Source organism: Quercus robur, chromosome 2 (genome assembly GCF_932294415.1).
Source record: "Quercus robur chromosome 2, dhQueRobu3.1, whole genome shotgun sequence".
Lineage (NCBI taxonomy): Eukaryota > Viridiplantae > Streptophyta > Magnoliopsida > Fagales > Fagaceae > Quercus > Quercus robur.
Genome location: NC_065535.1, coordinates 95,614,998 through 95,687,086, shown reverse-complemented (window position 1 = coordinate 95,687,086; position 72,089 = coordinate 95,614,998). Strand labels below are relative to the sequence as shown.

The 72,089-nt window shown below is 35.6% G+C and overlaps 2 protein-coding genes, 1 long non-coding RNA gene and 2 pseudogenes across 3 annotated transcripts; all 5 read left to right on the top strand.

Moving 5' to 3' along the window:
• The first annotated feature begins 31,197 nt into the window (after positions 1-31,197).
• LOC126705932 (uncharacterized) lies at positions 31,198-40,260 on the top strand (annotated as a pseudogene).
• LOC126705934 (serine/threonine-protein phosphatase 7 long form homolog) lies at positions 31,231-33,481 on the top strand. The gene is made up of 5 exons (XM_050405174.1): positions 31,231-31,958; positions 32,055-32,145; positions 32,318-32,398; positions 32,474-32,716; positions 32,972-33,481. The coding sequence occupies exons 1-5, from the start codon at positions 31,231-31,233 to the stop codon at positions 33,479-33,481; spliced, it is 1,653 nt and encodes a 550-aa protein (XP_050261131.1).
• LOC126705927 (tyrosine--tRNA ligase 1, cytoplasmic-like) lies at positions 40,068-45,324 on the top strand (annotated as a pseudogene).
• An 855-nt stretch (positions 45,325-46,179) lies between these two features.
• Positions 46,180-46,757, top strand: LOC126707610 (uncharacterized). The gene is made up of 2 exons (XR_007648993.1): positions 46,180-46,262; positions 46,469-46,757. It is a non-coding gene; the product is annotated as an uncharacterized LOC126707610 (long non-coding RNA).
• Positions 46,758-53,359: 6,602 nt separating this feature from the next.
• LOC126716025 (uncharacterized) lies at positions 53,360-58,153 on the top strand. The gene is made up of 9 exons (XM_050416938.1): positions 53,360-53,527; positions 53,620-53,694; positions 53,830-53,916; positions 54,559-54,615; positions 55,347-55,439; positions 56,294-56,366; positions 56,516-56,591; positions 56,815-56,902; positions 57,553-58,153. Exons 1-9 carry the CDS (start codon positions 53,477-53,479, stop codon positions 57,706-57,708), a joined length of 756 nt encoding a protein of 251 aa, XP_050272895.1. The 5' UTR covers positions 53,360-53,476; the 3' UTR covers positions 57,709-58,153.
• Positions 58,154-72,089: the final 13,936 nt, after the last annotated feature.

Sequence of the window (72,089 nt, the reverse complement as noted above, 5' to 3'; positions counted from 1 at the left end):
TGGGTTCCGACGAAGCCAGCAGCGCTGGTGACGAGGATAATGAGGCCAGAGTCGATGAGGTCGGTGATGAGGATAGCAAGGGTTGGAGCCAGAAAGAGAAGAGAGAAGGAAAAAGAAGCAAAGACGAGAGAGAGAGAGAGAGATAGAGAGAGAATGAGGAAAAATGAGAAAAACGAAGAGCAACCAGAGACAAGAGAGAGAGAAAAAATTAATAAAATAATAAATGTAAGTGCTACAGTAACCGTGCATATATGCACAGTATGCACGGTTACTATAGCAATTGTGCATTTATGCACTTTTTTACACCCTATGATATAGATTTTTTTGGTCAATATGTGTAAAATGAAGGATTTTTTGCATTTTGCAAGACTTTACATCCACTTATGTGGATGCTCTTATATAATTATATATGACATTATAGATTCATCACTTCGTTGGTTTGAAAATTCAAAGATGATTGTTGCATGCATTATCAGACAAGTTAGATCATTTCACTTTCAATGGCCCACGAAGAAAACGAACAGGGTGAGAGTGGTGGTGTAGCTCTCAAGAGAAAGATGCTGGGTGGTGTGAAACTTCGTCTCAAATTAACTCTGCCATGTTTATGGGTTTGATTTTTTTATAGGAGGGCTGAAGTCGCATTTTTACTAAGAATTAGCTTTTTAAAACATTTAACGATCAGATATAAGCTATTGTCATGTCAACAGCTCAGGAGCGGCACCATATGCATTTCACCTGCTTTGCTAAAAGAAAAATTATATGCATAATTATTTTTAAATAAATGTGTTTTATCTTATTATTGAATACCTTTTACTTGACTTGAGAATCTTGTATATTTAGGTTCAACAAAAATAAAGTAATGTTATATTAATAACATTTTCACAACAATTACATAACGAATTTTAAATAACAAACTGTTATTGGTTTTTAATTTGACTCATTATTAACATCACTTTTTTATCTATTAATAACAATTTATTACATAAGATTTTTTGTGAAATTGTTATTGTGGGGCCAGAGAACTCACAACTTGGCCCACTTTCCATTAGGACCTAAGGCCCGTGCCGAGGATAGGGGTTGCCGAGGACAAATAGTGAAAGACCAAATGGTCCATAGACGTGGCCGAGGATAGCCCTGTCCTCAGCTACCCAAGACTTCAAAAGAAAGATCGATATATTGTCGAAGGCAACCTCCAGAGCGCCCTCAGAAGAGAAGGCGAGCAAAATGGGACTCATACAGGAATAAAGAATGTAAATGGTTCAAGGAGAAGATGTCACCTCCGCATTGAATGGGCCCACAAACGTACTAACCGTATTAATGGAAAAAGACTCCTGAATAATGTGGCTTCGGTCATTGCAACTAACAAAAAGTAGGGTGAGGCGGCTGATGGGACAGGTACTTGAGTAGGTGCCTGCCTGATCAACGGATGAAGGGTCAAGATCGACTGGGAAGGTCTATATAACGAAAAGGCTGATGCACCAAGAAAGGGGGGGAAGATCCGTCTCCCAAACCATGGAGTCCTAGAAAAAAGGAGGATAATAAGAGCACAAAGCTCCACAAACTCCTCGGACGAGATTCACTGACTAAAGCCACCCAAACCGCTATCCGGTGACCAAAACCTAGCCTTTCAAACCCACACTCTACAAATTATATTGTTTGGGCCCTTTACGTACGAGCCCAATATCATCTTGGGGTTATTACGAATCGAGTCCCTACAATTGGCACCGTCTGTAGGAAGGGCTTGTGCGTTGGCCCAGGCGGTGGAACGAGAAGTCCTCCCATCACTTCCAGCAGCCCACTGCCGTGTCCTAACATAAAGTTCCACTAGGGGCTGCGTTTTGAAACGTTAGTAATACGGACGGTTCTAGGGGCTTTCAACGTCGGATCAACGTCTCACACCTTGACTGAGGGGCTAATCCCCCAAGGGGCTAACCCCCCCCCCCCCCCCCTCATACTTAAAAATCTAAGTATTGCATGGTCCTCAGACTCAAACCTATGGGGAAACCAACTACTTAAAAAACTAAGTTTTTGACAGAACCAAGGTATTGCATGGTCCTCGGACTCAAACCTATGAGGAAACCAACTACTTAAAAATCTAAGTTTTTGACAGAATCAAGGTATTGCATGGTCCTCGGACTCAAACCTATGGGGAAACCAACTACTTAAAAATCTAAGTTTTTGACAGAATCAAGGTATTGCATGGTCCTCGGACTCAAACCTATGGAGAAACCAACTACTTAAAAATCTAAGTTTTGGACAGAACCAAGGTATCGCATGGTCCTTGGACTCAAACCTATGGGGAAACCCAACTGCTTAAAGGAAATCTAGGTACCAAATTGGGCCTAGCAATACACATGACATCCTGGATGATGCCCATATCTCCATTGAAGTATGCTCAGACATCAGTTCAGCGCCCTATGGGCGCGGGTAAGTTAGAATGCCAGGATGAGATCCCAAATGTATCATATGCACAACCATTCATACACATTAAGATAGATAGTTCATAAAAAAATAAAATAAAATAAATAAATCATCATGAGATCTGCAACAATAGTGAGTATCGGCAATAGTAGCTGACATGTAGTTTAAAGGAAAAAAGGAAGAAAAGAGTTTCATACATGTGTTCAATGAGTTTAACTATGAGCAAAATATAAAGTTTTCAAAACAAAAGGGAAACAAGTTAAGTAATTAAATGGGAAACAAATACAAAGGTCGGCCAGGGCTGCTACTTCTTCGATGTCGTCTTGTCCACGTCCTCAGAAGGCAGAGCAGGACTCGCCTCGGGGTCCAGGGAGACATCCCCTTTTTGGGAAGACTGAGAGGGGTCGGTTTCGATGCTCTTGGGGACCTCAGTAAGGGGAATTACCTGTAGGGGCAGAGCGAGGATGGCTGGCTCTTCAACATCGGGGATCTGAGCTCTAACCGTAGGCTCGGCACCCTCCTTGGGCATCTCGAGATTCATATCTCCAGGTGCCTCCATCGCATCATGAGGCTCTCCCCCTTCAAGCGACTCGCCATGAGGGACGATAATCTGTGCAGCTTCTGACGGAGTAACCCCTTCCTTGTGCTGATCGCTCACAGCTTTGGAGCTGGCGGAGGCAGTCTCACGAATGGCTGGAGGATAAAATATGCTCTCCGCCTTCCACAAATCAGACAAAGCATCCACCCTAACTCGTTTTAAGGCCTCTTCCCAAATCTGGGAGTAGTATAATCTGCATACTTTAGGAATTTGAGCTTTAAGGGAGGCTCGGGTTTCAGCTATCCCCATCTCGTAGCCTTCCTCTTCGGCCTTGTCCCTAGCAGCTTCGGCCTCGTTTCTAGCAAACTCAGCCTCCTGCTTGGTCCTTACGGCTTCATCCCGAGCATACTCCACCATGCCCTTAGCGTTGTCTGCCATGATCAGCTTCTTCTTCAAGTCACTGATTTGCTCCTTAGCTATCTGCAACTGATCCTCGGTGGTGAGTAACCGCTTTGTCTACTCCTCGGCTTGCATTTGGGAGCACTTTAGACCCGCTAAGGCACTATCCCTGTCTCGGGTAGCATTCTTCAAGTCCTCCTTAGCCTTTGTGAGGTCAGTCTCGTAAGTTTTGAGGGTCTGCGCAGCATCTATGCATTTGGCACGTTCACCCTCGGTGGCCTTACTCTGCTTATTAACTTCCTCCTCCATCCTATAGGTGGTCTGGAGAGCCTGTCAAGTGAAATAAATACATCATGAGTGAAAGTCAGGGAGCAAAAGTTAATAGAATTTTAGTTTTCCAGAGTCTTACCATGCCCAAGTACCTCCTTGCGCTGAGGAAAACCTCCTGCATCCTCATGTTCTTCAACTCTTCCACATCGGCGGGAAGCAACATGGTTCTCCCTAATGCGTCGGCCACGTAGCCGCCCTCGCCGTCTCCAAGATCCCTCATGGACACGGTTTCCAGCAATGGCTCCCCGTGGAGCATGGGGGCGAGAAGCCGAGCATTCGGTGCGGATTAGGCTTCGATCCCTTTCCCCTTGCCTTGGGTGGATTGGACCTCGGTCCCTTTCCCCTTGCTTTGGTGCCTAATTTTTAGCTATTTTTGGGCTCGTGGGGCCTCATCCCTCTCCTGAGAAGATTGGGACTTTCCCCCTTCCATGGGCTCCTTCCCCTTGGGACTCCTCTTTCTCTTTAAGTCAATGGGCTCCGGCTGAGGGGGCAGAGCTGATTGAGAAGAGGCAGGAAGTTGGGGACGAGGGGATTGTGGCTGCGACTTAGTAGAAAAGGACCTAGTATGGATGGGCTGAGGCTGAGGCGGAGGAGTTGGAACACTGGACTGTGGTTTGCCCTGTGCATCCTTCCCCGGTTGACCCTCGATGAGGGCGAGTAAGCTAGTCGGGGCCTTCTCTTCAAACCCATTTCGACTCGGGAGGATGTTCCTACTGATGTCAATTCCGCTTCGGACAAGGCTGGGTCACCTAGGTCACCAGAGGGATCCTTGGATGGGTCGGCTTGGTTAAAAGCCCCAAATTCCTTCTCAGACAAACCTAACTCACCTTCGTCCTCCCCTGCCTAGGAAGAGGGGGATGACTCCACCAATGAGATGCCCTCTGGGACAGGAGATCCTTCGAAGATCAAAAACCTCTGCTCGACTACAGTAATTTTCGGAAGCCAAGGACGGTTAGCGCTAATCACGTGCTTTGCGTCGGCAAATGACTTCTGAAGAGGATCTGCAAACAAAAGAAAAAGGTGTACATGGTTAGTAACCGAACCACATCAAATCGAAATGGCAAGGGATTGGCACCCTTCTACTCTCTATATCGCACTTTGTTCTCCCTCCATCATTGGGCATGGAATGCCGCCATTCCCCAGATACGATAAGAAAGTCCTTGTTCAACCCTTTGTTAGAGTTGGGGAGGCACTAGATCAACCGAACCCTTTCATCTCTCGTATTCATATAATAGGTTTTGCCTTTTAATTTTTGGAGATTATAGCACTAGTTCACGTTATGATGAGTTAGCCTTAGCCCCATTTTTTCGTTTAAGACGTCCACACAACCCAGAATCCTAAACATATTGGTGGTGCACTAGGTGGGAGCCAATCGGAAATACCAAAGGTAATTCTTCATTACCGACCCCATGGGGATTCTCATACCCCACCTCTACGAAGGCGAGAATAGGGATTACTATCTCGCCCGTCCTTCTCAGAAGATGCCACTCCCCCATCTTATAGTGCCTCAAACTAACGCTAGGGGGAATCTTATAGTCGACGATGAACTTTTCCATCGCCTCTTCAGTATCAACCAATTTTCTTAATTTTCTCAATTTAACCATCTCTAAGAGCTACTAAACAAACTCAGTGGATGATAGGAGAAGTAGAGGAACCAGAGAAAAATAAACCCAGAAAAGAAAAAACACGAGTTAGTGAAGGCAAAAAACTTACAGAAAAGAGAAAATGTGCCTTGGACAGGCTTTTTGTGCTGGAGATAGACTCGGATTTGGATGAAAGTTTGGATGAACCCAGGAAATATGCACTAGAACTCTTAAGTGCGAAAGTGAAGAAACAAACCGGTTCCAAAAATCATTTATACCTCCCATCGAAAGTAACTGCCCAAATCTTCCCGCCCATAAAGGCAAAGGAGTTTCCACCGTTAGATCATCATCGCACCGTTGAACATGGGGAGCACAGAGCCGCCCGCATTTAATGAAGACACATTTCACCTTCCAAAGGCTCTCAAAACGTGTCTCGGGTAGATGAAGAGTCTCGGGAACCAATAGGTGACAAGGATTGACAAGCCTTGACAGAGGCTTGATGTCATCAAAACCCTCCTATCCGTTCGAGGAGCCGGACAGTAGGATTTTGAGGGGCTATTGTGGGGCCAGAGAACTCACAGCCCGGCCTACTTTCCATTAGGATCCAGGGCCCGTGCTGAGGATAGGGGTTGCCGAGGACAAATAGTGAAAGACCAAATGGTCCATAGATGCGGCTGAGGATAGCCCTGTCCTCGGCTACCCAAGACTTCAAAAGAAAGATCGATATATTGTCGAAGGCAACCTCCAGAGCACCCTTAGAAGAGAAGGCGAGCAGAATGGGACTCATATAGGAATAAAGAATGTAAATGGTTCAAGGAGAAGACGTCACCTCCGCATGGAATGCGCCCACAAACGTACTAACCGTATTAATGGGAAAAGACTCCTGAATAGTGTGGTTTCGGTCATTGTAACTAACAAAAAGTAGGGTGAGGCGGTTGATGGGACAGTTACTCGAGTAGGTACCTGCCTGATCAACGGATGAAGGGTCAGGATCGACTGGGAAGGTCTATATAACGAAAAGGCTGATGCGCCAAGAAAGGGAGGGACGATCCGTCTCCCAAACCATGGAGTCCTAGAAAAAAGGAGGATAATAAGAGCACAAAACTCCACAAACTCCTCGGATGAGATTCACTGACCAGAGCCACCCAAACTGCTGTCCGGTGACCAAAGTTTAGCCTTTCAAACCCACGCTCTACAAATTATATTGTTTGGGCCCTTTACATACGAGCCCAATATCATCTTGGGGTCGTTACGAATCGAGTCCCTATAGTTATAAACGAAACATTTCTCACAAAAATTATCTTAGCCTCCTAAACATAGTCTTTAACCTTTTAAACCCAAAAAAAAAAAAAAAAAAAAGAAGCTACAACAACAACATTAGGCTTAACAATAACAACAAAACAAAAAACCAAATAACAATTGTAAGGACACAATTTAGCTCCCAAGCCCAAAGGATGAATGAACTTAGGCCCAAAAAACCCAATACAATGAATTTATAGAGAGTGTGTTGAAAAGCTGGCATCTAATGAGTCGGACAACAAGTAAAGTAGATCTAGATGACAAAGAAATGAAGATAGACTGGTTTAATCTAAAGAAAGTCATTCTCGCACAATCTGAGAAGATCAATTCTTATATATTTCTTCTCAAGTTTGATTACAAGTTCAATGCTTGATTACTACAGTGTTTCTCTCTTAATTTTCTGATCTCCTTCTCTCATTGCATTCTTCCTATTTTATACTATCCCTTTGCCTTCATCTCTACCCTCCACGTGTAGATTAAATTGTTGATGTTGATCCCTGTCACATCAGCACCTTCTTGAAGTCTCTGAAGAGTAGCTGTAAGGTTGAAAACTACTGCTCCCTTCGTTCCACTTTGTTTGTCCTCTATTCCATTTTTGGATGTCCCAAAATATTGTTCTATTTCTAAAAATAAGAGTCATTAATTTACTAATATTCCTATTATACCCCTATTTACTAATGTTCTTATTAATAATTCAATTTTTTGATAAATTTATTTAAGAGTAGTTTTGGAAACTTATTTATTTTTAAAAGGTAGACAAAATAATAAATGATGTTCCTTTAAAAAGTTTGACTTTTTAAACAAGATAAACAAAGTGGAACGGAGGGAGTATTCAGGTATCACTTCTTCATTAATGCGGCCAGAGGGTTAGTTGCAGAGCATTCAATGCGGTGGTAGCAACTTTTCTTTAGATATTTCCCACCTCCCAGTTGTCCTGTACATTCATAATGTATGCCTTTATCAATAGAATTTACTGGAATGTCACCTTGGATGACAGGACACTCTTTCTGATCTCTACTTTGCTTAGCTGAGGAGATATTCCTCCTCGGCTTAGCTCCCCCAACATTCTCACCCGTAACTCGCTCATAGAGTCCTGAGTCTTACATACTCATTACCATTTATCTATCCTCGGACCGCAAAGTGTCCTCGAACAAAGCCCAAGGCCTAACACATGTTCTTGGCCCCTTGCACCTACAACAATAATAAAAATTAAACTAAATAATAGCAAAATATAACTTCTAGAGTCTCTCTCATTTTATTATTCTCTTATCAACATTATCAGTTCTCATTTTAACTCCTATCAATTTCTTTTTGCCTATTCATTTTGTTAGTAAAAGGAAATTAATTATAAAATTTTAAGTATTTGCATGTTTTTTTTTTTTTAATATTTGTGATGTTGTTATATTCTAGTTTTCCTTTCATTAAATTTTTTTATAATCTAAGTTTTTTCTACTACTCAAAAAAATAATCTTACAGCTGTCATTGCAACAACTCAATGAGTCTCTCTCTCTCTCCTACTACTTGACTCGGTCTCTTTGTCTCCCTCTTTTTTTCTACTACCTGACCATCTCCATTGGCAGCAAATCTGGCTCCTTACGACCTTCTTGAGAACATAGAATGAATGTGAATGGCACTACTTTGGTAATGAGAAGTGCTGGAGACGGAGTATCCCATGCAATTCTTGTCACAATTTCTTACCAGAAGCCATGGCAGTATATCCAAATGATTATCCAAGAGTTCTTCAATTACCTTAACCAAATCTTAGGCTGCCCCACTCAGAGAGTCAGAGTACTGAGAGAAGGAGAGATTTTATAAATCATAAAATAAATAAAATCAGCAGTGCAAGCAATATCTCTTGTTCTTCTGGCTTAATTAATGTAGTTAAGAGACTCTAATTTTTTTCCATCACAGTATCTTCATTTTCGTATAATTTATTCTTACCCTTTCTAAACACAACAGAATCATAGATCTCCCTCTTCATCGGATATGAATGCTCTAACAGAGTAACAGTTACTTGAAGAAGAGAGGAGCTGCAAAGACTTGGGGGTTGGCGTGGGAGTGATCTGATGGAATAAGTATTGAGTGTCCTTTCTAATCATCGTTGTTTAACTAATACATCTTGCCTTTGTCGGGGGGGTGGGGGGGGGGGGGGGGGGGGGGGGAAACCACACAGCTTAATTTTTGATTTCAAAGTCTTGCGCACCTAATGAGTTTTTTACTTCTTATTAAAAAATAATAATAATAACAATAATAAATAAAGGGTATCAAACTTATTGATACGAGATGGGAATGTAGGTCATGTTCAATAATAATAATAACTAGTCGCTAATCCGTGCGATGCACGGAAAAATTATTGATTATGAAAAAAATTCCAATAATGAATGAAGAATTTAAGCTATTACTTAAATTTTTTTATTAAAAAAAAAAAATGAATGAAGAGTTGAAGCTATAACTTATGCAATTTTTTTTTGTGCATTTCAGTTAGACTTTAGACAATAATAATATGGTTATTACTTTTACTATTTTTGGGCTGAAATAAGTTTTTTTTTCCTAAATTGAAATAAAGTCATTTGTTTACTACTTTTTTTTTTATGTCATAATTTATTTACTGTTATTATTAAGTTAAAATATTTAAAAATAATTATCTGATTATTTATTTAAAAGAAATATTTTTATAAAATGTTGTAATGGCAGTTTTGTGAATAATAAGGCATGTGATGGTGTCATAAATGTCATCTCTCTCTCTCACTGTTTCTCTTTCTCTCTGTTCTGCATTCTCTCTACCTTCTCTCTTCCTCTCACTTCAGACTCTTCTGACCTCTCTCTTCTTATTTTTTGCTTTTTTTCTCATCTCTTTCTCTCACACTCTCTACTCTCTTCCTCTCATTTTCACATGTTCTTCTTCGTCCCTAAGATTCTCTCTTCTTCTTCTTTGATTTAAATTCCATATTATTGGAATTTAAAAAAAAAATCAGAAAATTCAAAATCACATATCAGTCTCTTTCGGAAAGCCCTAATTTTGCTCTGCAACTCCAACGATCTGAAACCTCTTTTTTTATTTTTCGTCACAAATTTTGAACAACTATGCTACATAGGAGTTTCAAGCCCGCGAAATGGTAATCTATGACTTTTTTTTTCTTTTCTCACTAATTTTCAGACTCTGTTTGGTTTCCGAGAAATCAAATTCTTTATTATTTGCCTTTGTTTTAAGCGATTATGAGGAATTTCGGATTTTACTGTTTGATTGATGGAATTGGATATGAGAATTTTGGATTGTTTTTGGTTATTTGGTTTTAATAGAGTTTCTGGGTCGTTGGAATTTCAAAGGTGTTTTAATGGAGTTTCTGGGTGGATGGAATAAGGAGGAAGATGACGAAGAGGGAGATGGGATTATTTTGGGGTTTTTTTTTTTTTTTTTTTTTGGAGAAACTTTTGGTTTGGGTCTGTGCTTTGGTTTTGTGCTTACGTTTACTGTTTTGATTTGGTTTTGGATTGTGCTGCGCTTGTGATATAGAGGAAGATGGGAGGAGAAAGAGTTGATCGGGGTTTTATAAGGAAGGAGGAGTATCGGGGAGAAATAGTTATTAAAATCAGAATTTTTGTTTTATAATTTTGATATTTAAAAATAATGATGATGTGGAAAATTGTGGGAGCTTCTACGGCTTCGGTTATATATATATATAGATAATAATAAATAAGTTCAAGAAAATTATTTAGTATTCTCGCTAAATATAAATAATAAATTCAATTATGAATTTAATTCGTGAGATCTATCATTCATATAAGAAAATTTAGTACAATGTCATCGTACTCTAAGTACCTGTTTGGGTACTGATGAAAAGGCAACGTCTTTGCGTATGTGTTTTCTTCTTTTTTTTCTGTTTGTTTTTAGATGTGAGTTTTGTGGCTGTGGTGTGTTTCCAGTGGATCCCGTGCATTATTCACGGGACCCACAAACCTTTTTTTTAACAAATTTTTCATTAAAAATAGGTCACACGTCACTATTCACACATTTAAAAATTATTTTGTTACAGTGTTTTCAGTTTTCAGCAAAATAAGTGGTATCCAAACACACCTTAATTAAAAGTACTAAATAATTGCTCATAAGGTCAAACCGTGTAAACTCTCATGTACTCTTCTCTTTTGACCCTCCCATCATCATAAATTTCTTTAAAACTATATATATAAATAAAAACAAAAATTGTTCATTATAGAGGACGGAATTTCATACAGGACCCCAAATGAGAAAAAAAAAAAATCGCCTAGGATAAAAAAAAGTCCAGGAAAATTGCACAAACCTCTGCCAAAGTTTTATCAAATTACATTACTCTCCCTTCTAGATTTGGATTGTACACAAACCTCTCTTACTTTTAAAAACTAATTATAGTATTGCTAATTAAATAAACCCTTTTTTTTTTTTTGGAAATTATAAGAGATGACATGAAAAGTGATATTTTTTAAACAAGTTGTGAAGCTGCCCAACCTCTTTGTATCAATTATATATATTATGTCCGTGTCATACAGAGTTTAATCAAGAATCATATATTAAATAAAATATTACTTGAAATATAGAATCGTATGTAAATTTAAAAAAAAAAATTATGTTTAGTGTATCCTGTTTTTATCCTTAAAACACAAATTAAAACTATCAAAAAGTAATTATCAAAAGCTGATAAGGATAATTCAATTAAAAAAAGTTGATAAGAATAAAAGAGTAGTATATTAATAACGGTTAATAAAAATTTAATGAGCTAATATTGTAAAAAAATTTATTAAATTAAAAGTAATATTTTCAGTATATGTGTCAATTAGATATGAGTTAGGGTATCCACTTGGCACAACTACATTTTCTAGAACCAAGTTTTTATTATATTAATATATGATATCATATGGTTTAGCACAAAAACTTTGTGATCTCTTAAAACTTAAAAATAAAAAATAAGTAAAAAAAAAAAAGTGATTTCTCATAACATAAAATGCAATAAATAAATAAAAAGCCAATAATAACAACAACAAAAAATGTATATATTGATGATAAATTGTACCATTGAAAGGGATTTTTTGTGGGAAAAAATTTCCATCCATTTAAAATAGATCAATTTCATAATTTAAATTAAATTTTAAAATTTTCGTAAAGAGGATCATGTTCCCTATTTTGGGCCCTCATAATAGAAAAAAGAATAAACATCCAGCAACTCCACAATACTGTCTCTTTCTTTATTTTCTGCATGTTCGTGCACATACTACAGTTAGACTCAGACAAAAAATGGTGATCATTTTTATATTATGTATATAAAATCAAACAAAAACTGTACTCTTAGATTGGCCCATAGCATAGTCAAAGAATACATGCATGTACCCAATAAAATGATTTAATTAGACAGAGAGTTAATTAGTTAATTAATTACCACACTTCAATATAAGCAAGACTTAGGTACAGTACTTAGGTGCTATTCTTTAGATTCTTCTTTTAAGATTTTACTATGTGAATTTTTTCTTATTAAATGGAAGTGTAATTTTTAGTTAAGTAACCACATGACTAAATCTTAAGAGAGAAACCTAAAAAAAACATTTAAAGTACTGTATCTAAATTTTGCCCCTTCAATGTAATACAGGAAATTAGAAAAAGGCAACAAAGCTTTAAAAACGTGGAAGAAAGTTACGGTCACGGACTCGCATGACAACTAATATTTTACAACACTCCCAATTATTTGTCTACCACCTTACACTTACACTTAAGCCACCACAATTTATAATTAAATTAAAAAAAAAAAAAAAAAAAAAAAAAATTAAAGAAATATGTGTGAGGTGGTAAGCAAATTGGGGTGTGGTGACCCACCCTCGAAGGACTCTAGCTACCCTAGTTAACTAATATATATACAGAAACCAAACATGGAAATTTATATATATTAACAAGTTTTACTAATTAATTGCTTCATGCATGAACATAATCTATATATACATATAAAACCGAAGCTTTTGAAGCTCTCACAAATTTCCACATCAGCATAATATTAAAAAAAAAAAAAAAAAAAAACGTAATAAAACTTTTTGAAATCCCGACTCTGCCTTACCCTTTCACGAAACTATGCTAAAGGCCAAACCGGCTCCCCAAATCCCAGATCTCCACCCTTGACAAACAAAATGCAGACCATCTCCTTCCTCCAAAACAAAAAAACAAAATCCCGATTATTAGCGAACTGAAAACCAGCGTAAGAAACCTCCTCCTCTCCTATTCCGGTATCTATCTCCAATGATCCAAAAAACCCAATCATTGCTTTGAGGTACGCTTCTTTTCATATTCTTAATTGTTTCTCCCTCAGCCTCAGGCCTTAAATCTCTCTTTCAATTGAAGTTTTCTGTTTTCAACTTTTCCAGTCCCAGCTCCACCAAACCCGTTTCCCATTTTTCAAATTTCAAAGCATTTGATAGAAGAAGAAGAGAATAAAGAAAATAGTGGATCTTATTGTGGGCAAAAGAAAATAAAAATAAAGAGAAGATGAAAGAGATGACAGAGAGATACGGAGGGCACTGTGAGAGAAAAAAAAAATTTCTTTGGAGTTATGGAATTTTATATTTGTAGCTTTGGGTGATACCAACGATGGCAGAAATATTGCTTCAGCATCGGCGTTGAAATTCGAACACTTTCAAGAAAAGAGTTTGGAACATTACACCTGGTGCTTAACATGGAATGCATGGAGGGATAGGAATGGGCTCAGTTTCTATTACTATAAGAGAAGAAGAAGAAGAAAAAGAAAAGAAGAAAGAGACGAAAAAGAGTTACAGTGAGAGAGAGGAGATAATAACGTAGGGAGGGTAGATTTTAGCAAAAGTGAAAAAGGGAGCTTCTTGAAGTTGCGTGATATATAAACACCATTCTATATTTACTAAATTACAAAAATACCAATTTGAGTATCAAACGTTGGTGGCCAACCAGAGAACTTGACTTGGCCTAAGCAGCTTTTTCAATTTTTTATTCTTTGCTTTAGTCATTGTCTTGGCCTGCTGCACTTTTGTAATTTTTTATTTATTTCCTTTAGTCATGCCTTATGTTTGTGGCAGTGTTTAGCCTGCTTCTTGTCCTGTAGCCTAGGCGGATAGGCCTGTTGTGGCTCAGGACCCTATTCTTATACTTTTGTACTCTTGCCAGTTTTTAATATATCAACTCTACCTTCTTCGGTCAAAAAAAAAAAAAAGATATCTTTTTACTCTGCAATAGATTAATAATAATAATAATAATAATAATAATAATAATAATAATATATTATTATAGAACTAATTTATATATATTAGCAATAACCCACAATATATATTAGCAATAACCCATGATATGTCAACACTGAAATATTCTACAAAAAATGTTAAGGACACAATTTTTGTTTTGTGGCATTGTGGGATTTTTAGTATCCTTAGCATTGCCCATATTCTATTCTAATAGACAAACTGAAATGGGCATCGAAACTACATTCATAACATTAGAATGAAACTTTTTAATATGTACATGTTATATAAACTTTTTATTTAAATGTGTTACATTTAGTATTAATATTATTATTTTTGCTAGATTTTGTTACTGTCAAAAAAATAAAAAATAATAATTCAAAGGTTTATGTATTATGTTTTCTTTTTAAGAAAATATACTATAAAAAATGCAATTATCTATGAATATATGTTTTAAACTATCCAATATACATTTTTTTTTTTTTTTAGTTATACAATGTTATTAAGATTTGTTTCTTAAAAAAAAAATGCTATTTATGACTATAACTTATTTTAGAATGAATGCAATGTCTATTGGATAGTTTATATCAATAATTTTCAAATGGCATCTTACATTGTATTATTAATGTCATTTCCTATTTAAAAGCATTTCATACATTTATGCTAAATATTCCTCTCTTTTTTAGTTATTATTATGCTAACTATTTCAACTTAATATAATGATACTCTCTTCTAAACTTATTTTATAGTTTTTCCCGTGCATCTCACGGGTTTAGCGACTAGCTGTTCTTAGAAAGCCATGGCGGCATTGACAACTAGGGCAGTTGTACCCATAGCGATTTGGTCACTGCTGGTAACATCGCCGTCATGGCTGGTAAAGCTGAGACTGACAGACGTTTGGCCTTGCCCACCACCACCACTATTGGGATTGGAATTACGTTTACACTTGCGTAGTACATTAATAAACACAACAATCAGGATCAGGAGGTGAACTATTTCCAAAGCAATTTGAAGGTGCATAAGCAACTTTTCTTCGCTGTTACAACAAAAAGAAAAAGGACAATTATTGTATCAAAATTGGAGGACCTAAAAAAAGAGTGATCGAATAACTATTATATAGCTAATATTGTTACCCGTTAAAAGGAGGAGGTACGTATGAGAAAGGCTTGGGCATGGAACGTCCCATTCTATCTATTCTAACTGAATCTGAGAGAAGCTTTGAGCTAGAGCTATAGCTATTTTTTCTGGAGATAAGGATCAGAGTTATGACTCATGAGTGATGACTATATATATAGGAGAGAGATAGAAAGAGAGAAAGACCTGCTGTTTTATAGAAGAAGAGAGAGCTAGATACCTATTATGCTGCAGCAGCATGGACGGAGCTGCTATTGGACTAGGATGGCCCCCCTAAATTTTTTTTTTTAAATATTACTATATTAATATGTACTAATATTAGCAATTTTATTCAATAAAATTACAATTTGCCTCCCTTAATAATGCTATCAATTCTTTTGAGAGTAATGTTATAGCCAAAAACGTTTTTACAACATTTATACAAACTATTGAGATAGCAAATTCTTTTTAATTTGTATACTTGCAGCACTTTTTACTTATTAATAACCACTCACCACATTAGCAATTTGTAAAAAAAATTTAATTTTAGCATTTTTCACCTTTTAAAGGACATAAAAATTAATAGATTAAATCTAAAATAAAATATACAAGCCTAAAAAAATTAGCCCAACAACAAAAATTACCAATAATAAAACTAAAAAAATTAAGCCTAATCAATCTATTTTATCCAGAATAAACAATTTGGCCATTTAAAAAATTTAAAACAAAAATCATTAATAGTAAAGCAGTAGACTCAAAGGTCAGAACCGCAGCATACAGCGAGCAGCAGGGTTGCCCCCCTTAACTCTAAGTCCTGACTCCATCCCTGATTGCTGCATGTTGGGCCCATGAAGTTCACAAATGTCGAAAAACCAACAAAAACAAATAAGTTTCGTTAATGAGTGTAGTATGTTTGTTAAGTGATCATTTTATGAAAGTTTAATATTATTTCCATATAAAATATTAAAAAAATAGTCAATTTTTTTTTTTTTTTTAAATTTTAGAAATATTTTATAAACCAATGCCTTGACATTTGTTAACACTTAAATAAATAGAAAAATTTGAGAAAAAGAGATCATCAAGCAAACAAGAAGAGTGATCCTCACTCTTGAGTAGAAAATGAATTCTCCGTTTTGCACCCATGTGAATAGACAATGTAATTTTTTTAGAGAGTTTTAATTTATGGTGTCTGCTCCTAATAATAGCTCTTATCATCAGATCAAGACACCAATCAGTTTTTGGTATAGGCAGGGATTGAACCCCAAGTCTCTTTTTTAACCTTTAAAAACTTTACCAGTTTAGTTAAATGGAACCCACAGACAGCATAATTTTGGTTTCCTCTTTGAGTCTGAAAAAATTATAGGGGCACAGTGGGAACAGAAATTATGCTCGTGACTTTATAAAATAAAATTTGACTTTATGAAGTTAAAAATAAAAAAAGGAAAAGCGCATATAAAGGGCATTCTCTTTTTGTCATTAAAGGTCCGTTTGAGATCCGCTTATTTTGCTGAAACTGAAAATTTTTTTGTTGAAAGTATTGTAAATAAATGTAAAAGTTAGCTGAAATAATACAGTAGAACCCATGAATAGTACCAAAAAGTGCAGTGGGACCCATGAATAGTAACAAAAATAAGCTAAATAGTAAAATAAGTTGGCAAAAATAATCTTTGCCAAACGGACACTAATTAGTGTGCGTTTGGCGTGGCTTAAAAAGCCAGTTTTTTTTACTATTTAGCTTATTTTGGCTACTATTCATGGGCTCTATTACACTTTTTGATATTATTCATAGATCGTACTGTACTATTTTAGCTACCTTTTAATTTTATCTATAGTATTTTCACACAAAAAAATTTCAGTTTCAGTTAAATAAGTTGTTCCTAAATGGAAAGTAAGTTAGAATTTTTTGTCAAAAATAAAGGGCAAGTGAAAAGATCTTCCCTGATTGGGCAAAGAGAGGGGTATTGCCCCCTTACTCCTAAAAATTTATTTTAAGTCTATGTCCCGGGACATAGTTATTGAACTTTGTGGCTTTGCCCCCTCTGTAATTACTAGTAAGGAAAAGGAAAACAAAGTAGTAATACCCAAGTCCCACTTTAAACATATCAGCTCCTCACATATGAAGGGAAAAAAAAAAAAATATATATATATATATATATATATATGCCACCTTTTGGTTTAACAGTAAAAATATTTTCAAGTGTTTGGTTATATTCTTAAAATTTGATAATGTTACAGAAAATATATTTTCTATTACTTTCTCACATTTTCTTGTCTCTCAAACATATACTAATTAAAAAAAAAATTGTGATCCTAGCGGTGGCGACAGCTCGCAGCCACCATAGGCTGAGGTCGTTGGTGGGGGTGAGGGGTGGTGGTTGGGTAGTAGACAATGGGAGGTGGGGGTCAAGGTTTGGTTAATAAGTTTTAAATGAGGCGAAAAATTGTTTACAGAAAATATTTTCCACATTTATTGGTGTTAGGAATGACGAAAAATGTTGGTCAATCGAAAATTTTTTCCTGGTTGACCGTAAGATAAAACACAAAACATATCCTACCTGAAACAAACCACTACTAATGACACAGATTTCATCTTCATGTGGATCCCTCTTTAAGAAGAAAATTTTTAATTACCAACCTAATGATAGAAATCAGTTACAGTTGTTCAAAATTGTTTGTTTATTTTATCATTAATATCAATTAATTTTTTTTTTTAGATTATTTTTGTAATATCGTCTTTTAAATTATTTTTTTTCTCTGAATTGAAATCCTACCTCCACCAAGGGCTTAAAAGCGGCGTTCCAAGTTCTAGAGAGATTGATGAATCATCACTCATCAGTTTCTTGAGGCAAAGACACTAATCTTAGTTGGCTTAGTTTTTGATAATCTAATTGGCCTTTTTCTTTTTCTTTTTTTAAGAGAGTTTCAACCTATAGTATCTGTTCCTAATGATAGCTCTTTATTATTAGACCAAGACATCAATCGGTTTTTTGTATAGGTGAAGATTAAACCTCAAATCTCTTATTCAACCATCAGAGACTTTACTAATTGAGTTAATCGGAACCTACTAGTTGGCTTAGTTCAGAACATACATACTACATCCAAATAGAAGAGCAAGGGATCCCAGTGGCCAATTGTGCCCACCAAAAAGTCTTAATATCTTTATTTGTTATTGAATTTTGTCCCCCTACCTACTCAACTTAAGTTTTAATATCCCTATTAAATTGTTTATATACTTTTTTTATAGAAGATTATGTATTTCTTTTAACTTGTATATCATAACTAACTAATAGACTAAAATTCTTTTATAAGTCAAACGTCATTTGAAAATGGAATAGAAAATCTTTCTTATTTTTTTTTTTGAGAAAATGTTTCTTATTTTATTTTGGAAATAAGAGAGAAATATTAATTACCTGATTTTTTTTTCTTGAAATTTACACAAAATAAATTTACAAATAGAGGTGGCAGGGTTGAGGTGCAAACTAGTTATATTCTCTTAAGAAAATACGCACTGTCTACAAATTTATTAGATGTAGTAAACAAATAATATTTGCATGTTGTTCCCAGAATACAACAGTTCAACCGTCTTGCTAATCCTTACAAGCCTACACCATTTGTAAGATACGAAACTCTCAATAGGACCTCTTTTTTTAACCCAGAAAAAGAGTATATCATAGTAATATTTGTATGTATTTTTAAAAAAATACATACTTTTTGTTTTTTGGTAATACAGTAATCTGGAGTTATCTTCTTTTATTGAATTACCAAAAAAAAAGTACGTATATTTTTAAATAAAATAGTTGAGGAGGAAATGATTATAAGAGTTGGCTGTCGAAATGCAGAGGCTAGAGGGTAGTCCAAAATTTGACTAACTGACCACATTATATAAAAGGTTCTGGGGAGACTTTCTTATTTAATTCTAGAATTTAAATTTCTAACGTCTTATAAAAGCTGCAGAGATGCATGCATGTCTGTCATATTGATATACCAGAACAGTAATAATGCATTGGTTGATGACATATCGGTTTGAAAGTTTCTACATCTGAAGTTAATAGCCAACCGAAAGTTAAGCAAAATGTATATATTAAACTGATTGTCCTAAACAAATTATTTTTAGAAGGGTAACAACTAATGCTAACAAAGACCGATACTTTGTCTTTGACACAAACCTCTCTGATTGCTTTTTGACTTTGCAGTCAAGCATACATTTTCGGTAAATATTCCATGAGTAGAGTTGTAGCCAAATTCAAAAGCTAAAGAATGGGTTCACGCCAAGTGCACAATATATAAGATTCTCATAGATTTTAAGGTCTAGGATTCTACAGTTAACCTAAATACCAGATTGGCGATCAGTGCCGGAGATGCATACTCTACCCTCTTCCAGGCATTTGGGACAACACATTAATCTTTACCAAGAAAATAATGTAGGGTCTCTTTTATTTGTGGCTTTGTTGGCCTATCATTGATTGACATTGCGCTTAGCAATCCCCCCAAGTGTCTAATTAATACAAAACCTATGATGAAAGGATATGGCAAAATTGACAAAGTACCTATACCTGTGTCCGAAACGGGTAAGGGTTGTACAAATAAATTGGATATGCATCAAGCCCAAAAAAAAAAAATTTATTATTATTACAGTACAGCTAGGACAAGGTTGCGACATGATTTAATTTGGGTACGTATATATAAAAATAAATAAATAAAAATTTGTGGACACCTGCTGGCTAGCTCACTCTCACTCTATTTCTCTTGCGACATCACTCAACTCCCCACTTACAGCCATAAATCGGTGACCAGTGACGCAGATTGCACCCATCCTTGTGTTGACAGTCGACCGCCAAAGCTCAAGCTGGTAAGTCTCTCTTACTTTCACTCCTTAACAGGGTTGTTCACGGTTCAGTTAGGTACGGTGCACAATGTGAAATTTAGTCGGTTTTGGGATGGTATATTTTTCAAAATGTTATGACTAATTTCTAATTTACTATTAATACTCATGACAATATGATATTAAGGTGCCGTTTGGATTCAGCTGAAACTTGCGTCTGGCGTCTGCGTTCTTTCTTTTTTCTTTTTTCTTTTTTTTCATTTCACGCGTTTTGTAGAAAGGAGAGAACAATTAACACTGTAGCAACACTGTAGCAGTACCGTAGCAGTACTATTTATGGGACCCACAGCCACTTTAATCATAAAAAAATATTAAAAATGGGTCTCACGGTACTATTTACACATTTAAAAATTATTTTGCTACAGTGTTTTCAGTTTTCAGTTTCAGCAACAATAAGTTCAATCCAAATGGACCCTAAGTTTCTTAAAAATATATAACTTGTGTAACAAAAATGTAACACAAATATATACAAGAGAAACAAAATTTATGACAAATTGACTATAAACTAAAAGTACCACGAATATATAGTATATACAAAACAAAAAATATATATATATATATATATTAAATTTTTTAACTTTTAATTTTGTGAGAGCAAGATGTGAGATAGAGCAAAGACTGATATTTTGAACTTTTGATTTTGTATTTAACCAAAATGAAGTCATTTTAACATTAAATTGGAATTATTATTATTATTATTATTACAAAATAAATATATACAGATGCGGTGCCATTTTTTATGATTTTCTTATCATAAAACTACACATTGCACCACACAATGCGGCACATTGCTATTATTTCACTTTGTGGGCGGTTTTGGTTAGTTTTGGTGCGGTCGTACTGTTTAATGAACCTCCCTACTTTATAAGTCTAGCTGCTCATATCGTTGATTTGGGTTTTATTTATTTTTTCTTCTTTTAATTGAAGTATTTATGTTAGTTATTGTTAGTAAATGACCTATATAATATAATTTATGTTAATGTTAATTGCGACTTGTGATTTGTGATTTTTTTTCTCTTTTGAATGAAAGTTGCTATGACTTATATTATAAATTTGTTAGTATATTGAGTATTATTATTTGATATTTGATAATGATCTAAATATAATGTACAAATATAATGAAACTTGAGTATCATTAGAACTTCACAATGTCACATGCCAAACTTGTACATTTCATCAAGTCTCTCTACTTCAAATTTGGCATTAGAGCCCAAAGTCCCATCTACTTAAGCATTTCCAAAGGACATTGCCAAAGGTTTTGCAAAGTACTCAGCCAAAGATTTTGTTGAGGACTCACTTGAAATTTTTCCCAATAATCAAATCTACAAACCAATCAATAAAATCTCCAAAGAGAACAAATTCAAATTTCTAGGTAGTGAACCTTGGCTACAGTACCAATTTTTTGTAAATGGTGGAAGCTCAAATGGTTGTAAAAATATTATTGGCTTGAGAACAATTTTCAAAAATAAATAATAGGAACAAAGAAAACCCAAAATAAACAACCACGTACAAAAAAAAAAAAAACTAAGAATTTACATGGTTTAGCATTTGATTTATGTTTACAGGCAACGATGAACAAAAATTTTTGCTAACAAATTGGAAGAATACAAAAACAATGTAGAGACACACTCACATATTCCAAATCTCAAATACACAAAAATAGCTCTCCCTAAAAATATAAAGATTAGGGACTGCACCTAAAACAAAGAAAAAAAATTTCTACACAACACCTTCAAAGAGATTTCTAACACAAACTAATTAACAAACCAAAGCCAAATACAAAAATTGCCACAAAGCATAAATCAAAGAGAAGAGTACCAAACAAATTTACACATAAACCAAAAACAAAAGTCGTATCAATACCAAAGAGATATCTCAATACTATTTGTTGCAGCACGCTGAGAGACTCAACGAAGTGATAATCTTATACCACTCTATGGATATAACTTTTGTGTCATAATTTTTACCATAATTTTGATGTGTGATATGTGCAATTGTGAATAGCGAAAAAAAAGTAATAAGCCAATATAAAATTAACTGTTTACCAGTCACAATCACACATTTGTCATTTGTGGTAAAAGTCATGGTAAAATGTGTAATAGTAGAACAATTGTAGACAAAAAGGACAGAGTCCAAACCACCATCAAATGGCAACATTCTAGACTCACTAAATCATATTTGTACCATAGCTAGCCCCAATATCAATAGGACTCCAATACAAGGTAAAAATCTAACATGACTCAATTTGAAATTGGAAACAAACTTCTTTCTTTGAGAAAAGCCAGCACATAAATAAAATTAAAAATAAATAAATAATAAATTAAAATAAAATAACCTAAACTGAAGGAATGAAACAAATTAGTAAATTTGACTGAAGGAAACCACCCAACCAATTAGTAAATTTCAAGAATCAGTTCATAACCCTCTCCAAATGTTCAACTCTAGTCGAGGACAACCACGAGGTAAATCTCCCATCAGGAAATGGCCGATGAGTTCAAAACAAATTTCGATGGCACCATGTTTGATGAAAGTGACGAAGTTAGGATTGGGATTGTTGTCCGAAACTCCCTTGGTGAGGTTATGTCTGCTCTATCTGAAAAGATCCATAAACCAATTGAGATTCTGGAATTGCTAGCTGCAAAGCATGTAGTGAAATTTGTTTAGGAATTATAGGATTACATCAATCCCACTCTGAAGGTGACTCAGAGATTGGCATCAGGGCTTTACAAAAAAGGAGATATGTTGTTATCTTCCTTTGGTCACTTACTTAGAGATACTCTATCCTTTGTTAGTTCTTTGTGGAGTTTCTTTTTCTCTCATGTTATGAGGCAACGTAATGCAATTACATGTGTCTTAACCTAGAGAATAAGACTTTTTTTTTTCTCTTTGTTTGTCTAAATGGAGTTTGTTTCACTAGACTTGGTTAATGCAGTTGCTACTAATTTACCAGCACATTAATAATATTAAGGATGATCTGTTTCTTAAAAAAAAAAAAAAAAAAAAAAAAAAACTGATTGGATGAACATATATATACACATTTGAGTTATGTAAAAACTGTCATTAAAAAGCAACCAATAATTATTTACTTAACAAATATATTAATCTAGTAAAGTTGTCACGTACATTGTATAATATACCCAAAACAGAACGAAGTAGAAACTCAAAACTGAAGGGTCTATGCTGATGAAGGAAATGCAAAAGTATGGCAAAGTGATAGAAACTAGGCCCAGCAATCGATAGCGACGAATTTGAGGGAGAAGGGGTCAAAGAGGATCTGTGAGGAAATAATAAACAACTGTGGATTGACCCAGCTATCGAAAGTGTTGGGAATCATTTGTCTTTTGAGAAGCATAGACTCTCTGTAGCAAATGGTAAAGACTCAACTAAGATTTGAGATAAGACTTGGTAGAAAATTTGCAGAGAAAAAATGACCGACCTATACCGAAAGTGTTAAATATAAAATGTGGTGAGTCCCACTTAAATCTTGTTTGATTGAAATTTTTGAAAACTTGTCTAAATAATGCAAAAACCAAAATTGAAAACGTTTATTTAAATGATTTCAGTTGTTTTCAAGAAATAGGCCATGAAAACGTTTATTTATTTTTTTTTTCTCTGGCTCTCTTTCTATCTCTTCTTTTTATCTTTTTTCTCTTTCTTCAGACCAATCCGGACTACCCGAGACCCTGCCCAACCACGTCAGATGTCGGTGTGTTGTTGGCAACATGAATGCAAAGTAGGTGTGTCAATTTGGGTTAACATGTCGAGATAGGGGTATTCTACTAAATAGTTCAACCCTAATCCAACCATTTAATAATCGTATCATAATCCTTCAATCTTAATCCGACTTGTTAATGAGGCAGGTTGACCTGACTCGACCCACTTGACACGCTTAATAAACGGTCGTGTTGGCTTGACAACAATGTGACACAACCCATTTCAACCTGTTTAATATTAAATATAACATCCATCTAAATTTTTTTTTTTTTTTTTTTTACATTTCAAAAGTAGTGTATACACTTTAAGTCTTCAAAATAATAAAGTTCAATTTCCAATTATATTAGGGTACATAAAATTTGTAAAGTTTCACTTTCAAATTATAAGTTTTTTGTAATTACTCGCTTCTCATTTTGAGTTTAAAATATAGGTTAGATATAAAAGGTATTTGAAAAATGTAAAATAAAATGAATATTTGTTTGTTATACAAGTTAAACAAGTTGTTTTAAATTGGTCATTTTAGGTTGACACAAATAAATTGACATATCAAACATGTCTATTGCAGGTCATGCAAGTTGACTCTCTTATGATTCGTTTCTTATCGTGTTGCTTTCGAGTCAACCCATTTATGACCCAAACCCGCTAAGGCCCAACCCAAACCCACTAAGGCCCAACCCTAACCCGCAAAAACTCATGTCGGGTTCGTGTCGTGTTCGCAGGTTAGGTCGAACATTAACACCCCCTAGTGCAAAGTGTGTGATTTGTATAAACACTTTTTAAAAAATAAAAATAAAATAACTTAGGTGATATAAAGCTACAACAACCAATTAATGCATTTTCCACAAATTTTTAAATATAGACTCAAAAATGAATGATAAACAAATTTGTTAACCAATAGTTTTGTAACTCAATTAGTTAGTATTTCCTTTCTCATGATGTGTCCATGACATTTAGGGTTCAAATCCTGTCTCATTATAACTACTGAATTTTAAAATTTTTTTTTTAAAAAATGTTTAACTCTAAAGCTAATTATTCCTTGTTCATTAGAACAAAAGGGAACACTTTCTTTGCCTTGATTGTTTATGTGAATGATATACTTATGGCTAGCAATCTCAAACTTACCAAGTAAAGATGGTGACCTAATGATGTTATATTTGACTCTCATCAAGCTAGATTTGAGCTTCTCAGTCCACAGACTAAGCCAATTCATGAACCAACTTAGGCTCTTTACTATTAAAAGCTTCACTAATTTAGATTGAGCCGAATGCCCTAATACCAAGAGATCCATGACAGGGTATTGTTTATCCCTTAGTAACTCTCTTATCTCTTAAAAGAACAAAAACAAATCATTAGTTGAAGCTGAATTTAAGATTACTTGGATGTAATCCTTCAAGATTTACACATTTTGCTTCCCTGCTTTTCTGTGACAACTAAGTTACACTTCACATTGAAATCAATTGCCACTTAGTAGGTGTAATTCATACCCTTCGTGTTACTTCACATCACTAGCTAGCTGATATCCTATCCACTACCAGATGGGCACACACAACATATATGTTTCATCTTGAGGGGAGAGTGTTACAAATCAAGCAAAGCAAATGTCACAAAATCAAGATTAATGATGAGTTTGATTTAGCTTTTTGTAATCGTGATTTTTGTAGTTGCTTTTTGAGGTATAAATTACCAAAGCAACTGCTAAACGACATGTCGTTTGCCACACAGCTCACCACTGCACCAAAGTAGTTTTAGGGAATTTCGTTTCTAAATAACTGTAATATGCTAAGTGTTTTTCAGTTGCTGACATGGTGAAAGTTTCCACTTGGATAGCGAGTTTATAAAACTCGATTTCCAAAATCGAGTTTTATAAACTCGGTTTCGCTTTAACGTTTTTTTTCCTTCCCACTTAAAACAATCTACAGTCTCAGACCCGTTCAAAATCTCTCAATCTCAGACACCGCACTCTCAAACTCCGCTCTCTCAAACTCTTCCCCTCACTATGAAAATTTCAAAATCAACTCACTCTCAGACACTCCACTCTCTCAAACTCACCGTGCCGAAGGTGCTACTCCCATTGACACTCAGCCACCGAAACTCAGTTCTGCTTCCATTGACAGTCAGGCACTCAAAGTCAGTACTGCTCCCATTGAACCACCGTGCGCCTAAGGTACTCTCTCTTTCTCCAACTTCAATCTTAGGTTTTGGAATTTCATGATGTTACCTATTTCGTTTTTCAATTTCAGATCTTTCTGGGTTTTGGTGGTCCATGTCATTTCAGTGAATGCATGTATATTATTCTGTTTGGTTGTTTGGGAAATTAAATTTTTTTAACTGATTGAGCATTTGATTGGGTTTCATTAGTGTAAAAAGTGTTAATATCTGGATTACATTGATATTTAATCTAGTTTGTTGGGGTTTCATTTGATTTGTTTGTGGGTTTTGTTTGATTTGTTTGTGTATCTTGTTTCATGGTATTTTCACTAATTTGTTTTGGGTTTGTTTTAATTTTCTGTATGTATTTTCGTTTGTGGGTTTGTAATGCAAATTATGGGTTTGATGAAATGCTTCTATGAACGGTGTATGAGTTGTGAAGTAATAAGTGAGAATATTCATTTGAAAAAAATGAGAACTTACACCAGAACATCTGTATTTGAGCGTGGATAGGGTTTTGGGGTTGTGCCCCATTTGGTTCAGCCATGGGAATAAGGAATGAGTCATTGTTTGGTTTCCATAGATTGATATCTGTCAATCTTTATCATTCTAAACAGAAAGAGACCAAAGAAAACAAAGAAATCATTGATAAAACTCAATTTCTAATAGTTCAATGGGTTAAGTGTAATCAAGATAATAGTTTAGTGTGAAAAAGTGTAATTTGCTCTTGTTTTTATAGGCTTATTGCTGTTAATTCAAGAGCTAAAGTAGCTTCCTCATTCCTTTCTTCATATTGTTAGGAATAAACCACTTCTTTTGATAGTATATATCGATTTTGATGTTGAGAGCTTCAATTTGTCCATCATCATTGTGAAAATAAACTTTAGCTATAATGCTCTTATAGTTAATTTAAACTAGATGATGTCTCGTGCGATACACGGACTATTTTACAATTTCACTTGAACGTGTTACATGACAGAACCATAGGCTACCATAACCGAATGAATTATATATATATCCCCTAACCAATTCGAAATGAGAATGAGGACAAAGAGAATGAGAACCTCGTAATCTCATTCTTTGAATAAATATGCCAAGGTACCACAATGAAAAATTTGAAATAATTTTCTTTTGTGTTGTCCCTGTTCTGTTGCAACTGCATTGTTTAATGTCAAGATGAGTCTCCTCTTTTTTATTTTTTTGGATAGTATAGATATGTCTCCTTTAGTTGCATTGTTTCATTCTTGTAGGTGTCTTTGTCACTTCTCTACCTCTCTCTCTAAATGAACAAGCTTATTCTTGTGGGGGTATAAACCCAATTCTAAAGTACATTGATTCAAAGAAAAAGCAGAATTAATGAAAGTAGTAATTTAATTTGGTACAGAATTCAATTTCTTTTAATTGTAAAAGTTTACAAAATTATTCCAACTCCAAAAAATTCATTATGTTTTTTTCTAACTTACCAATTCTAATTTCTTTGATTGCTTAAACATCATTGATTTGCATTAGTTCTATTTCCGGTATGATTGTTTTGGTTTTTCACAATATTATTAGTAGCTTGAAGTTAATGTATGTGCAGCATTGGAGCTCCAACTAAGAGGCCATCTCCCTTCCTTATTGCTCCTTTTAAAGAAGTGGGGTGGCTTCAACAGTTTCCTTGGCCAATTGAGGCCTTGATGCCATGCTTATGATCACCTGCCTGGACCCTTTTTTTTTTTTTTTTTTTTTTTTTTTTTTTTTTTTTTTTTTTTTTTTCAGATTTACAACTTGCCCAAATATAGTCATACTATTTCACAATCTGCTTAAAGAATTATGTTCTTGCATTTACATAATATAATGGCCAGATTGTTGCTTTGTATGAAAAGGATATGGGTGCAGGTGACTGGTCACTTCTAGAGGTTGGCCTCCAACCTGATTCAAATAAACGTGTAATGATGCTCCTACTTAGTTAAAAATCATAAGCATGGGTCAGTTGTTTACTAGTCGAACGTGTTCTTAATACACTTTCTGCTTCACTTGCTTGCCTTAGAGCACATTTCTAGGCCCTTTCTTTCTATCAAAACTTTGCAGGCTTTGAACTAACAATTTTTTATTCCGTTTTATGATGTATATTCCTTTTTCTTGTGCTAACCTACTGCCCAATATGTTCTTAATGTGCATTTATATGTTCTTCTCCTAGTTGACTTTTGAAGTAAAAGTTTCTATCTTTGCAGACTAACGTGGCAGTACACATGACCATTTATGTAAATGAAATTAATATTTTATTTTTACTAGTTAGACATATAACATTTTTAATCTATCTCTTAACAACAGAGACCATTTTAAGACAAAATTAAAATATTAGGGACCAAACCGACACAACAAAAAGATTAGGGACCAAATTGAGATTAGGCACCAATTTTATAATTTCCCTAAAAATATATAGTGTTTCTCCGTAACTAGATGTGGTACACCGCAGCAGATAACACAAGCCTGCTGACAGAGCACTTTAAAATCTTTTATTCTTCAAGTCCCGTTACTCCATTGAAGCACCTAACCCCAGTCATAACTAGAGTCCTCCATCAAACTCTAAACTCTGACCTGATGCCAAATCCTTCTAGTTATTGAGCAATCAAAGAAAATGTAGTCCCTAATCTTCCCTTTGCTTTGAAATCTTCCTCCAACCCCAAGATTAATTTTCTCTGGACCTTTAAGTTTTAACAACCCAAAAGCTTTTAACCCAAGCCACCCAAATTTATCCGGTCAGGACAAAAAGATTTCAAACATGCTTCATTATGACAAATTTTTTCCAATCCTCAAGTTTTTTAACCTCAAACCCCCTTCTTTCCCTTCCTATGAAACTGTTAAACTTACTGTCCAAGCTCCTAATAACCTTTTTAGGGAGAATAAAAACCCCAGGCCAGTACCCTTGAACCCTGAACAGAATAGATTGAATAAGTCGGAGTCTCCCAACAATAGAGAGATTCTTGGTAGTTCATGAGTTTATACGAGTTGTGATTTTCTCAATGAAAGGCTTATAATATTTACAAGACAGCTAGGTACCAGATATTTAAATGATTGAACTTTAAAAGATCTTCAATCTGCTATTTTGTTTGTTGATCCCCTCCAAAGTGGAAACTTCACTCTTAGTAGCATTTGCTGTCATGCCAGATAAAATTGAAACTCAGCACCTTGTTTTGAACAACCTCTAGCTTTCCTCCAGCATTCTCAAGTTACTACAACAGATTCCCAAAAACTTTCTCATACCAATCCTTAAGTCTCAACTTTCCAACCTCCAATCTCTTATAGACCTTCCTCTGTCTATGTATGTAATGACACAACTAAATTGTGCTCCAAAAGAAATGGCAAAATTTGGTATTTGGCCTTTGTCAATAGGTTAATTCTTGAAATTTTTATGGTGACCCTCTCAAAATTACCAATCTTAGTACTGGTTAAGCACTTATAACCCCACTCTTTTTTATGGGGGCTAAGAACCAAGAACAAAAAGACTTGAAACAAACTAAATCTGGTTAACCACTTAACCCTGCTTGGTGCTAATAAAATAGTAATTCTCGAATCATATGATGACAGTTCTGCTATGAAGTCTCAAATGTTGACAAATGGTCTCCAATGAGATGGCTCTAGCTCAGTAAACAGAAAATGAAAGATTGATTTTTTCCCCATGTTTGGTAGAATGGAGTAGTTGAAATTAAGAAAAAATTAAAAGTGGTCAGATTATTATTTTCTATATGGGTTCATACTTTTAATCTTCCCAACATGGGAAGCAAATATGGAAAAAAAAAAAAAAAAAGGTTTTACATGGGTGATTAGATAAATATTGTCCTAATTTATGATTTATTACTAAAAATAATTCAATAAAATAACACAACCCGCTCCCAAATAGTAATTTTCTTTTAATACTACTAACAATGTTTAGGAATAAAACATACCATGATAACTTCTAGAGATAGAAGCTATAGTAGTTTGCTTAATTGGGGTAGGTTGCGAACTTACTTTTTTTGAAGAAAATTCTATTTTACAGTAGCAGGTCATTTATGTATGAATTGAATCCCTAAAAAGTGGACTTGCTTTTTATTTTAAATTAATGGGCACATTGACTGAAACCACATTTGTTTGACTGGATGAATCATTTGATATGTGAAATATAAAATATCCAATGAATTAATGAGATTAGTCAAAAGAAAATCTAATAGTATTTGTCAGCAACTAATTAGTATTAAAACGTAGTGATATTGGTTTCATCAAATAGCAATTATCAGTACGATATCACTGCAATATTAATGATGCCATTCCTTAGCCCTTATTAGCTAGTAGCCTCCTAGTACTAAAATATAATCCATATTCCCACTCCAGGTTTACTTCGACCAAACCAATTAAATCTCAATTTGGTCAAGCTTGTGTTTAATTAAATAAAATGAAAAATTGAAGAATCAATTGCCTTGTTCTACACTGGTACTCTAATAAGACCATTCACTATCACACTCACATTGTGTAGGTCCCACATATAGTACATAAATCTTTATTACTTATATATATATAAATATATATATATATTTAAAGCATTGCAGTTAGCCAATGGCATGCATCCTTGTGTAACTATAAATAGACAAGGTAGTGCATATTGTAGTCATCTGTTATAATTACTTATCAAAAAAATAGTATAGTCATCTTTTATAATCAACAAGAAAGAATAACTGAGAGGCATTTTCCAAGATTTTGTCTCTTGAAGAGTTGAAACAACCCCAGCCTGCTCTAAGAGACTTAGCCTTGCCCATCTTTCCAAGTTGTAAACTCATTCTTTCTATCAATTTGGTACTGCATTTTGGTGCTATCCTCTGCCATCCTATGAAACTGGAAAATTAGAGGATCCTTTAACAGTTTTTACTAGTCTGAAGTAGTTTGATTTGTCAAATGTGCTCAATTCTTCCGCCATTACCAGAAAACATCTCTACTGTAGGTAATCCCACCCAACATTATGGCTGAAGATTCTATGGACAGGTGTTTCTATTAGTGATCTTTATAGTGAAGAAGTTAAAGCTTCTGTTACATTCTACTTAATTTGACAATCTTTCCATGTGTTTTTAGAACAATAAAATGAACTACTATATGAAGAAGCACATTGTGTTTATTAATGCTTCTCAAGCATTTTGACATAATTACTCATCATTGTTTTTGAGTTTTCTGTAAACAAAGTCGTCTTATTAAATAATGCCAATAAGCTGCTCTTCAGTATAGATTTTCCCTGCATGTAGAGTAGCACTCCTTTGCCCCTACACTATTAATGATCTCACAGTTGCACTGTTTGCAGTATGGAGCCTTGGATCGATGAGGAGCTAGAGGTCTTGGACCCCGGTCCGCGTCAGAGGTCATTGTTGACACGACAACCATATCATCGATCAGAGGCCATTTGGAATGGCGAGGTGAAATTTCTAGTTCTAACAACCGCTTTAATTTTTACGTTGTCTTTGACTTTTAGTTAGCAAGTTCTTTCAATGTTGTATTTCTAGTTCTAACAACCGCTATAGTTTTTATCGATTTTGTAAGACTCGGGCCCACTTACGTGCCGTGGTCGCACTAAGGAGATGGCAAACATTCAAATGCAAGATAATCGAGTGATTGACATTATCAAATTGCTAAGGCTAGAAGGATTGTTTAGAGCCCCTTCAAGAGAGATAGATCATTGCCTAATATCGGCCCTAGTTGAGCGATGGCGGCCGGAGACTCATACTTTCCATCTTCCACATGGTGAGATGTCAATCACCCTACAAGATGTGGAGGTAATTTTCGGACTTCCTATAGACGGTGACGTCTTGGTTGGGCCGACTGTTGTGGTGGATGATGGGGGTTGGAGGCAACTGTGTACGGAGTTGCTTGGTTTTACTCCGCCGAATGACAATAAAACTTTGGTGGGGCAAAGAATTCTCATCAGCCGACTTGTTGAGGCCATTGCAGCGCCACTGCCTCATGACGCAACGGAGATGCAAATACACCAGTATGCCCGGTGCTATATTTTAGCGCTAGTAGGGGATAAACTTTTCATGGACAAGTCAGGAGATAGGGTGCATCTGATGTTCCTGGACTTCATGCGTAACCTTCGTGATCCGCCACAGTATAGTTGGGGTAGTGGTTGCCTGGCCTGGTTATACAGGGAGTTGTGTCGGGCAAGCGAGAAAGGGGCATCGCAGATTGGTGGGGCGTGCACCTTGGTCCAGTATTGGGCATGGGCAAGGTTGCCATTCTTGTGCCCGAGGATAGAGCCCCCACCTGGATGTGATTATGGCCCATGGCCATATGCTCCACTTGCATTTAAGTAAGTCTTTTCCTGATACCAAGTGTGTTATGCAATGTACTCTTCTTAGTAACTAAATTGTATTATCGTTCTTATGTTATTTGCTCGTAATTGTAGGTGGGTGCGGGTGCCAAGCCCGAAGAGTAGGCCATCCGGCATGGCCTTGGTCCACTATCGCGAGCAATTAGTTACAATGCAGCCAGAGCAGGTAATAATATTCAAAAAATCTGTTTGGTTATGATAATTTTCGTTAAGAATATGATTGCTTCATCCTTTAACATATCTTTTGTTATAAGTTTAGTTTTACCCTTTATCTATGTATTCTCCCTTGTTTCACATTTTAAGATGCTATGATAATTGTTTTTTTTTTTCTATCGTAGATTGTGTGGCAGCCATACGAGGCACACTTCGACCACCTTCCTGAGTTCTGCGTTGCAGGGAGGGATACGTGGACAGCAAGGGTACCGCTTGTGTGTTTTTGCATAGTAGAGAGACACCACCCAGACCGTGTCCTTTGACAGTTTGGCTTGGCGTAGGAGCGGCCTAACGATGTTGTCTACGATGATAGGCTGCATAAAATCGACTTACGTGGGAAGGTGGAAAAGAATTGGAGGGAGGAGCATGGACCGTATATCATTTCATGGGAAATGAGACGACAACAACTTTGTTATGCACCTCCTCAGATTGGTGAGATGCCCCGCAATCATGCCTATTACGTCTGGTACCGTCCGGTCACTCGAAAGTATGTCGACCGCAACAGCTCTAAATTAGATATAATGGTAATGTGTTCTAATTACATTTGATTGCCTACTTCGTTTTACTTGAGTACATGTATGAACATAGAATCAATTTCTATGAATTTCTCAGCAAATCTGGTTTGATTTGACTGACATGTAATGAAAGAGTTTTTGATACATATAGTATTCTAATAGAACTGTTAGTTTTGAGTAGATTCATAAGTATTATATTATTCATTTATTAATTGATACATAAATGTCTCAAATCTAATTGTACTGGTTCTTTCTCCGTTTCAGATTCAAAGCCATTTAGCGCTGTTAGCGATGCTTCCTGAAGGCAGCCAAGCTCACAACCATGTCCGGCGTGTCCTAAATAATGTGGCTGGCCTTGGTGGTGGTCCTGCAGTAAATGAGCATGCAAACAATGGGCATGAGACTGAACTAGCAGCTACTGCAACCCCAAGCACAAGTGCAGCACCCGTAAGTACACCGACCCGTGGTCATCGTGCTACTACAAGCCCAAGCACAAGCGCAGCTAGGGGTCGTGGTCGGCCTGCTACAGCAACTCCAAGCACAAGTGCAGTTAGGGGCCGTGGTCGGCGTGCAACAACCCCTCGGGTTGTAACTAGTCTTGAGATGCCTCCACCCATCCCGCAGGCATCTCCTCAGCCTGAGGTCCCTTCACCCATCCCATATGCATCTCCTCAGCCCGAGGTCCCTTCACCCAGCCCACCTTCGCAGCCCAATTTCAATGTCAGTATTGACCAAAATGTGACCCCTCCTATACTCCCCGAGACACCCTCATAACCACACACCGGCTCTAGTGCACCCACTCCTGGCCTCTACATAGAGCAGGATTACCCACCTACCGCATCCTCATCTGACCCTCTAGGACCTCCGGTTGGGATTGACACTCTACAGCCACATACTGATGTACCGGACAAGCATCCCCCTCATCAGCCCTCACCCCCATGAGATAGACCGCAACGCACTAGAAGAGCACCCACTTGTGGGACAGGTGGACACAAAATAGGACACCGAGGCAGCTCTATGGTATGATAACTTTAATTTGAATGTAATAATATATTTTCTAGTTCACTTTATTCTTACCATTATACCGAATATTGATTGCATGCATCTAATGGAATTTGCAGCACGATGATGACCCTAAGGTTGATGCCCCGCAGCCTCCTCTCCCGCCCAAACATTACACGAGGGCTAAAAAACACAAAATTGGTGAACCTTGAGTAAGTGCTAAAGTCATGGAATTGGACCATAATATTGACTTCTCAATATGCATTACTGCATTCTTTACAGGTTTGATTGTTTTGTGCAGTTTTGCTTGCTGCAAAAAAAATTCTACATAAAGATATATTTTAGTTGATGAAATGACATAAACAAAAAGATAGATATTTCTTCTTTTTTATTTATTTATTTTGTAAAAATTTAACTATAAAATGAAAGATCTTCGGCAATGTACAACAACAAATTTTTTGTTCCTGAAGTTGGTCTTGTACAAGTGTCTTTGTTTATGCCATCCTCAAAAGTTGAGGTTGTGGGCCCTTCTGCAGCTTATCAACTGTAATAAAGCTTGCTGGATGACATATGAGTAATTCTTGTTTGGGAAAAAAGTGTCCCTATAAACTCCAATAGGCATACCTACATTTATAGTCCCAATACATGTGTACGGGAAATTACTGCTGTTCTGCCTATATCTGCAGCAGCGAAGTTGTTGTTCCCTTTTTTTAGAGTAATATTTCTTGTATAAAAATAAATTAGGCAAGGATTTCTGTCATGTGTGCTTGATTACTTCCTTTATTTTGTTGTTTCAGACAAAGTTATAGAATGCCACAAAACTGAAAAAGATTCTTCAAGATTCAAAGGAAACTGTGGTGGAATCTGATGTAAGGGGTAAAATGCAGCCACTGAAAGAGCAGCTGACAAATACAATGAATCATCTCGATACCATCTTTGAGACTCATGTGAATGGTGGGAAGGAGGAAGGGTTCATTCATGGGGAGTTATGCCTGTTGGGGCTGATGGGAGGATTGTGCTTTCCTTTAATTTGCTTATTCTAACCCACATGATTGGGTTTATGATTGGTATGAATCTTGGCTTTTGACTCTTTTGTTATTTGTATTGTGATTTCCTATATTTTGCTCAATTCAAATTCACATGATTGTGTTTATGATTGGTATGAATATTGGGTTTTGACTCTTTTAACTCAAAGTTGTCTGTATTGTGATTTTCTGTAATTTGCTCAATTCAAATTCACATGATTGTGTTTATGATTGGTATGAATCTTGGCCTTTGACTGTTTTAATTCAATGTTCTACATATATTTATGGGATTTGAACCTTGAATGTCATTGTTAGAAGCATCAAGAGGTCATTGTTGAAAGTTATATTGTTAAAATGGTATTCTTTTCCAATGAGCTCTAGTTCAATTGGCACTTCCTTCTTCTTAAGAATGGGTGAAGGGCCTGAAGGCTGAGGTTTTGGGTTTGAAAATTCATTGGTTGTGTCTAAGTTACCAAATTATGACTTTTTGTTTTTAGGGTTTTATGTTAGAGACATGTTAAAGTTGTTTCATTTGGTAATTAAGTTGATTGAATAAAAAAAAACATTTATAACACAAGGTTGGCTACAGATATTAACTCATTTCTCCTTAATTTTTTTCTTGAAAGCATTGGTAGCTGACAGAATCTTGAACTGGTTTCCTTGTAGACGCTTATCATGTCTTTGGTTGTGGCTTTCAGTACAAATATCTAAATATTGCTGATCTCCTCAAATATCTAATTATCTCTGATGGATAACATAATAATAAGATAACAGCTCAAAGTGAAGATTCTCTGTTTTGGTGTTTTGAGTTGTTGGGTATATATTTGAAGTCATAATTTCTTGCTTTATGCTGTGGTGAAAGTTATGTCAATTGTTTTATACTTAATTTTATTTTGGATCATATCCATCCTTTAGATGGTAGGAAACTTACTAAAAACATGTTTAGCAGAAAATAATATTTATTCCAGTTTCTCTTGCATTCTTGATAGATTTATATATGGAGTAATTTTTTTATTGCTTTATGCTGTGGTTAGAATTATATGAATTGGGCTTAGTGTTATTATTAATATTTTTTATGGATCGTTTTCATCTTTGACATGGTAGGAAACCTAATCAAAACATGATTATCATCACATAATATTTATTCCATTTTGTTCTTTCATTCTCTTGTTACTGCAGGGATTTTCAAGCAATAGATGATACACTATTGGCCCCTATAATTAAGGCTCTAGGACCGGTAGCTAACATCAGTGTGGAAAGTCAGGTAATAAATGTTCCAAAATTTTTAATTTTTGCTTATCATTGCTTTGTATTATGGCTAATTGGCTATCTATAACATCCTCATATCTGATTGTAATTTGATTTTGTTGTCTGCCTGCTGGACAGGTTTTATACCATACACCAAAGTCTTCATTTTCTTTCTGGGACGATAAGAGGAAAGGCTACATCTTTAGCACCAAGGATCTTCCTTTCTTTGTATGCTTCTTTAAATCTTTAACTCCTCATGACTTAATTTTCAAATAGAAATTTAGAAGAGTATTTCTAATAATCTATATTCTCTTTCCCCCCTTTAATATTTCATTTAAGTTCTTGAAGTTTCTTGGTGCAAAGATCTAAAAGCCTAGTACATTCATTTTAGCGTGTGTGTGCATGAATGCAGTCACCTACATGTTTGCTCTCTATAAGAACCCCAAAACAAAAGTTTGTTCTTGGGGGGGGGGGGGGGGGGGGGGGGGTTGTTGGTTAGCTTAAATCACCTTTTCTCCTTTTTAAGAGTGTAAAATGGAAAGTAATGTATGGATTATTTTACTTCAAGATCCAACGGGTGACATACATATCACTTTTCGTTTAAGGGGTAGTAATTTATGGAGTATTTTACTTCAAGACATAAGAAATCTGTGCGTTAGTTAGAGACTTTTATTGTATTATGATGTTACTGATAATGATAGCCGCAATGTGTGGTGACACAATGGCAACATAATACATATCAGCATTTACATAAGTGCAGAGTTTCATTATTCATTAATCAAAGTGCATTGGCCATAAGTTATTTTTTTGTATGTTTCGAGAAACCCAAATTAATTGAAGCCAAAATCTCCTTACCTTTCGTTTGCTCTGAAAATAATGAGGTCACTGTAGTTAAAAAACCTTTCTCCATTTTCTTCATTGAAGTATGTGGGCATTGTAAGCAAGGGCCATTTTTCTTATTTGTCTGTCTCTGTGTGTGGATATTGTTTTTTTGTATTTTTTTTTTTTTAACATTAGAGGTTTTATGATCTTCTTTTCTTTGTAGTTTGAGTTATATCTGTAATTTCTTTCTAATTTATTATGTTAATGTTATTGCCCTATTATAATAGGTCAATTCAAATGAGTGGCACTTGGATACTTCTATTGCAGCAGAAGGGAGGTCAAAGATATTGCAATTTGTGGTGTATATTCTTTAACTAGATTCTCCTTTTAATTAATATCTCAATGGAAGTACCTTAGGTGTCTGATTTTTAAATGAACTCTTTGAGCAAAATTGCAATGTGCTTCCATTTATTGACCATGTGATATAAGGATCTGAGGATATGTGGCCTTTAGTTGATGTATGTCCATATTCTAAAAATTGGTGTCTGTACTCAGTAGCGGGAAGAAGTTTCCATTCTTAACAGCTTCAATGTCAATGTTCTTTTTATTTGCTTTCAGATACATACCATCTGCAAAGGAATGCCCTCTTCTACTACAGCTTCCAAATGGAGAGATTTCTAAGACGAATGGATTCATATCTCCTGTGAGTTATCATGCCTTTATATTATCTTCATACTTACAGTTCTTGTGAAATTTCCTAATGTTACTAAGTCTGACTAATGACATGATGAAGATGTGGGGAGGTGTTATTGTTTGGAATCCCCAAGGTTGTCTGAAGGATTCAGAAAGCCAGCATCCTATCAGGCAAACAATTTCCCACCAGGTTAGATGGTTTTTTCAAAGTTGTTTATATGTATTCTGTATATATCATTTGAAAACTGACTTTTGAATTTAAAAGCTGATCTTTATCAAAGCATGATGCCATTTGTCTTTCCCAATTTCCATTTATTTCTTGTTTTTGCTTGAAACTGTGTGTAGTGACAGAACATATGATTTACAAATTTTTCTACCCCTCGGAAAAAAATGTGTGGCATGTTTTTTACAAGAGATAAATTTTCCATAAAAAGAAAAAGTTGAACCATAGTAGGAGAGAATACAAAAGAAGCACAAAAAGATGAGAAGGAATAAAGTTGTATAATTACAAAGGGCTAGACTCCATTAGTGAAAGTGTGCTTATAATACCAACATGCACTATCTAGCTCATCAGATTTTTATTCAGAACTTGAGATGGTTAGACATTCATGTTCTATCATTGCAAATGGGATTTAGTTATTTTCTCAAGACTGAAAGATTGATGAATCCTTAATCTGAAGCAGGATCTGCAGAAGGTTTTTGAAGTTTTCATGGGGCAGTTCCGACAACTTTTTGGTCTTCAATCTGACAGTCATTATTTTGGTTCCTCTGGCACATACAGTCTTTTAGCCAGTGAAAAAGGTTTCTCAGAATGGTAAGAAAATGATTCTTTTGTTATCTAATTAAAATGATGGGTTGAGTAACTTCTGCTGTATGCTTGCGCTTATTTTACCATGTTTGTTTTGTTGTAAAATCTGGTTAACTGTAAAATATTTTCCGGTCAAACTGTAAAATTAAGGCAAGAAGTAAAATGTTTTACACTTAAAACAAGTGTAAAACTTTTTACATCTGACTCCTCATCAGCCACACTGCCACGGTACCATCCCCTTCCCCAAATTCTCATCAGCCACAACTATCATGGCCAACCATCTCCTTCCAGACTTTCTGCTTTGTTTCCTTCATGAGTGCACATTTTCTGAAATGGTTCTTTGTTTTTTAGAACAGGGAAAATAAATTCTTGCTGGAAGATATTTTTATGAAAAAAGACATCTAATACACTTTTGTTGAAAAGATTTCTAAAATAAACTTCCAGATGCTATGAGCATTATTTCATTTTTTGTATTTGCTACCTTCATGTTTTGTATTTTACACCAAAATAAATATGTAGACTTGAGTTTATTGTAAGTTAAGATTACTAAATCATCCTAATAACACTCAAGGGACAAGGGTTGTGAGTTGATATATACTTTTGACAAGTTTTCACTGTATTTATTTTTATTAAAAGAAAAATGAGAAATTGTAAATACATGAGGAGTACATAAATGGGACACCCAAATAGCTACAGCCTATGATATAAATCTGTAACATCAATAAAAACTCTGAAAAGAAAAGAGAAGGAACGGTTTCCAAAACAGACATTGACTCAAAAGACTGATCTAAAAAAATAATAGATTAAGCTTATTCCAAACCAATTCTTCTTGACACCTTCAAAGATCTGGCTATTTTGTATATGAGATCATCACTCTTGTTTTGATAAACTTTTAGCAGTTCTAGCATATGGAAGTTTGTGCTTCTAGTTTATTTTTTGGTTTTCTCCTGGATAAGGTAAAATATTCTCTTGAGGCGGCAAACTTGGCTCAAAGGAATGCCTCTCTTGGACTTTATGATGCTTCAGCTGGTATGTTATGCCAGCTCCTTGTAGGTTGTAGCACTTTAGCTTCAATTGAGGAATTTCTGCTATATTCTCATTGCAGCAACCTAATATGTAGTTTTCTCTCTTTCCTTGTCAGTGTCCTCTAGGCAAAGCAAGATCTCTGGCAGAAGATGCAAGATCTCTAGGCAACCTAATATGTAGTTGCAGTATGATTGTTTAATTTTTGTGCAAGAACTTGGTTTTTCATTCTAGGTATGTATGGATCTTTTCCTATCTATTTTTTTGAACATTGTTTGTATATGTTTGATTTTGCTTCGCGAAAGGGATTAGTGGTCTAGGGATAAGAGTAACACCGTGATCGACTTTAAGCTATGTATTTTGTTGTGTAAAAAAAGTGAGTAAATGTATATTTACAAATTTGGGTTTTTTATTTATTTATTTATTATTTATTATTTAATTTTTAATTTTTAATTTTTAATTTTTTTGGTTTTTCTTTAAGCTCAGAACTAACAGTTTGACTCAGATGAATATACTTGTGCTTTTCCGGCAAACAAAAATTCAAAGTAGTTATGATTTGGGAAAGAAAAAACAATTGTTAAGTTTTCTTACCTTACGTGTTTTGGACATGTAATAGCCTTATCATGCAATTTTGTAGAATGTGCTAATACGTTTGTGTTAGTTATGTTTATAAGCATTTGACATTTTATGGTCGGTAACTTTTCTTCGCTAATGGTTTTCTCTTGCACAGAACACGAGAATGGAGAAACCCAATCTGGACGAATTGTACCACGTATTTACCAGTCGCGCAGTAAAATTCATCGACTACGGCATGATGGGTGATGGTTCCAAGTCTGAAAGCTGGAAAGAATTCAAGACAAGTTGTTTAGGGAATTTCGCGAAGAATTTGGTGAGGAAGAGCCTGGGCCAAGGTGCAATGTTCCCTCCAAATCAACTACTTCCTCTTTTTATTGTAGGTTAAAGCTTAGTCATTGCTTTTCTTCTTCTTTTTTATTGCAATATTACTGTGAATTTCTTTGATTACAATATTATAATACAACAACTGTGGAATTTGGATGAGTATCATCTTGTATACAAGAAATACAAATTGTGCAATTTGGATAAGTATCACGTATTAATTAATTATATTGCAGTGACCTCTATTTCGAAGCATGCAATATATAGGCAAAGGAGAGTGATTGACCATTATATACATATTACTAATAGATTTGTAAAAAATAAAAAATAAAAAATAAAAAATAAATTGCCACAGATTGAGAAAAATGGAACAATTATTACTAAATAATAGACTAACTTTTACGGGTAAAAACCTAAAACGCGGGGGTTTTATTTATTTAATTTTTTTCCTTTAAAGATAAAATTGTAAAATCATGGAGAAAATTGCTTCTAAATAATAGGCAAAATTTTAGGAATAAAAATACCGGGTAAAAACGTAAAAACGTTTTTTTTCCTCTTCTCTTTAAAGTTATAATTATAAAATCATAGACAAAATGGCTTCTAAATAATAGGCAAACTTTTAGGAATAAAATTACCTAAACATGGGTTTTTAAATTTTTATTTTTTTGCTTGAATTGTAAAAAAATTATCAAAGCAACGTTCAAGGATCACAATTGATTAACTGAAACAATAAAAGTAATGCATTTATTTTTCACCAAAACTCTATTGGATATTGTTATCCTTAAACATAGCAATTTATCCTTAACAATATTGCACAATCCAAAATCCTGAATCTCAACCGTGGAACATAATAAGGAAAGTAAAAAAAGAAATGTAAAACAAAAAGATAATTTAGGATTCTAAAATCCTAAAACATGAAATTTTTTATTTTATTTTTTATAATGGGAAACTGTGCTGTTTAGTAGGCCATTAGTAGAGATTCTGAAATCCTAAAATTTAGGATTCGTTTGTGGCTTGAATTGTAAAAAAAAAAAAAAAAATACAAAAATACTACAAAATTTTAGTCTTAAGTATAGTATCTTAGGTGTTATTCCTTAGGTTATTTTCTTAAAATTCAGTCATGTGGTTACTTAAATCAAAAATACTACCCTCTGAGCACGCGCTCATGAGCGTGCTCAGAGGCTCTTAAATTTTTTTTGGGTAAAAGTTAATAATATGCATAAATTACAATTTGGGATTAATATATTTTCAAATCACAAAAAAAACCTAGGGGTGTGATGAGTGTTAAGCGTTTGTGGTAAAATAATTTTTTCTTCACACCCTGAGGTTTTTTTGTTGATTGGAAAATATATTAATCCCAAATTATTTTTTTTTGCATATTATTAACTTTTACCGAAAAAAATAGAAGAGCTCACGCGCGTGCTCAAAGGCTAGTTTGAATTATATCACAGTTCATTAGTGGTGATTAATTTCATTTTGTTAAGAATGTAAAATCACTGATAGCGTGCGACATCTATAATGTAATCTTTTATGACAAAAATAAAATTTATCTTCTTCTTATTGAATTTAAAAAAATTTCTAAAATAAATTATTGAAGTTTTAAAATTTATGCTGTACTCTTATTTAAGTTAGAATCTTTTTATCCCCTTTCATCTCTGCGTAGAGAATATTGTACCTCTGTATGGGCTTATGTGCAGTACAACTTCCTAGATGAGCGACTTGTCAATTGATTGGATTAGAGGATGTTTTTAATTTTGTAATCTTCATTTGTGTACGAGATCACTAACATAATTGGTGTATGTGCTAGAGTGGCTATTGCTTATTACTTTCTTGGTAACATAATTTTTATCCCATACTTATTGCATTATTATGTAATAACTAAATCATTTTGATTTTTCTTATTTCATGGAAGACCTATTGCATAAATTTGTTTTAAACTTTATTCGTTTAACTTCCCAAATGCAGGTCCTTTATGGGCTAGAATCTGCAGGTCTGTTATGGACTGGAATATGCAGGTCCTTTAAATTTTATCAAATTTTTCCTGGTCGATGCATCTTCTGGCTCTCATGCATACGGTTCTAAAGCAAATGCATCTTCTGCATCGAATGTTGACGAGCTTCATCAAGAAATCTCAGTTCGTTCAGCAGTAGTCATAATTCCATTGATTATTGTGTGGACACACACACATATTCCTTGGAGTATTTTCAAGAAAATCCAAAGAGGAAAGCTACAAGTCAGAATGAATGAAGCAGAAGCAAAGGCTAAGAAGCTTAAAGTGTCATTCGAGAATCTTCTCAAAAATAAACCCGAGGTTTATTATTTGAAAAAACTTAATATTTGTTTAACGGTAGTTATTTGGAAACATAAACAGAAAGAATAAAGAAAACATAAAGAACGAATAAAAAAATAATATTTAAATGAAATGGTAAAATAATAGAAGTTTTGATATTTGGTGGATTGTAAATTGGTATGTTAAAATTGATAAAGCAGGAATTGAACTGAAATTGTAAATGCCGAAATATTTAGCAGTCTTCATAAGTACGCTCTAATGGTTTAGTCCTAAAATCAGCACTTGTATTAAAGGTTTAATGTTCAATTTAATCATTACCCGTGATAGTGGCTACATGATTTGAACTCAGAATACTATGATAATTTGTCATGGATAAAACTATTAAATCTGATTATGTTGGACATTATAGCAAGTGGCGTTTATCATAAAGTTAACTCAAAGAACCTGCAATCCATAATATTGGGACACGTTTGTGTAGTTGGGATAACACTCGATTACAGTCCGTATACGTTATATTTGTGTATTTATTGATACTGTCATACTGCCTTTAGAATTGTGTTGCTTTATTGGGTTTTGGTATGATTTATGTTATGAGGTTGGAGATTGTAAATATTGTTTATTCGTTTTCATTTTTGTTCTGCAGGGAGTAATTTAAAAATAAACGTGAACAAGTTGACATCTGCTGGGTGTAGAGTGAAAATATGGATTGTAGATTGGTTTGCCCAGCTAACCAATAAGATGGGAGGTCAGTTGAAGAAAATTGATGTTGTTGGGCGCTACCTCATTCAGATTTGGAAGGCCGTTGGGATGGATATTGATGGAGGGAAGGTGGAGTTTCTGCGGTCGCCGAACGAGATAAACTGAATCAAGCTCATGAGTACTAGCCTCTTGTGATGGATATAGCACAAAGGAATACGGTTTCAAGGATAAAAAGGTGAATTATGGTATGATGATTATTATTATTACTTTAATATGCTGGTGATGTAGTCATTATTTTTACTTCTATTATATTTTGCTGCAGGTGTGGTCACATTATGGGTCGAAGTGATGAGGAAGAGTTCACTGCAGCACAAATTTTCTACCCATGCATGCAATGTGCTTATGTGTGGTCTTTATTTGTTTGCTTACTGGTAATTTACAAACATGTTACCCAATTTACAACAAGGTCAGGAGAAGATGTCGAAAAGTGATCCACTATCTTCAACTTTTATGGAAGATGACGAGGTAGGGTGCATGTATAGGGGTATCAAATTGCCATTTAGGAGGTTACATAGTGTTTTCTTTATTAGTTGCGCATAGCATAAGGATAGTGGATTATAAACTAGGTTAACCTTAGATTTAGTCTGCCTCCATGTTGTAGGCCAAAGTAAATTTGAAGATAAAGAGAGCATATTGTCCTCCAGATATTGTGGAAGGGAATCCATGCTTGGAGTATGTGAAGTACCTCATTTTACCTTGGTTTAAAAAGTTTGTAGTAAAGCGCAGTGCAAAGAATGGTGGTGATAAGTAAGTCATAAAAATTTTATTATGAAAGCTTTACTTATTTTATTTAGTTAATGGTACAACATCTGCCTATTCACATGCATGTCAACCCTTGCATCTTGTTCAAAGTCCGTGCTCCTTAAGTAATTTCTATAGTTGCTTGCGCTATTTTTCCAAAATCATTTTTCATTGGGAATAGTAACTCAGATTGTTTTCTTGCAATGTAAGTTTTCTCTACAATCCAAGAGCTTCGAAAGCTTTGAAGAATTGGTTGCTTACTATGAAAGTGGAAAGCTACATCGAGCTGATATTAAACCAGCCTTGGCAAAGGCTTTCAATAAAATACTAGAGGTATGTTGTTTCCTTTTATCCATTTAGCTCTAATTAATGCTTCTTATGTAGATTGATTCCCCATCACTTTGGGGAGTCATGCCACTACTTTACACATTTTGGATAAATGATGTTGGACTTCTGCAACCCATTACCATGTTGAAGCTATGATTAAATTGCTAGGACCTTAATTTGATTGGCCCACAGCCTTTAGGGTATGTTTGGAACTGCCCCATCCAAACATAGGGTGAATTTTTGGACACTATGAGGCTATTGCAAAGTATGCTCAAGGGAGCCTATAAATCATCAAATTCGTTAATTCTGTGCTCTAACATCTTTGTTCTGTCTGTTTGTAGCGTGTAAGAGAACACTTCAAGCATGACAATAATGCAAAAGATCTTTTGAAAAGGGTTAAGGTATGGTCGATTGACTTTTAAAATTAATTTCTTTTACTATTGAGTTTTGAAAATGTTAAGAGTGAGAATTAGCAGTTGCACATATAAATGGTGCCTTCAATCAAGCCTTGCACTAGTGGTATGAATTAGCAGTTGCACTAGTGGTCAAGCCTTGTTGCAATGACAAGTGCCTTTCACCAAAAGTAGTTGTGGGTTCAACCTTAACCACTGAAAAACCCCACAAATATAACTAAGTTTTGTGCACTTAGTACTACGACGTTGTAGCCAGTTGTATTCCTTCATTGAGAAACATACTTGTTTTAGGCAAGTATTAGATTCAATGTTTTGAAAAAAAAAAATTATGACATACATATTCAAATTTTCAATTGCATTGGGTTTTGATTAGAATTATTGCTTTATTTGTAGACACAGATATCACTGTTATATCAAACCTCTTGAAGCATTGGAAGGTGAAGAGTCCAAGAAAAGAAGGCAGACCGCTTCTTCATCATGCAGGGCTTGTTCAAGCTTTATCAGATCATGTTCTGCTTTTTCCTACTTTCAATTTCCCATCGTCTGCTTGTTCAAGCTTTACTGTATAATTGGAATTATTTATAATAAAAACAAAATAAGAAATGTAAAAACCTTGTTAGTATACCACATAGATTCTCCAATGACACTTTAAGCTTGTTGGCCTTTGCTTCTGCTTCATTCATTCTGACTTGTAGCTTTTCCAACAACATCTTCTTCTCTTCTACCTCCTCTATGGATTTTCTAGAAAATACTCCAAGGAATATGTGTGTGTGTCCACACAATAATTAATGGAATTATGACTACTGCTGAACGAACTGAGATTTCTTGATGAAGCTCGTCAACATTCGATGCAGAAGATGCATTTGCTTCAGCACCGTATGCATGAGTGCCAGAAGATGTATCGACCAGGGAAAAATTGAAAAAGACATAAATAATGTAAGTTGGACTTACATTTGATATCCATCTAAAGTGTGAACCTCCTTCAAATTCAGGATCCTTCTCTGAAAAGCAAGTGCTTTTCCCATTTCATAATCTCAAACAAGAACTTGCTTCTCAATATCACCCTGGAAGGTTGATTCCTAGACTTGAAGTTGCTACTTGTCATTTTTATGTCTAAGCAATAAGCATGCAAAATATATCAGAAACTTTTGTAGTACCAAACATGATTGTTACACATAACCTGTCATGTGTTTTCTTCATAGTTTTGTTTGTATATATTTTTTGTTCAATGGTAAAACTAATTAGCTTGCATGAATATACAAATATATGCTGTCTCCATAACCATAAGGACATTGGTAAGCTAGGAGTATTTTGCATTTAAGTACTTTTTGTTTAGTTCATTTTCACTAGCTTAAGTGCTAAAGGTTTAATTCTTGCTTTTTGGTTTCAACTTTCGTATAATTCATTAACGCAACCTTTTTGCAGCTTGGTTTCGTGCTTCTAGCTTTGATATGGGAAGATAAGTTCCCACCTTTCATGCTTCTGATAATCGCAATACTGAATGATGGTATTATTTCAAAGAGCCTCTTGCAAATATTTCTTTCTTTTTTCTATTACTTAGCTGGTATTCTTGGCCTCGTTTTCTTTGTAAAGAAACTAAATAGTTTGCAAAAAATATATAATTAATTAAATTGATAAAGATATGAATGATAGATTTTTGTTTTTTGCATTATATGGGAAATGTGATCAAATTCTGTTTGTGATTTGTATTAGGGACCATCATGATGATTTCAAAGGATCGAGTAAAGCCATCTCCAATGCCTGACAGTTGGAAGTTGAATGAAATATTTGAGACCAACATTGTCATTGCCACCTTATCTTGCTTTGGTTACCGTCTTAAAAGGGTGGATAACTTTCTTTTCCGTGCCATTTCTTAGTGTGATTGCAAATTTTGTATAGAGAGAACAATGTATTGAGATGTGGATATTTAAGCCTTGATTGGCAGGAATTTTATGTTTTGTATAGAGAGAACTATGTACTTGACACATTTTTTATATCAAAAGCTTGTGTCTCATATTATTTGGAGTTAAGATCATTTCACTATATTGTCAAAAGCACTCATTTGGTGTTATGGAGTGGAATAGTTTATTGAATGCAATGCATCTATAGGTTACAATGAGCATAAAAATTTTAAAATTTCATATTCAAAAATAGAGTATATGTGAATTTAAAATGATCAGTCATATGCATGTCATTTATATAACCTAGCAATAATGCTAGCTGGAAGGCATAACAATATAGGAGCCGGTGATTCCAATTAATTGAAGACTGAGTGCGGCCAAAGCTACTTCCATGAGGAGGACCATTTATGAAACGTGTATTTATTATAATTTAGAGTTAATAGTATTGGTTTTAGTATTGGCATTGGGGTTTGGGTAACACAGGAGCTCAATCAATTAAAGTTACAAAGAAAAAACAAAAAAACAAAAAAAAAAATCCCAGTGTTCACATCTACCCCACATAAAAGGAGGCCAAGTAGTTAAAAAAAAAAATTTTACAAAAACATAAACAGAACTTTTTCCCTTAAAAAGTTCTAAAAAGCTCATTTGTACAAAAGAACAACAATTATGAGCTTTAAAAAAAAAATAAATAAAATAAAAATTGACATTCCCAGTAAAAATTGACATTCTATAAGACTCGAGTTCCACTGAGGAACTCGAGTCTATAAGCCTCGAGAACCAAAGAGCATCAATGCTCTGTTTACTCAGAGAGGTCCGAAGGGTTACTCTGTTTTTTCCATTGGAACTCGAGTTTCATAGACTCGAGTTCCAGTGGAACATTTTTTTTTTTTTTGGTTTTGCTCTGTTTACTCCGAGAGGTCCAAGAGGGTTGCTCTGTTTTCCTCTGTTTTTTCCAGTAGAACTCGAGTTTCATAGACTCGAGTTCCATGGAATTTTTTTTTTTTTTTTTTTTTTTGCTCTGTTTTCCTTTGCTCATTCCAGGAATCATTCACTATGGAATTTTTTTTTTCTTTTTTCCTGGTCACGCAAACAAACCAGAAACTGAAACGTGTGCATGCACTTGCTGAGAAACAAAGATAGACAAACTGCGAATGTAATCCATAAACACTCATTCAGAGGCAAAGAAGCTGAGAATGTAAATACACTTACATTACATCAAAACGCGTTCTCAGTACGCACGAAACTATAGAAACTTCTACGCTCTCTGTATAAACATGGTTTTACAATGCAAATGCAGTTACATCGCAGGAAAAGGCATTCTCAATATCAACATTCTAAACATGCCCAACCACGCTTAATTTGTAGTTCTAACCATACTACTCAAATCACAATCTTCATAGACATACATTGAATAGAGATTTACAAGTACATTCAACAAAAACCAAAAAGTTCACATAGAGCCAATACAACGTAGTCACTTTTCCTAACATCGGCTATCCGCACAACAAAAACATCGTCCTTGGAAGCATGCCTAAAAAACGTAGAGTAATCACGTTAGGAGAGAAGATAGTAAACATTAGGTCAACATGGAATGAACAACAAATATTTAACCGATGCATAAGTATTTGCCATCTACCTACCTAGTGTGGAACATGACCTCTTGTGGAAGCGCCACGGGACTGCGGACATTTTCTGCGGTTATGCCCAGAAGCATGACACAGTCCACATGTCTGCTTAGGCTGACTCTCTATCAAATCTGCATCCTCCCTCCACCATCCCGATTCTCGATCCTTATTCCTTACTCCATCCATCTCATTCCTTATTCTCGACTTCACTGGTCGACCTTTGGCCCGCAACAATGCTGGATTAGGCAACCACTTTGACCCTATGGGATCCCTCCACAATGACTGCGACTTAGGAACCACAAATGCATGCTCATAAGTGTTAATGGCATTGTTCAAACCATAACACGGGTGAATATATGTGGTCGAATCAATATGTAAATAGTCACATACTCTAATTGCATATGAACACGGGATCCCTATGTTTTGCCATTTCCCACAACTGCATGTTCTTTCCTGTAACCGAACTTCATAACTATGGTTTCCCCCTCCTACACTACACGTGTTAAGTTGGGTAACTACTTGAAATATCAGCTCTTCATTGCTAAATGGCTTGAGATAGTGTTTCTCAGATTTACGCTTATTCCCATCCCACTTGGAGAAGGCATATTCACTCAATTTCTTACCCTCTGAGAACTCAAAAAGGTATTCTTTACGACGGTCGTGGAAATATTGAACAAGTTTGTTCCAAGTGAACTCAACCAACGCGGCAATAGAAAGGCCCCGTGCACCTTTCAGTACACCATTGAAGCACTCTGATATATTAGTTGTCATTGTCCCAAAACGTCTCCCACCATCATGTGACTGGGTCCACATATCCACAGACTCGCCCATTAGGTATGTGTATGGAAGATAATCTTGATTCTTTTCCTTGCCATCCTTCCCCGTCAACTTCTTCTTATTTCTAATGGCCTCAATTTCCGCCTGCTTAATGGTCTCCATTATGGTATAAAATTTCACTGCCTGACTAGCATATTCGGCTTTCAACGCCGCTGACTTTAGAGTCGAGTTCTGAAAATGTGTGTTAAAGTTGCTAGCAACATGTCGAAGGCAGTATCTATGAAATACCAGTGGTCTTCCATCATCCCTTCTAGGCCAGTTTGCAATGGCTTTTTTGATACCGAGATGTCGGTCAGAAATTATGCAAATGCCTTCGTTAGGTATCACGCGGCCAATCGCATCTCTGAGGCATTGTAAAAACCACCTCTAACTAGACCCTGACTCAGAATCCACAATAGCAAAGGCAAGAGGGAATATCTTGTTGTTAGCGTCGGTTGCCATTGCAACCAACAACTTTCCCTGATATTTACCATACAGATGGATCCCATCAATACTGATAACCGGCTTGCAATATTTGAATCCATCAATGCTTGGACCGAAAGACCAAAACACATAATTCAAAAATACTGTGTCATCTTCACCGGTGGATGTGGTACGATAGAACACCTGGGTAGTCGGATCCTGATCAATATATGCCATTAGCAACTTTTGCAACCTTTGGTAAGACTCTTCCCAATTCTCAAACATCTTCCCAATCGCCTTTTGTTTCGCATCCCATACCTTGTAGTAAGAAGGCTTTTGTCCCTCATATTTCGACTCTATCATAGATCTGAGATGCTTAATTGGGATAGTGTGATCCTCACATAACTTCTTAAGGATGTCATCTGCAATAAATTTACAACTCATCATTTTACCATCATTTCGCACCCCAGTTCGTATACACGTGTAAGGACCCTTGTACACGGTGACCATCCATAGATTGTGGAACTTGGGCTTCATAACTACGCAGACATACCATGTGCATGACTCATCCACGCATTTCGCACAAAGTTTTGTCGTGGTTGACCTACTGATCATAAAATGTTTGTTTTCCTTGAGGGCAAACTTTGTTAATATGCGTTGCACCTCCACTTTATTGGCAAAAGTCAAGCCTTTGCATAAATTCATCCCCTCTCTCCAACTAGACACAAATGGTGTCTCAATATGTGAAAGATCAACCATATTTTCCCAAGTATTTTCGGAAAATAACAAGGCAGGTGGTGAGTACACAGGGATTGTGTCTGTAATGTTTTGGACACTAAGAACATTGTATGCATCAAGTTGACTACCATCCAATGTCTCATCGTCATCAATGTCCCTCTCAAAGTCCCTAAAGTCCCCTTGTTCAATCCTGTCTTCAATCTCATCTCTATCGCCAAAATCTTCACCGTTAATGGCTATATTTTCATCAACATAGTCATCGTCATCGTCATCATCCTCATCCTCGTACTTATCATCATAATCATCATCATCCTCATCCTCATCATCATCATCATCGGCATGAACATCTTCATCGGCATGAACATCATCATGCTCTACATGTGTAAAATACTCATATTGAGCATCTGGAACTGTAACTTGTAAACTTGTTTGTGTTTGTTGGATTTCCTTAATACCAACTTCTACACGTGGCTCCAACTGTATGTACAACTCAATGTCAATTACTTTAGGTATTCTCTCCAACTTGTCAAACATGATCTTCACATGTTTGTCTGCTTCTATCGCCATATACTTGTAATTAATCCGGTGCTTCAGGATTTCATTTGGCATGCGATAAGCAATGTGTATGTTGTGCATGGCAAGGTTCTCACACAACTCTTCCATAACCATCATCTTCAATTCATCAAGGGTCTTCAACCTACGATCAATTTGGGTATAATAGGTCTTTATACCCGGCCCTTCAAATGGCAATCCCTTGTTCGCATTGGCATTCTTCAACGGACCACCGTGGTATATGATTATATTAATTTCAGGCATTGTGAACCTGTTAAAGTCAAGTTACTATGTTAGTTAACAAACATTTTCAAGTTCCCTGATCTAAAAGAAACTTGAAGTAGGTCTTTAACTTTCTAATAAAAAGATGGGGCCGAGAAATTTTTATAAGTTGCTTTTCATCATACATACAAACTGAACAATTTTTCCTACAATTTTGGCTGTAGTATGACTATATTTAACAATTGGACATATACAAATCCATCTATCCTTCCTATATACAAGAGGCTAATTACAGCTGCATGGTATGAGAGGCAAACACATGTAAAGCAAAAGATAATTGCAAACGCAATTTTTTGTAACACATACAAAATTGCAAAAGATAACGGGGGACTAAATAATTGCAAAAGATATATCATATAATTTTGTAACACAAACACAGCCACATTTTTTGGTAACACATACAACCCCCTCCCCCCCCCCCCCCCCCAAACAAAAAAGAATCGAGACCTTTTCAGTATTTCCAACATATTTCATGCTTAAGACATTAGTATCAACTGAAATCCTAGTCAACCATTTTATTAGATTCCAAGACTACCTTTAATAACCACATCAGAGTGGACCTTTTAGCCTAATGAACACACGATACACACTCATTACAAATTAAATCTGCTTCAACATTGTGACTGTTCTCAACAAAAGCCCCTTCGATAATGAATAAGAGAACCTCTGCTATTATGTATAGACCACTTTCATAATGATTCCATGAAAAGTCGTTACAAGATTAAAGTCCATAATATTTTGTTCACACATACACATCTATATTAACCTGTACTACAAGTACATAGCATATTTTCTAACATTTTATCAAAAAGAAGTAAAAAGAGGTTATTATTGAACAAAACGGAAGATACCAGAACCTTGATTACCTTAAATATGCTATTTAATGCTATTGGACAAATATGTACTTCTTACATGCTTGAAAGTAGGTTAACATTCTACTTAAGAGGAATTTCCAATATGCTAAGGCTGGCAGCATGTTTAACCCATTAATCAAATACAAAGAACCATCTGGTAGAAAACTACAACTAATACCCATGGACTGAAAGACACTGAGAACTACTGGAAAGTTTTCTACAATTTAATCAAACACTTTTACTCAACCATTATTTAATTCTAATCCATAAACTCATATTTTTCCGAACATTTTTAAAGCACAAAAAAAAAAAAAAAAAAAAAAAAAAAAAAAACACCCTTGCAATTTACATATATATCTACTCATCTGCAAATTTTGCAAGCATGGAAATCCAATGAAAGTTATTAATTTGTAATATGAGCTTATATATCTTACATATGTTGGTAAGTCAAAAGCCCAAAATCCTTACAAATAAATAAATTCCGTTACAGCTCAGAATAAATCAGATAACAAAACTCAAAACACATAAATTAACGCAGCGTTTGGCAGCACAGAATGGGAACATGAATTGTGATAAGAAGTCAATAAAAAGATTTAAAGACACTAAGAACCATTGATAAATCCAGCTTAGTGGCAAAACCCATACACAACTAATTCCCAACTACAATAACAATCAAATCAAAAAACCCATACTTGAAATATGAAATTGTTGAGAGGGAAGAGCAGTGAGAGAGGCAATGTGGTGAGTGAGAGTGAGAGTGAGAGGTGTGAGAGTTAGTGAGGCTGAGTGTATGGGTGAGAGTTGAGGATGCTCTGTTTTTGGGGTGAGAGTTTAGTGAGGCTGAGTGTGGACTGAATAATATAGTCCCAGGAGAACGCGTTAGTAATATATTATACTACTATCTATTTTTGAGTATGGACAGAACGGGTTAGTAAATAGTTCCAGGAGAACTCGAGTCTATAAGACTCGAGTTCTGTTCAAAATTTATTAAAAATGATGTTTGCTTAATTAAATCTTGAGTCTTATAGACTCGGTTTGTGCCAGGCAAAACTCGAGTCTCTAAGACTCGAGATCTGTTGAAAATTTCCTAATTCCTGTAATCCAATCTCGAGTTTTAAAGGCTTGGTTTTTACCCTGTAAAATCGAGTCTTAAAGACTCGAGATCTGCGTGGCAATTTTTGCCACCTCAACAGTTCAGAACAAATGCAAAGCGAGTCTTTTTAAGTTGAATCTCGAGTTTCAATAACTCGAGATGTTAGTTTTCTTAATTCTTTCAAAACGTTCCTAACTTACTATTTTGAATCACTGAAGACATCTGTTATGCACAATACCTCCTAGTTTTAGGCTGTCCACTGTTTAGGTCCTCACACACAACTTGCCGTGTTCAAACTTCAAAGAACAAAATTCCCTGCACTCTTCTTTCTTCCTTATGCTCTCACACCCCCACCACCCCAATTTCTGATCACTGATTGATTCTTAAACCACAAAAATAAAACACAGTCGCGGCGGCTTTTCTCTAAAAAGTGTACAATGGAAGACAAACCCACCAGTTCACCAACAAGTTTTGTCGACCAGTCAGTCGTAAGTGCATCTTCTCTTTCTCTCTATAACCTTCTCACCAGTTACAAATAGTGACCCAATTAACCAATTTTATTCTTTGGTGGGTGCTTTAGGTACCAGGCGATGTCGTTCTCGATCTCTCAAACATGACTAACCAAACCTTAAAACTCGGTGGTGGTCTCCGACAGGTCTGTTCTTTGCCTAAGGTTTTTTTTTTTTTTTTTTTTACTTGAATGAGATAGAGAATTCAAATGGGTAAAATTTATTGTTTTTTATTCTTCCTATAAAATTTTGATAGGCATTCATCATGGGTAAATTTCTAGGATTGTGATGCTATTTCTGTCATGAAGGCTGGGAAGCTCAGGTTCTCAAAGCCAAACAAATATTGGGTTGAAAGCCCCCAGAAAAGGGTGAGTGTTGTATTATACTGTATGCTGAGTTTCAACAAAATAAGTGAATCTTTTTTCCTTACTTGATATGTAACAAGCTTTGATTTTTACATGTCCTAGTGTATTGTTACCTTATTATGATTCTTAATGTTGTGTAAGCTTTTTTTTTTTTTTTTTTGATAATTCGATAGCCAGATACCTTACCTATTGTGTATTTTTCATTCTGATGGTACTTGGAATTGCAATTTATTCTAGTAGGCATTAGTCTAGCCATCTAGGATGCACAGACATTGAAAAATTATACCATGATACGGCAGATAAGACACCATTACGACACGGGTATGACATCCCAAATAAAGTGTCTATGAAGTTGAGACTAATTTTGAATTGTTTTAGGTTATGTGCTCACTGGTGATTGTTACAACCCTGTATTCAAAATGGATAGTTTTCTTTTTTATGTGGTATACTTCAGTGGTGTTTTGATTGTTTCAATTAGATTGGGTGACATTGATCTCTAGAGTGTTCATATTGCTTTAGTTCCTTCACGTACTAATCAAAAAAAAAAAAAAAAATGTTGTAGTTTCTTTACTTGGCTTTCAAATAGTTTCTATTTTTCTTATTTTTCCTCTTCATTTAATGTTGTGAATTTGTTATTTTGTATAGTATGTGCCTCATGCAGGAGATTCTGTTCTTGGAACTGTGGTGGACTCTAAAGCGGATGTAAGAAATTTTACTTGATTACATCATTGACTTTGGTATTATTGATCCTCCATTGCTAGTAGAAACTTCTTCCTATTTTAGCTTTGTTGCTTTTAAAATCAGAGCAGCCATTTTGTCCCTTAATTGTTACGGTCTATGTACCCTAGTTTATTTATGAATTTCTTGAAATTATAGCAGTTGTTCTTAACTCTGTAGAGATTGAATTCCCTTTCTGAGGACTTAAAAAAGTTACTCGTAGTGTCTGTCTACCTATGAATCTATGTATGTTTTTAAAAAATAAAAATTGTGCTGTGTGTGTGCTGCAAGTTGGACATCCCAACCTTGATGATGATATATATTGCTGTATTTTTAGAAAGGGGGTACCATTGTTGAGGTGGAGATTTTAATGGATCTGAATTTTAGAATGAATGAATGAATATATATATATATATATATATATATATATAGATAGATAGATAGATAGATAGACAGATAGACACAACAACAACAAAGCCTTAGTCCCTAAAATTTGGGGTTGGGTATGGATCCTATTAGCTAGGGTTGGCCACAATTTGAAGTATGCTTCCAAGTTCCAAGTGAATACTCTCTCTTTATGTAATTCACTGGTGTTTTGCATTGAATTTCTTTATAATACCTTTCTTGGACATAAAATTACCCATTGTCAAAAAGTTTTATGTGTTTTTATGAACTTTAGAACAACTTTCTATGATCTTTTTGTCCATCACTTGCAGAACTTTCTTGTGGACATAAAAGGACCTGGATTGGCATTTTTGCCTGTGCTTGCATTTAAAGGAGGAACTAGAAGAAACATACCAAAGTTTGAGGTGTGTGAAAGTCTAAGGTGATGGTTATATGTTAATTGCAAAGACAAGGTTGTCCATTCTTTAGTTTAATTATGGATACATCATGTACCCATGCATCATCATATGCATATTGCCTGGGAAGTCAATTCGTTTTGTTCTCCTACATCTTATATTATTTTTCTTTAGATTGTAACACATAGGGGGAGAAGGATGAGAGGTATTCTAAACTCAAAGTTGCTACTTCTAGGTCTTTCTTAAGAGAAAGAAAACCAATATTTCTCACTCATACCACTGAAGGCAACCTGAATAGTGGTCTTGATTTTGCTGCCAATGAGCTCTAGTTTTACACGTCTCTTGACTATTGGAAACATGGTTCCACTTCTTGTGGTATTGCCCCTTTGATTTCACAGAATCCTTTTTCCAACAGATAAGATTGTTGAAGCTGTAAACTAGATATGGCTTCTACATCTTATACTTGCTAGATTCATTTCTTTTAACACTATCCTGGTTCCTTCTAAAATGAAATTAATCTTCTTAATTTTGAAATTAAAGGAAAAAGCTACACTTTTCTTCTGAATTGTATTTGGTAATAAGTTAATGGCATGAACAGTTTTTTTCCTTGTTTGACTGCTGTAAGAGCTAGCTGTACACCATAGTCAGTTCTTTGTTGTGGATTAAAAGATATACTCTTTAAAAAATTTTAAATTAAAAAAAAAAATTTAAGAAAGGTGATTGTAGCATTGAAATCATTGACAGATTCTACTCTAATATTTCTGTCTCTTGATTTTTGCGAAGTGGAAAATGATGATTGACTTATATCAATTATTTGTTTGCTTCTGCAATATTTTTCTTCTTGTTAATGTGATGTGCTGCAGATAGGTACTTTGCTCTATGTTCGGGTCGTGAAGGCAAACCCTGGCATGAATCCTGAGTTGTCATGCACTGAGGGTTGGTTTCTAATTATTTATTTATTTTGTTTGATGTACCCCCACATATATCTTTCGTGTTTCTGACTTTTATTAGTTTCCAAGGTTCCTTGTTTTTGATTTTTTGGGCCATCTCTTGACCTTTTCATTACCTTGTTTTGTATTATACAGCCAGTGGGAAAGCGGCAGAATTTGGCCAACTTAAAGATGGCTACATGTTTGAATCTTCAACTGGTCTGTCAAGAATGTGAGAATTTTTCTCCCCCTTTAATTCATATTTGACATTTGATATTTGACAGATCTTTTTAAAATATAGATATGTGCCTGAACTCATGGTAACTATATAGATCTATTGCCCCCCTCCTTTTGATGGGAAAACGTAACTTATGCACCCCACTATATAGCATAGTTATAAAGCTTGAGATTTTATCTATGCTATAATGATACATTGATACATCTCTTGTCTCTAGGCTCCTGAGCTCACCATGTCCAGTTCTCGATGCTTTGGGGAAGAAGCTTTCCTTTGAGACAGCAGTTGGCTTAAATGGCCGTTTTTGGGTATACATCCTGTTCTTGAGGCCCTCCTATTTGTAGTTGGGTTAGACAGTCACCAGTTTCCAATTTTTTTAGTCTATGAGATTATGACCTTCTCTTGATATGGGCTTGAGGCCCCTGTAAGGACTACACAAACACTGTTTGGAAAACTTACATTTTAAACCTTATAGGTTCGTGGGTGTATCAAATTAAACCCCGAGGTTTGGAATGGTGATAAATTGAAGCCTTACCCTATATTAAAACCCCAAACACAATGTCGTTACACTTAAATGGGTTAACGTTTAATTTGTTACACCCCTGAAATATAAGGTTTAAAATGTAATTTTTCCAAACTGTTTTATGTTGCAACCATGTTGCCTGAAAATTAATAACCTTTATTAAGGACACTTCCTAATATTATTCTTTTAATTAAGTTTGTACCTAGTGCTTCAAACTCTCACTTTTGTGGTGTTTGGGAGAGGTAATTTATTAAACGGTCTTACCTCCAATTTTTGTGTGGAGAAACAGTTTTTTGGACTAGAACCGTAATTTATCACTTTCAGCGAGAGGCACTTGGGGGTAAAGTTTGAACCACAGACATTGGAGACCACAGATGGTGCCACTATAACTGAGCTATCTTGATACTATTCTTATAATATCTTATTGAATTGCAGGTCAATGCCTCCTCTCCATCTACCGTCATAGTTGTTGCTAATGCAATTATGAACTCGGAATCTTTGAGTGGGGTGCAGCAGAGAATTATGGTGGAGAAACTGATTCAGAATTTAAAGCTATCAAGTCAGTACTCCTGTACATTTATGATTTCTTAACCAATATATTTATTTGCTTCTGGTTCTGGAGTAATTTTCTCTTATGAATATGAAACAAACTAATTTACTGTTTCTTTGCTGCGTGATACTGAAAGAAGTGAATGCTATAAACATTATAGCTGTCACATTTACCCATTGTGTTTTACATGGGAGGAGCATGGTCACGCGGTGTTACAAAGGCAACAAAATGAACAAATTCTTCTATCAAGCATCAAAGACGACAAAGTTTCTGCACAAGATGATCCTCAAATAATCAATCATATGTGCAGGCCTTCCTGCCCATTCTGCATTGTCACAGATTCCCATCATGAAATGAGTCTGCCAATAACATTGTAGTTTTTATTTTTTGTTTCTCTTTAGAACTTGGAAGCTGTATTAAAATTTTCTGTTTTATGTTTTATCTGTAGAATAGGGGAAGGGAGTTAACATTGTAATTTTCAACTTAAAGCAAAATTTATTTTTAAGAATTATAAGTTATTCCTCCAAACCATGTTGAAAACTTGAAATAGTTCATTAAGTTGGGAGGGGGGGGGGGGGGGGGGGGGGGGAGGGGGGGTGTCTCAAAAGCCCAGGGGTGGACTGGATTTTTTTTTTGGGTAACAAATATGAAGTATTTTCTATTATAAGGCCCTAAAGAATAATCTGTAAGACTAAACAAGTAACTACCCACTGCTTAAGTTCTATTTGGGGCTCACATGCTTAAATGGCGTAATAAACAGGCTTAAGCCAGATATAAACTTGGTTAGTATTGTTCCGAATGGGAGCTAATTGAAGGATTGTGCAAAGTAGACTGAAATACAAAAATTATAATAGGGAAGGGGCACTTATTAGAAGTTTGTGGGGCTTCATAAATGTTAGAGGGCAGTGTTTCTTTCACACAATGTGCTTTAAATGTAAACATGAGCACATTTTCAGTTTATAAAAATACAATGTGTATGAATACTATGTGCCTGTTTGAATTCAGCGGAAACAAATACAGTGTGTATGAATACTATGTGCCCGTTTGGATTAAGCAAAAACAAATACAGTGTGTATGGGCTGCGTTTTCTGATTTTTTTTTTTTTTTCTTCCCAGCCGCATTATTTGACCAAGTCAACTATGAACAGTACACTTTCACTTTTCAGCAACTTTTTCATTAAAAATGGATCTCACAATACTATTCACACATTTAAAAATTATTTTGCTACCGTGTTTTTAGTTTCAATTTTTAGTTTCAGCAAAAATAAGCTCAATCCAAACGAACCTTATGAGTGAGTTTTTCTCCAAAATTTGAGATTCACAATCCTACTATAGGCTCTTGAGCATAGGATGTACTTTCTTGTCAAAAGGTCAAATACAACTATTTGTGTCACTGCGCCATTTTTATTCAACGCTTCCGTAGGTCCGACACTTATGGGACCAACCTGTTATGAGAATTGAGATTTTACAAGACGTAAGAGCATCCACAGCAGTGGAGCTATAATGCTATAATGCTAAAATTTAGCTCCACAAACACAAAAACCTTGCTGCAGCAGTGGAGCTAAATCTAAAAAATTTAGCTCCATTGCTACAGTGCACATCTATAAATAGATGTGCACTGTTCATCACATCTAAAAGAAAAAAATATTATTATATTAAATTTCTCTCTCTTCTTTTATTAAAAAAATATTTTTTCCTTTTTCTTTCTTTTCTCTCTCTCTCTCCGGTGTCACTTCTTTCTTCCTCTTTCTTCATCTTCCAGTCCTCCATTTTAATCAAACCACCCTCTCTGCTCAGTCCTCCGAAGCCCAGCGCCGACCACTCCTCACTGCCCAGCGCCGATCGCCGATCGAAGCCCAGCCCAACGTCGACCACTTCTCAGCACCGATCGCTGATCGAAGCCCAGCCCAGCACCGACCACTCCTCGCTGCCCAGCGCCGATCGCCGATCGCCGATCGAAGCCCAACCCAGCGCCCACCTCTACCATCCACTCCTCGCTGCCCAGCAATGATACAAGTCGGCTTATGTTTGTGTTTGTGTTTGTGGCAGTGGGCTTGTGCTTGTTGTGGTTTTTTTTTTTTTTTTTTTTTGCTGTGGACTGCCGGTAGTGGTGGTGGTGGTGGTGGTGTTGGTGGTGGTGGTGCCTGTGGTTGATGGTAGAGGTGGTTGAGGTTGGTGGTGTAATATTTTTTTGGTAGTGAAATATATTATTTTATTGTAGTGGTTATAATATTTTATTGTGATGTTTATATTATTTTATTATGCTGAAAGCTAAAATAGATCCACTGCTGCAGTATGTGTGTAGGTAAAATAGATAAAGTAACTTTTGGTGGAGCTAAATTGCTAAAAATTTAGCTCCACTGCTGTGGATGCTCTAATAAAGTATGCTGAGTCTATAAACTCCAAAGTCCTAAGTATGTGGACAATTTTTCAGATTGGAGATTGGAAATTGTTGACCAATAAAGTACGTTATGCATGATTTTCAAAAAAAAAGTACGTTATGCATGTAGGCCAGTTTGGTGGTAAGAGCATCCACAACAGATATGTTAAATGTGTCAAATGTAAAATATTTGGTACATCAAATATCAAAAAATTTCTTTTATTAGATGTTCTAAATCTCATAATTTTTGCCACACGTAAACAGTACCGTTCCAAAATGGAACGGTACGAACAAGAATACTAAAAAAAATAATTTTTTATTCATTTCTCTCTCATCCTTTTTTACTTTCTCTTTTCTCTCTCTTTCATTTCTCTGCCGCTGTTATTGTTGTGTTTGACGATGATGATGGTGGGAGGAGTTAATATATTATTTTAATATATAGAATTAAATGATAAAATATCTGATAAATGAGATGTTGTAAAATGATGTGATAAAATAATAAAGTAAACTTTTGGTATGTCAAAATGACATTTTTTATAGAACATCTGTCGTGGATGCTCTAAAGTTTTTATATAGCTTTATGTTGCCCAAAAATATTTTTTTAGGGTGATCATTACTCATTATTGATCAAAATTTAATAAAAAGATAACTCTACATATTGACCAAAACACACAAAATATACATAAAGTCTTACAATTTTATTCTACAAATTTTCATATTTTGAAATCTTTACATGATAATCTTATTATCAATGTTACAAGTTATATCTCTTTCAAAATTTTAGTTAGATAACAAATTTATTGGGATTTTTCTTTTGTTTGTAATGACTTTTTTTTTTTTTTTTGGAGAAAAGTTGTTTGTAATGACTTACTATATTGTTAAGGGAGACAAAATTTAAAGACAAAGTTTAGCTAGGGACGAACCTACAGTAGGGCAGAGGGGGGCCATGCCCCCGCGCCACCCCCCCCCAAATTTATAAAAAAAAAAATTAAAAAAAAAAAAAAAAACACTAGTATATATAAGAAATTGTGTTTGTGCTTGAGACCAATGATTGTTTGAGTGCACTAGATTTGGTAGCACTATTAATGCTAAATTTTGAGTATGCATCATTCTTTTCATAGAAGCAGATAGATGAAATATACATGGGAGGCATTATTTGATCGAAATATATGTTAGACAATGATTATAAAAGTTTTTGGTACTGGGCCATTAAATTCTCTCTTTGTCACTTTGTATAGTGTGGGCTGTGTGGCCAATATATTATATATATGAAATTGTGTTTGTCTCTTGTGATTTAATTTAATTTTTTGTGTGGTTGTGATTTAAGTCTTTGATTTTGTACATTGAAAATGAGATTACTGCAAAATTTGGTACAGAATCAATAATAGACGACTTTAGAGATTTAAAATAGCGTTGACTTCCATTTTGATAATATGTTGAAATGTTTAAGAAACACTTATTTTGTATGTTATACTTTGTTGATGTTTTTATAATATGAAATATTTAAGAAATACTTATTTTGTATATAGTATTTTGTTGAATATGAAATAGATGTTAGTTTTTATTTTCATAATTTTTTTTTTGGTTTTAAGCTTTGGCCCCCTCAAGTTCGAATCCTGGTTCTGTCCCTGAGTTTAGCTACAAACTTAGTTGTAGCCTAAGACTACAACTTGCACTAAACAAATTAACATAATTACATATTTTGAAAATCTAACTGTTGAATTGCATGTTCTTAAAACATATGTCAAATTTCATGTTAATCGGATGTTATTTACTATTTGATTCATAAACTTAAATTTTTATGTAATTTAGACTACAAAAACTCAAAATTTAAAGATTTGATTGATGACATAGATATTGATCTTTAACTTTTTAAAATTTTGCAAATATGGAAGATATAAGAAAAAAATGTAATTCAATTGTGAATTTGTTATAATTCACATCTAATAAAAAAAAAAAATATTGAGTGGATTTGTAGTCTTAGTCTATAATCAAGTTTGTTATCAAATTTGGTCCAAAAATTAATTATGTTGACCCTAACAAAATTTAGGGTAGTCATAAATATTTTTAAGGATAATAAAATTTTTAAATTTTATATATAATAAATTAATAATTAATATTTTACCAAGTCAAGTAATCCTGTGGCCACCCTGAACTCCATGTGGAGCCACTAGTGACTTCATATTATATTTGACATGAATTAAGTGATTTGAGTTGTTGTGCTTGTACCCAAATTGATAACCTTTATTAAGACCTCAATAATATATATGGTATTGCTCTTGCTATCTGAAGACTCCTTTTTTATTTAAAAAAAAAATTAAATTGTTGAAAAGACGTTTGTTTCACTGTCAAACAGGTCGGATCGTTCCGCTTTCAATGGACCACGAAGAAAATGAAACAGGCCACAGGGTGAAAGTGGTGGCGTACATGGCTCTCAAGAAAGACACTAGGCGGTGCAAAACCTTTTTTTTTTTTTTTTTGGCTGAACAGGTTCTGCTTTTGCTATTACGCCTCTCCCGCTATCTTTCTTTGTTTACAACTTTACATGATTTTTTTCTTTTCTTTTCTTTTTGGTATAATATATATTCTCTTTGAAGTTGCTGCGCAAAATTCAAATAGCAAGTAGTTTACCCACTCATCCTTATTTTTGTACTTATTTTTGCACTACAAAATAAAATAATAATTTCAATAGCGATGGCCAAAAGCCTGTCAAATCACCACGGATCCAACTTGCCTAGTCATTCGCCAAGAAACTCAAAAAAAAAAATACTTGCCTAGTCGTGAATACAACGATGAAATTTTGGCAAAGTTTTGCTGGAGGATAGCTTCAAGTTCTGCATACCTTGGGCTCAAATGCTTATTAGAAAATACCTAACTCCATCCAGAGTTAGTCAAAGAGGAAACGTATCTGGGCCTCTCAGGAAGCAAATTGAAGGACTGCTTGCTGAAGGAGAAGGAAACATCTCTGTGAAGGTGTTTTTTCAAATGTTGATGGAAGTTCTTTTACCCTCCCAGATAGCATTTTACAGGGAATAAAATTTAAGGCATTCCTCTTACTTCAAATCCGACGGAGGATCTAATTGTCTGGGCTTTCTCTAAGGATGGGACTTTCTCTCTCACTTCGGCCGACCTGATTGCTAAAGGTTTTTATCCCTTGAACCTTGATACTGCTCCTTGTCTGTGGGTGTGGAAAGCTACTGCTTCGCCAAGAATTAAATTCTTTCTTTGGCTATTCTCTCATCTCAGTATTCCTATCCGGCCGTGAAGTTCTTGGTTCAAGGGGTTTTAATCTTAAAACGACCTGTGAACTCTGTGGAATGGCTCCTGAAACAATCATCCATGTTTTAAGAGAACGCTTGGAGGCAAGGAAAGTGTGGAGGGGCCTGGGCGTTAATGGTTCCAATAAGGAGTTTTATGGGCTCCCTCTCGTGGATTGGCTAAAAATATAACTGTGTCTCTGCTGAATTCCTATCACAGCCCCGTATTCCTTGGAAACTTGTATTCCCTCAAGCTATTTGGTTAATTTGGCTCGAAATAAATAAGTTTGTATTCCAAACTGGGAGAATAAACCCCAGTACCTGTTCACACTGCATAAAGAAGGGAGCTGAGTTCTATGCCATTGTACCAAACAACCCTAGTAAGTCGAATTGAATTCAAATCCAGGTGAAATGGAGCAAGGACTCAACCGGGTTGGGTGAAAATTAATACATATGGGTCCTTTTTTGGTAATCCAAAGAAGGCTGGAGGAGGTTGGATTCTTTGATGATTGTTGGGTTTGCGAGGAAGTTTGGTAAAACCTCTAGTAATATGGTGGAAGTACGAGCACTCAGGGATGGTCTAAATCTGGCTCGACAATTGGGCATAGATAATATTTTTGTAGAAATGGATGCAAAATTTCTTGTGTATTTACTTTCTAATTTGTCAATTTTAACCTTATGTTAGAAACACTCTTAAATGATTGCAAGAGCCTAATGAGGACTTTCACTAACTGCACAGTGGCGCATGTGTATGGGGAAGCTAATAACTATGCTGAAGACTAGCTAAAATGAAGGCTAATCTTATACCAAATTACCTCTTTTTGAATGACTCGAGCTTATGGTGGAAAGTTTGCTGGCTAATAACAAAGCCGAGCATTTTTGTAACAAACTTATTATTCACTAGTTAATATTATATGCTTGTTTAACCGCAAAAAAAATATAGAAAAAAAAAATTTTAATTTAGAAAAAATAATAATAATAAAAAAATAATACAGGCTAATAGGATCTTAAATTCTTCATTTAATCCTCATAAAAAGTAAATACAATTTTGGAATAATTACTGTGGGGCCCAATAATTTATGGGCCAGGCCCACTTGCTCATGGAGAGTCCACAGGCCCAAGCCGAAAAAAGTTATGACCCAAAGCTTAAAAAATATAAGGCCAAAGATGGCCCAGAGACGCAGCCGAGGACGGTTTAGTCCTCGGCCGACCCAAAGCTCCCTTAAGAAGAAGGGTAAAAAAGAGGTAAAGGAAAATTGGTAAGAAGATCTAAAGTATCTTAGGTAAGTTACCCTTATTACCCTCCCCAGATAAGACTCTGTACCTAACAGAACCAGATTCTTAGGCTTTATCAAACCATCCCCAACAATTCTGGGATTAGACTGAAGGGACAAATAGCAGTCCTAAAAAGGTTGACCCTACACGTGGACGAGGGACAGCGAACGTAGGCTAGTATAAAAGAGAAGATAAACTAATCAGAAAGGGAGCCCCATCTCACTTCCTGGGAAAAACTCCAGGGATGAGAATGCCCGGACAATATATGTACACCACCACGAAAAACCCACCGCCGGGTAACCGGAGAAAGACATTAGTGCTCCTCGGACATGATCCAAGGAGTCCAATCCCTCAAGTTACAAAGCTGTAGGGCTTGGATATCCAGGCTGAACCCTTTTCTTATCTGAGTTTCCCTAAAGTCCGGTTTGGACCAACGCCCTGTGACCAAACGCTAGCCTTTCAAGCCCAGTCTCTACAAATCTTATTGTGAGGGATCCTTCACGTGCGAGCCCAACGTCATTGTTGGGCCGTTTGAGAATCGTGTCCCTACAATTGGCGCCGTCTGTGGGGAGGCTTGCGCGTTGGCACGGGTGGCGCATGAGTCAACTCTCTAGCAAGCAGAGATTCGCGAGTTTTTCCTATCTCCGGTGATCTGCAGTTATCGCTCCGATATAAACTGGTGCCAGGGCTTACATCCTGTAGTGCCAACGGCACGGGCAGCTCTAGGGGCTTCCGACCTCAAATCAGCTCTCCCAGTCATGGCCAAGGGGCTGACCTGCGAAAAAAGCAAATAAGTACCCAAAAAGTTTTGGACAGAACCAAGGCCTTGCATGGTCCTCGAACTCAAGCCTATGGGGAAACCAAGTACACAAAAGAAAAACCATAAGTTTTGGACAGAACCAAGGCCTTGCATGGTCCTCGGACTCAAGCCTATGGGGAAACCAAGTACACAAAAGAAAAACCATAAGTTTTGGACAGAACCAAGGCCTTGCATGGTCCTCGGACTCAAGCCTATGGGGAAACCAAGTACACAAAAGAAAAACCATAAGTTTTGGACAGAACCAAGGCCTTGCATGGTCCTCGGACTCAAGCCTATGGGGAAACCAAGTACACAAAAGCACAATCGAAGTTCCTTACTTCCCAGTCGACTGCTCGGATGGATTATTTAGAGATTACCAGTCTTGGACGGTATTCACACGCTTATCACAGAATATTCAACTGTTACCCCGGTTAGTTTCCTAAGTTTGATTTACTATGAATTATCGATATAATGCCTGGTAGTATTGGTAAATTAGAGTTAGTTAGATTATGTTTCAAGGTATCTTGCTCTAAATATTCTTGAAGAAACACACACATGGAGCACACCCATTCACAAAGTAGTGTTGCCAAAAGATCAGTACTCAAAACATGTAAATAAATTTCTATTTTTACTAAAACAAAGAAATAGTACAGCGTACAATGAAAAGCTGGAATCAGCTTATGTCAGAACTCACTACATAATTGAGTAGGAAGATACAAGAAAAAATATATAAAATAAAGCCGAGGAGCAGTACAGACGAGAGGTTGGCTACTAAAGCTAACCACATAATCAAAAGGAAAGATACAAGAAAATAAAACAAAGCCGAGGAGGTGGCACAGAAGAGAGGTTGGCTACTGCTTCAAGACCTCGTTCTTCCTCAGTGCTTTTACATGCCCATAACTCAAGCAGCAAAAGAACCCAGCCTGGGGCCCGCAACCTCGAAGAAAAAGTGCAGAGAGAACCCAACTTGAGCCTGACACCGCTGAAGGAAAGGTGCAGGTAGCTGGAAGTTGAGGGGCTTTCTCTAAATATTTGCCTGCCACAAGGCAAAGGCGCTGATGGCGGAGAATCTTTCTTCTGACACACCAAAATTCTGGCATGAACAGAACCTGCTTCGGATTTTGACTAAAAGAGGGAGAGACACCCTTTCCCCTCGATCGAAATGGAGTATTCTCTTGAACTTACGCTTCCTGTGCCCATACCTCACTATTTTGAGTCTCAGGAGGGCACGGCGCTTCCGTGGCGGAGAGAGTTCCTTCTTCCCAACCCTCGCCTCAAACATGTTATGCTAAGGGAGGACAGCACTGAGTATAGGAGCTGTGATTTGGGAGGAAGCTGAAGGAGTTGTGTGTAGGGAAAGCAACTATCTCTCCCATTTATTTAAGGGAATAAGGTGGTGGCAGTTAATTCACGCAGCATCCCAAGGGACGCTACAGATAAAATGGTTCTGGCTCGACTTCCAACGTCAACTGCAACCACAAGATTAAAGAAGCCTCGTAAAGGCGCACCTCGAACATTGGGACGTCAGAGAGTACCGCATGACCAAAGGCTGTAGAGATACCTCTTAATTCGTGGGCTTAGTGACTTCGCGGCCCAGGCCCGCTCTGCATGAGGGCCCAGGGACTGTGGCCCATGCCGAGAAATAGCCATTGCCGAGGACAACCCCTGCTCGGCGCCTCGTGAAATACCTGAAGAAAGGGAGAATCTGAACTCAAAAAGTTTTGGACAGAACCTAGGACTTGCATCGTCCTCGGACTCAAGCCTATGGGGAAACCAAGTACTGAGAAAAACATAAGTTTTGGACAGAACCTAGGACTTGCATGGTCCTCGGACTCAAGCCTATGGGGAAACCAAGTACTGAGAAAAACATAAGTTTTGGATAGAACCTAGGACTTGCATGGTCCTCGGACTCAAGCCTATGGGGAAACCAAGTACACAAAAGAAAAAACATAAGTTTTGGACAGAACCTAGGACTTGCATGGTCCTCGGACTCAAGCCTATGGGGAAATCAAGTACACAAAAGAAAAAACATAAGTTTGGGACAGAACCAAGGACTTGCATGGTCCTCGGACTCAAGCCTATGGGGAAACCAAGTACTGAGAAAAACATAAGTTTTGGACAGAACCTAGGACTTGCATGGTCCTCGGACTCAAGCCTATGGGGAAACCAACTACTCGGATGGGGAAGGTTCTCGGCTCAAATACTGTAAAAGGTTAAGGCCAGTGTGTTAAGAAGATGGCGAAATGACCCAATGTTCATTAGCTTAAGGAAACTGTTCATTTGGCGGGTGACATGTCCTCGGATAGTTACTTCCTATACCGTATCGAGCACTTAGTCCTCATCTCAGCTAATTTTAAGGTGAGTTTCGTCCCTCACTGGTCGGCATTGCTATGTCGAATAATTTTATTAAAGTTATGATGACATCTTTTTATTAGCAAATATTTTAGCCTTAGTTGTCATTGATTCAAATGCTATATTATTGTGCCGAGCAGCGCTTGTAAACTTGTAAAAACATAAAAACAGAACATGCGAAGTAAAGTAACAGCAACTTTTATTAATATGAAAAATTATTACAACGTACAAAAAGGGGCTTAAACAAGCCTATACAAAAGATGAACTGCCGAAGCAACTATAACATCCGCAATGCAGATAAGTAAACAATCAGGTGTCTTTTAAACTCGTCTTCAAAGTCTCTCCAATCTCTACCTCAGTATTGCTTATATAGAGAGAAGAACCTTCTTAAGAGAAAGATGAAGGAGAAGGAAGAAGAAGATGAAGGAGAAGGAAGAAGAGGATGGGGAAGAAATGAAAAGAAAGAGAAATGAGCAAAAGAGGGAGAAGGAAAAGCACCAGGATGGAGCTGGTGGTGGAAAGAAGAAGAAAGAGAAGCAAAGGGTGGCGCCAGTGAACGAAGAGAGGAAGAAGCAGGGGCATTTAGTCCCTGCCCCAGTCCTGACTCCTAACACACTGGTGCCATGTTAGATATGCTCATGAGAGAGCGGATGGTGGTGATAATGGATGTTTTTGACTCAGTCACACCGAAAGTGAGATGTGACGAGTCCCTGCTTCGGATTTTGGCTAAAAGGAAGGGGAGACAAATTTTGAGTCTCCGCCATCCTTGCCCTGACCGAGCTATCTCGAGCTTTATTAAGACATGGTGTTTTTGGGAATGGAATGGTTTATTCATGGCTGACAACTGTGCTGAACGTATTATCGGATAAGGTATAACCAGAGGGAAGAAGTGAACTCTGGAAGGAATATGAGGGATTCAAGTATGATAAAAACAGCTTTTGTCTTCTCTCTTTATATAGGGGACGAGGAAAAGGGGTCATAATACATTCAGATCTCCAGGGAAATCTGCAAATAAATATACATCCGTTTCGTTTCCCCACGCTATCAATAACCGTTAGATCTGGGAGGTCTCGTAGAGGGAAGATATTAAAGACGCGCTTCGGATAACCAAACGGCATAAAGGCATCGTGCGCAAATTAAGGGGAACATCTCGTAGACCGGTACATTCCCTGAGCAGGTGAAGAGTCGCCCGCGTCAGTCATGGGCTGAAATAAATGAGCCATAATAAAGGCTCGGTATTACCAAAACCCACCTTTCCAACCAAGATGTTGGACAGCAGGGTTTTGAGGGGCTATTGTGGGGCCCAATAATTTATGGGCCAGGCCCACTTGCTCATGGAGAGTCCACAGGCCCAAGCCGAAAAAAGTTATGGCCCAAAACTTAAAAAATATAAGGCCAAAGATGGCCCAGAGACGCAGCCGAGGACGGTTTAGTCCTCGGCCGACCCAAAGCTCCCTTAAGAAGAGGGGTAAAAAAGAGGTAAAGGAAAATTGGTAAGAAGATCTAAAATATCTTAGGTAAGTTACCCTTATTACTCTCCCCAGATAAGACTCTGTACCTAACAGAACCAGATTCTTAGGCTTTATCAAACCATCCCCAACAATTCTGGGATTAGACTGACGGGACAAATAGCAGTCCTAAAAAAGTTGACCCTACACGTGGACGAGGGACAGCGAACGTAGGCTAGTATAAAAAAGAAGATAAACTAATCAGAAAGGGAGCCCCATCTCACTTCCTGGGAAAAACTCCAGGGATGAAAATGCCCGGACAATATATGTACACCACCAGGAAAAACCCACCGCCGGGTAACCGGAGAAAGACATTAGTGCTCCTCGGACATGATCTGAGGAGTCCAATCCCTCAAGTTACAAAGCTGTAGGGCTTGGATATCCAGGCTGAAGCCTTTTCTTATCTGAGTTTCCCTAAAGTCCGATTTGGACCAACGCCCTGTGACCAAACGCTAGCCTTTCAAGCCCACTCTCTACAAATCTTATTGTGAGGGATCCTTCACGTGCGAGCCCAACGTCATTGTTGGGCCGTTTGAGAATCGTGTCCCTACAATTACATAAAAACATAAATTTAACCAAATTATACTTACTACTTATTTGATTATTAAAAATATTTTTATTTGAAAGTGAAATTTGGACTTTTAAAAGAATAAAAAAAAAGGGGGCTTATGCAATATATATATATATATATATATATATATATTAACAGATAAACAAAATACAATAAATATGATATCAATCGGTGGGTTTTCTTACACTAAATTGTCACCTTTGTTTTTTACACTTTGAATGACTTTTTTTTGGGGTGGGGGCCGGCATTAGCTAAAATTTAATTACAACTCTTTTTTTCTATTCTTTTTTTCCAGAGTATTTGAGGATGGTGAAGATTTCAAAAGCCCGTGGGGATGGCTTCTGGGATATATGTATATATATAATTTTTTGGAGAAAGTGAAGAACACACTCTTGAAGTTTGGTGATATGTGGATTTCATATCATGAAGTTTCAAATTTTGGATTTCACTTCTTGACGTTATATATCATTTTGATTGTTAGCCTCTCTGTTCATATTTTTTGTTAAGTGCCACATAAAATTACCACATTTGTTTAGTTTGTCTAATAAAATAATGACACGTTATTTTCAATTTATAAACTAAAAAGAACTTTAAATATTTAAAATTAATTTTTTATAAATCTAAAAATTACAAAAAACTAAAAATATAAAAACAAAATTCCACATTTTCTAATAAAACTGAAAAACAAAATATTTTTCCCAACATTTTCTAAGTAACCAAATAGGAAATTTTCCCAAGAAACCCAACACAATAACAATTACTCTAAGACAATATCCATCAAAATAATAAACAAAATCAACCATCAAGATACTCAAAATACAGGATTCTGGGTATATATTGAAAATTTTTCCAAGAAATCAAGATTTTCTTTCCAAGCAAACACTAAAAAAATGACAAATCAAATCAAAACCCCATTGCAAAAAACACAAATAATAATTTCAACAGAGCATACATCAAAACCCATAGATCTACAAGCCCTCATTTTCCAAACCCAAACAAAATGCTCAGTCTTTTATAACCTAATCACTAAATCAACCAAAGGATAAAACCAAACCAAATAGGCAAAGAGATTTTCAGTCATAAGTCAAACAAAGAAAACAGATAAATCAAAAAAAAAAAAAAAATCTAAACAAATCTACTCAGTGTTGCATGCAATTTATTAAATTAATAGTAAAAATTTTAGTACATGTGGCAATTAGCTATGAGTTAGGGTATCCATTTGGCACAACCACATCTTTTAAAACCAAGCGTGTTATTATATTAGTGTGTGATATCATTTGGTTTAGGATAAAAAGTTGGTGATCTCTTAAAAGATTAAAAATGAAAGTGATTTCTCATCTAATTTATAATCGACTTGGACATAATTGAATATAGTGTAAAATGTGATAACAAAGCAATAATAACGAAAAAAATAAATGTACGATGATAACTTGTACAAATGAAAGGGATTTTTTTTTTTTCAATTAGAATAAAGAAATAAAGTACCATAAGGATATGAGTTATAGGTAATTAAGTTGTATCCATTATCCATTATTATTATTATTTTCTTAATTTAGTTATAAAATTTTAGATGGAATAGAATATATGTTACCAAAAAAATTAGATAATAAAATTTTATCTAAATTAAAATATGCTTAAAACTTACCATTTGATTCAAGGAAATTTAACCTGACAATTAATAAGAAAAATAATTTAATTATTATTCAAAGTGTAGCCACTTGTCGCAGAGAGAAAATAACGACTTGCTATAACCACATCTTTTAAGATCCATCTTTTATTATATAATAATTTATATGATGCTAGGTTGAGGGTGTTTAAAAAGGGGGGAGGGAGGATTTAACCATGGTAAAATTCACATCTTCAACCACATTGCACAATCCATGAATTTACTCTCCTCAAGCTCAATCCTAACCATATTTATTTTAGGCTTAAGCCCGTTTACACCCTAAACCAAAAATAGAACTAGTTTTTAGTTGGTCACAAGCCTTTATATCTTTTGCTAAAAAAGATCCTCTCAATTTAAAATAGATCAATTTCATGATTTAGATTAAATTTTATAAATATAACAAAGAGATCATGTTTCCTATTTTTTGGACCCGCATAATAGAAAAGGCTTCATATTTGTTGCAAAGAAAAAAGAATAAACATCCAACAACTCCACACTGTCTCTTTTTTTATATTATACTAGCATGTAACTCCATGCAAATGCATGGATGCATTTAAAATTAAATAAAAATTTTATTATAAAAATATAAATAATTAGTCAAATTAAATTTTTTTT

Excerpts from the sequence above, each read along its gene's own strand:
- LOC126705934 (XM_050405174.1), top strand. The coding sequence starts at position 31,231 with ATGGCAAACATTCAAATGCAAGATAATCGAGTGATTGACATTATCAAA. Across the intron at positions 31,959-32,054 it reads TATGCTCCACTTGCATTTAA|GTGGGTGCGGGTGCCAAGCC; the intron begins GTAAGTCTTTTC and ends TCGTAATTGTAG. Across the intron at positions 32,399-32,473 it reads GGGATACGTGGACAGCAAGG|GAGCGGCCTAACGATGTTGT; the intron begins GTACCGCTTGTG and ends GGCTTGGCGTAG.
- LOC126716025 (XM_050416938.1), top strand. The coding sequence starts at position 53,477 with ATGGAAGACAAACCCACCAGTTCACCAACAAGTTTTGTCGACCAGTCA. Across the intron at positions 53,528-53,619 it reads GTTTTGTCGACCAGTCAGTC|GTACCAGGCGATGTCGTTCT; the intron begins GTAAGTGCATCT and ends TGGGTGCTTTAG. Across the intron at positions 54,616-55,346 it reads TGGTGGACTCTAAAGCGGAT|AACTTTCTTGTGGACATAAA; the intron begins GTAAGAAATTTT and ends CATCACTTGCAG.